Below are 72,089 nucleotides of genomic sequence, written 5' to 3' on the forward strand. Positions count from 1 at the left end.
TTTAACACTCAGAATCACAACAACAACACCAACCACAACGGTAGCGGGCAGGTTTCGAGCGGATATGCTGGGATATATCCAAAGTGCAACAGGTGCAACTTTCATCATGTTGGCCAGTGTGACCGTGTCAAGTGTCAAAGATGCGAAAAGATAGGTCACCAAGCGAAAGAATGTAGAGGAGACCTTGCAGCAAAGGGTGCTCCTAAGCCACCGATGACAACTAAGGGATGCTTTGAATGTGGGCAGGAAGGTCATTTCCGGAAGGATTGCCCCAAGCTGAAACAGAATGACAATAACGGGGGTAATGGAAGTGGCAGTAATGGTGGAGGCAATGGCAAAGGAAGAGCGTTTGTGATTGGATCGGGTCAAGCCCGCAATGACCCGCATGTGGTGTCTGGTAAGTTCCCTGTAAACGATTGTTTTGCTTCTGTTTTATTTGACACTGGAGCTGATAGGAGTTTTGTGTCGAAAGCCTTTAGCCAACTTTTAGACCTTACTCCAACCCCGTTAGACGCTAAGTTTCCTGTCGAATTAGCTAACGGTAAAACTGTAGTAACAACTCATATACTTGCGGGATGTTAGTTGAAACTGTCAGGTCATGTCTTTGATATCGACCTTATTCCTTTTACGCTTAGTAGTTTCGATGTCGTTGTCGGCATGGACTGGTTATCCGAGAACCGAGCGGAGATTATATGCCATGATAAGATAGTCCATATTACCACCCCTTCCGGCGAGATCATTTCGGTCCGAGGCGAGAGAAGCGGCATGACCACCAGCGTCATTACCCTTTTGAAGGCACAGAAGTATCTACGAAAGGGTCATCCGGCAATTTTGGCGCAGATTGTTGAGAAACCCGCGGAGGAGAAACGAATTGAAGACATACCGCTTGTGCGAGACTTTCCGGAAGTTTTCCCAGAGGATTTGCCCGGACACCCTCCTATTCGTCAAGTCGAATTCCAAATCGAGTTGACACCCGGTGCAGCACCCATAGCACGAGCCCCGTATCGGCTCGCACTGACGGAACTTCAGGAGTTGTCCACTCAGTTGCAAGATTTGTTGGATAAGGGTTTTATCCGACCTAGCTCATCGCCATGGGGAGCCCCTGTCTTGTTTGTCCGAAAGAAAGACGGGACTTTCCGAATGTGCATCGACTACCGGGAGTTGAACAAGGTGACGGTCAAGAACCGTTATCCTTTACCCCGAATTGATGATTTGTTTGACCAGCTTCAAGGATCGAGTTACTACTCGAAGATTGATCTACGATCCGGTTACCACCAGCTGAGAGTGCGCGAAGAAGATATCTCAAAGATGGCTTTCAGAACACGGTATGGTCACTAATAGTTTTCGGTTATGCCTTTTGGCCTAACCAACGCGCCAGCCGTATTTATGGATCTCATGAATCGAGTATGCAAGGCGTACCTCGACAAGTTCGTGATTGTTTTCATCGATGATATTCTCGTCTACTCCAAGAACGTGACTGACCACGAAGAGCACCTAAGGGTAATTCTGGAACTATTGAAGAAGGAACAACTGTATGCTAAACTCTCGAAATGTGAATTTTGGCTTCGCGAGGTTCACTTTTTAGGACATGTGATCAACGAGAATGGTATACATGTCGATCCTGGTAAGGTAGAGGCCATCAAAAACTGGGAAGCACCTAAGACTCCGACTGAGGTGCGACAATTCCTAGGACAGGCCGGCTACTACCGGCGTTTCATCGAGGGATTTTCAAAAATTGCCCAACCCCTCACCGCTTTGACCCACAAGGGCACTAAGTACAACTGGGGTGACGCGCAAGAATCCGCTTTTCAACTGTTGAAAACCAAGCTTTGTAGCGCCCCTATTTTAGCCCTCCCCGAGGGAACGGAAAATTTTGAGGTACACTGTGACGCATCTATACAAGGTCTCGGTTGTGTGCTGATGCAACTCGAGAAGGTTATAGCCTACGCCTCTAGACAACTACGGGTTCACGAGAAGAACTACACGACCCATGATTTGGAACTCGGAGCTGTGGTGTTTGCTCTTAAGATATGGAGGCATTACTTGTACGGTACCAAGTTTACCATTTACACCGACCACAAGAGTCTCCAACATATCTACGATCAGAAGGAGCTGAACATGCGACAGCGTCGTTGGGTCGAGCTGCTTAAAGATTACGATTGTGCCATCAAGTACCACCCTGGCAAGGCCAATGTGGTGGCCGACGCCCTCAGCAGAAAGGAAACAGATAAACCCAGACGGGTGAGAGCATTGCAACTCACGATTCATGCCAGCTTACCCGATCAGATTCGCGATGCGCAACAGGAAGCTTTGAAAGATGATAATCTTCCGTCGGAACTCATGCGGGGCAAGAACAAGCAACTTGAAACCAGATCGGACGGGGCCCGATATTTTGAGAACCGGATTTGGGTTCCACGATACAGAGAGTTGAGAACTCTAGTGATGGACGAAGCTCATAAGTCCCGATATTCTATCCACCCTGGCTCAGATAAAATGTATCATGATTTAAAGGCACTTTACTGGTGGCCGAACATGAAAGCCGACATTGCCACCTACGTGAGCAAATGCTTGACTTGTGCCAGAGTCAAGATAGAATACCAGAAACCATCTGGTCTACTGCAACAACCGGAACTCCCAATGTGGAAATGGGAGCACATCTCAATGGACTTTATTACGGGTTTGCCTAAGACACCGACGGGATGCGATACCATCTGGGTGATCGTTGACCGGTTGACTAAATCGGCACACTTCCTAGCAATTAAGGAAACGGACAAAATGGAAAGACTGACTCGCGTATACATGAAAGAAGTGGTGTCTAGACACGGAGTGCCTGTCTCGATCATTTCCGATCGAGATTCTCTTTTCACCTAGCACTTTTGGAAGTCGCTGCAAAGCGCACTGGGCACCCGTCTCGATATGAGTACAGCATACCATCCTCAGACGGATGGGCAAAGTGAACGGACTATTCAGGCCCTGGAGGATATGTTGCGTGCATGCGTTTTAGATTTCGGAAAAAGTTGGGAACCCCACTTACCCTTGGTAGAGTTTTCGTATAATAACAGCTACCACGCAAGTATTAAGGCAGCGCCGTTTGAAGCGCTGTACGGACGGAAGTGTTGATCACCACTCTGCTGGGCAGAGGTGGGTGACAGCCAAATCACTGGTCCGGAACTGGTACTCGAAACCTCGGAAAAGATTGTTCAAATCCGAAATCGCATGGCAGCAGCACGAGATCGCCAAAAGAGTTACGCCGACAAGCGCCGAAAACCTCTCGAATTTCAAGTGAACGATCGGGTGTTGCTCAAAGTCTCACCTTGGAAAGGTGTGGTTCGCTTTGGAAAGCGAAACAAACTCAACCCACGGTATGTTGGTCCGTACCGGATAACTGAGCGCATTGGTCCGGTGGCGTACCGACTGGACCTACCAACAGAACTCAGTGGCGTACACGATGTATTCCACGTATCAAATTTGAAGAAATGCCTATCTGATGAATCCCAAGTAGTCCCTTTGGAGGAACTACAAATTGATGAACAGTTACGTTTCATTGAAGAACCAGTCGAGGTTTTGGATTGGGAAACCAAAACGCTCAAACACAGCAAAATTCCAATCGTTAAGGTTCGTTGGAACTCGAGATGTGGACCGGAGTTCACGTGGGAACGCGAGGATCAAATGATGAAAAAGTATCCTCACCTTTTTGAAGGGCTAACCAAACACAGAAAACCGCGAAACTCGGCAAACCGTCAAACATCACCGGAGGTATGAATTAAATTTCGGGACGAAATTTCTTTCTACTAGGGGATGATATGACAAACTGAAAATTTTTTTTTACTCTTTCAGACTCTCATCACGACTTGACTCAAATTTTCGGGACGAAAATTCTTTAACATGGGAATGATGTGACAATCGTCAATTTCAGGTTAACTCCGTTAACTCAACTCCGTCAATTCAAACTTTAAGATCGTTAAATCTATAACGCACACTTCATTACATTTAAACTAGGGTTTAAATGACGCTTAACACTTACTACATGTGTAGTCTTTCGGGATTTGCACCGAAACACAAACGAGTTGACGCAAACGATTGATAAATGAACGAAAAACGTCAAAACAATAATTATGTGATAATTATGTGTTAGATATATGTGTGTTACTTGATTATGTTATGTGGAATGTTAAACAAGAAACAAGAACCAATTAGTTAGGCTGGAGATGTAACACTTGGAAGTAGAGGGACTAGAGTGTAACTTGTATAATTATAAATATAACCTTAACTACAAACCCTAACTTATTTTCTTTTCTTTTCCCCCACACCACAAACCCCGATCGGCCCTCCCTTTGTTCTCCACGGCTGCCGTCCACAAGAACACACACATATACACATCAAATCAAGTGATTAATCCAAGAACTAGGTGCTAGGAAGGTATAATTGATCATCCTTTACCTTCTTGTTGTTTAATTTTGATGTTTAATGGGTTAAGTACAAACCCTAGGCAGCCGATTTTGTTCATGTATATGGTTAATATGATTGTTGTTATTTGGATAATGAATTGATAACTAGATTGATGTTGTTGCATGATTCATTGTTGTCTTTGATTTGAGTTAAAACACAAACCCTAATCTTGTATGTATGGTGTAATTGAGATGCATGGATAGTAGTATTAGTGTCTAGCATGTTATATGATTTATTTGTGATCCATGGCTAGTGAAATTGTTAAGTTTTGATGTGAACAGAATCTGGGCAGAATGTGTATACGATGTTTAAATGACTGTAACGAAGTGTAAACGTGAAAATTGGTTGAGATTGTGGGTACTGCAGTAAACTAGGTTGAGTCTAGTTTCCATGAAGTATAAGTTTGTAATTTTTGGACAAGTAGAAGTGTACTTTTATTATTTTACAAAAACGTGGTGCAAAGCTGAGCTGTTAGACCTGCTGTTAGGTTAAGTTGTAAATGTTATATCTCATGAACCACGAGGCCAATTGTGTTGGTTCCACTTCTGTAAGTTGACTCATTGAGTTAGGAACCAAACCCAAGTAGTCTTGCATTTATTGGATTTTTCGTTTAACGGCAATTGCAAATAACATTCTGTTTCGCATGAATCTGACTGATATGAGTTTGCTGTAATGTTTTGGTCATTATAAGAAAAATATGTGGAATAAAAATAAGATAAAATATGTTCTGGAAACCTAAGATATGTATGCTTCTGTGGTGATTTTTGGTGAATTAATTGAGACGTTATGATCGGTGAAATAGTACAATCCTTCAAGTAGAAATTCTGTCATAATGAAACTAACTGCTGAGTTGTGTAAAAATGCATGAAATATGATAGTTTTTATATATTTGTTATGTTTTGACCAAAATACCCTTGCGGGGAATAGTTGCTAATTGATTGCCATGAATTGACCAAATTTCCCTTATGGGGAATAATGGTTAGTTAATTTTGTTTGTTGACCAAAATGCCCTTACGGGGATAATTGCTAGTAAAGTATGTTATTAGTACGTGACACGAAAGTAATTGCTCACTCATGTATCGTATCACAATTGTACTTGTTTAACTCACACACGATTCACAAAAGAAACACGAAATCTGTTACGTGCATAGGTATTATGTGCCGAGTCTAGAGACTCGTTAAACGTACCGATACTTAGAAAATCTCTTTGTTATTTAGAACGCTAGAGAGTTTCTACGACGCGCATCACTTGGTGATCTATATCGGGATATTCTTCGCAAACAGTGAGTTTCACTTACCCCGCTCTTTGAACTGTTTTCAAACGTTTTTCACTTGGGGGAGATAACATACTCCGATAAACGCATTTTCTGAGATAAACGCATATTTAAGATTTTGTTATAAATTATATATCACTTGTAAAGGCTAAGCGGCAAACGTAACATTTGAAGTCCCACACACATCGAACCGGTTAATATTTGGAATAGCGAGTCACTGTTGAGTAGTACTACTGGGTTTGACAAACCCCACCCGACGCTAAGCTCAACTGGAGGTTGAGTGGGTGTAATTTTGGCTAACACTTACCATGGTCTGGGTTGACCTGGTGACGGGCACTTGATAAACAGTCAGCTTCGGTCTCGAACCACTTAGCGATACTTGTTGTATAGATTAGCTACCTATCGATATATAATTTGACGTAACACTATCTGGTAATGCAAAACACTTAAACGCCGTAACGTGGTTACGCAACACTTAAACGCCGTAACGTGGTTACGCAACACTTAAACGCCGTAACGTGGTTACGCAACACTGAAACGCCGTGACGAGGTTATGCAAAACGCTAAACGATTTATCTTATATAACTTGTGAACTCACCAACCTTGTGTTGACACTTTTAGTATGTTATTCTCAGGTAGCCGAGGCGGGCGCGCGGTTTAGGAGCATGCATTAAATGAAAACACTTTTATTCTGCAAACTTATTTTTAACAGTTATCTTTGGTTTTAAGTCGTCCTGCGTGACGCAGCTTTTGAATTAAGGTTTTTACGCTTCCGCACTTATTTGCATTTAAACGTTTTTATGGTTTGATTATAACTGATGATTTCGATCCTGCCAGTTCACACCCTCTGACGGTAAAACTCCGTTAGTGGATTTTGAGGTCGCCTAAGCGAGCTGACCGGTGTATAAAAACCATAAAAATGGACTATTTTCATGAAACTAAGTTAATCAAGTAAAAATAAATCATCCGAAAATAATTCGGATGATTTGGGTATTTTTACCCGATTTAGCAGTTTCCGTTGTATTAAAGACGGAAACGGGCCCCGCGGCCAAACGGGGTGTCTAAACCGAGCTCTAATTTCACCACTTTAATTAAAATATCAGTAACAACTATTTTCGGGTCGTATGTGACCAAACTCATTTTTGAAAACATAAAGACGGATAACCGTGCTAGGCACGCAAAACGAGAAAACAAACTAATGGTAGTTTTGACTAAAGAACTCTAAGTGATATCTCAATCTAAGTCCTGAGAAGTGTTTCGGGGTTAACATTGTCCCCGGATCGTGTACGGTACTGGGTTAACGGTGTCCCCATACGTACCGGTTAACACGAATTTAAGTTATATTAATAGAAATTGTGTAATAACGACTTAGGGATCGTATTACAGATCCGGACCGGTAGCCGCGCACAGTATTTCATCTTTACTCACGAAAAGGTGAGTTTCACGAGCCCCTTTTTACTGAACTGTTTTAAATATTTTCCCGGGGCGGAAAGCATGTTTTTATCAAAGTGTTTAAGTACATGCCGATCGCATGGAAATGAATGTATTTATATAATGTTTATTGTACGGGAATCGTACTGTAATGTATTAAGATGGTAATTGTCTGAGTTGCTAATATTGTAAGGCCCGAAACAGTGTTCTGGGTTAACAGTGTCCCCAGAGGTTATTAAATGTATTTCTGGGTTAACAGTGTCCCCAGAGGTTATTAAACGTGTTTCTGGGTTAACTGTGTTCCCAGAGGTTATTAAATGTGTTTCTGGGTTAAAAGTGTCCCCAGAGGTTATAAAATGTGTTTCTGGGTTAACAGTGTCCCCAGAGGTTATTAGATGTGTTTCTGGGTTAACAGAGGTTTCACTTGTAGGCTCAGCATAATTACATCGCTAATTTATGATTATTATAATGATTTGTCATGGTTTATTTAAATTAGTGAAACTCACCAACTATTCGTAGTTGACCCGTTTTCTTTACATGCTTTCTAGGTATACCGAAATTGGAATGAGTGATACGTGCTTGATGATGTGTGCTATTTTGTGGAAGCTTAAGGGTCTATATTTTGTATTAAACATGTTAACGTACTATCGGTAAAACTTATGTGATAACGCCTAGACGGTAACGAAACTCGGAACAATGTAATACGTTTAAATTAATGTAGTGGTGTTTTCTTTATAAGCAATGCTGTTGATATCAGATGTGTCTGTTGCATCCCGTTAACGTTTCCGCTGCGGTTATGGGGTGTTACAGAACTTGGTATCAGAGCCATTGGTTATAAAGAATTAGGATGTCTTTAAAAGATACCTAAAATATAACCAGTAGCTCAAGTGTTATAGGATCTGAATATCAACTAATAATCTATTGTGACGAGATCGGGATGAACTTGGATGGACAAGTGAGTTATTATGGTCCGTAAAATAATAACAGACTTGTCCGCACGAGGGAATTCAGGGGAAGTCACGGGGGACTTTAATAGGTAAAATTGGCAACATATGTGCAAATATATGATAATATTGTTATGTGGTCAAGTTGTATAAGTAAGTGCATATTAATTTGATTATGATTTACACTATGGAAAGAACTATATGTTTGTTAACTTGTGTGCAGGTAAGAATGTCGAGAACTCCTAGTTTGTCGGTGGAGGAGGACCCGGAGGAAGTCAGCTCCGGGAACTCTGGGAGCCTACGCGTATCATCCAGCTCCGAGCCTAGCGAGGCTAGTCGTAGGAGCTCTGGCCAGTACTCCCCAGTCAGGATTGTCATATCCCCTACCCCGCCCGCACCACAGGCCATCCCTGTCCCTCCCGGATTCGGACCCCGCCTCACGGCGCGGATCAGTGTCCCGCATGTCCCACCTACCTCGCCCCTACCCAGACCTGCTACCCGCAGGGGCGAGTCCTCCCGCTCCCAGCCCGAGCCTGTGACTCCACCTGTGTGGGGTCTCCCTAGGCAGGAAAGGGACGCGGCGGCATGGCTTCGAGTGCTCACCGAGCAGGTGAATGAGCACTCCGCCGCCTTGACAGTGGGAGTGCAGAGGCGGATGTATCTGGGGGACTGCATACTGGACCACCAGTATGCGATTGCGCAGCTAAAGAGGGAGTGCTCATACTCCCAGTGGAAGATCGGCCGGATAGAGACGCGGATCCGGGTTATGCTGGCTGTGATGGTGGTGTTGGTGGCGGTGTTGGTGGGGTTGGTATACCACCGTGTTTAGTGATGTTAGGATGGTAGAAGTCATGGACCGCTTTTTGATACTCTGTGTAAGCAGTTACTGGTGATGCTAACATAGAGTGAATCTTGGGTAGTTATATTACAACCACTGGCCCTTAAGGGGGGTCTCTTTTGGGGCATATCATTATAGATACTTTTGGGTATCATTCAAGCACTGGCCCATTGCGGGTTATGTCGAGATGATGCCGACATAGGCCCTATGTATGAAAACTTAACTTATGTAATGATGACAGGAAAGTATGTGAACTGACATAGATGTAATATGTATTAATGTTTATTAATGAATGGAATGTTTGTTGTTTTTTATGATTGGAACTTGTATTAATTATATGTATTTTCTTGATGATTGTGTAGAATGGCACCAAAACGATCAGCTCAAATGTCGGAAGTAGATGTGAGCCGTTTGATTGCTCAACAGTTAGAGGCGGCGATACCGGATATAGTATCGCGCATCGCCGCCAGTATTAACAATTCGACAAATCCAACCCCTCCGAGCAATCAAATGACCACCAATAATGATGGGGAACGAAATGTTAATCCTCCACGGAATGATAACACGATTCCGAGTAATGACGCACCGCCTAGGGTGGTCGTTACGGACAGTAATGGCCCTATACCAACTGTAGAGACGAACCGTACTGAACCGATTCCTGCATCCAGGGGATGTTCGATCAAAGACTTTATGTTGTGCAAACCTCTAGAGTTTAGCGGGTCTGAAGGACCAAATAGGTTGGTTAAGTGGATCGAGAAAATAGAATCAGTTGTGAACATCAGCAACTGCCCCGAGGACTGTGTTGTAAAGTACGCCACCTGCACATTCACGGACCATGCCTTGACATGGTGGAACACGATAGTGCAGACCCGGGGTCAGGCGGCGACAAACCGCATGACCTGGACAGAGCTTAAGGCTCTTGTACTGGAACATTTCTGCCCGAAAAACGAATTGCAGTAATTAGAAAATGAATTGTGGAACCTGGAGATGCAAGGGGCAGACCATTTGGGTTATACGAACCGGTTTAATGAGTTGTCGCGATTGGTACCATGGTTGGTCACCCCAGAGTCGAAGAGGGTTGAGCGTTATATTTGGGGGCTAACTCCAGTTGTAAGGAGTATAGTCAATTCTGGGGGACACCAGACGTATGAGGGTGCGGTGACGCAAGCTGGTATCGTTACGTATGATTTCGTAAGGAGCGGGTCACTGAAGGTGGCGGGAGAATCCGCTGGGGGAAAGCGGGGTACACATGACCATAGGATCCAGGAAAAGCAGCAAGGTAAACGTGCTAGGCCCGCTGCCCAGAACTACGCCATGACTAGTTCTGGCGGAAGGCAGGAACCGCAGACAAGGACGTTTCCCAGGTGTGGGAAATGCGGTTACCAACATGGAGGCGAGTGCAGGGTGGTAGTGTGCCATCGGTGTGGCAGGGAAGGCACACCGCACCGAGATGTAGGACAAACCTGAACAACCTGAACCGACAACCGCAACCTACCCGTGCGCAACCATTTAGGACCCAACCAGCCCGACAACAAAACCCACAAGGAAATCAAGTGATGACCACCAGCCGTGCTTGCTTTGAATGCGGCAGCACAGAGCACTTCAAGAGAAACTGTCCGAAACTGAACCAGGGAGGAAATGGGCGGCCAACCGCGGGTCCGGCATCGTCGTCCAACCCGGCGCGAGGCCGAGCATTCGTGATGGGGGCGAACGAAGCACGCCAGGACCCCAGCGTAGTGACAGGTACATTCCTCGTCTCTGATCATTACGCTTCTGTATTATTTGATACAGGCGCCGATAGAAGTTTTGTTTCTGTTAAATTCCTATCGATTGCAAACCTTCCAATTAGTGAAACCATAGAACCTTACACCGTAGAAGTCGCTAACGGTGAAACCATGATAGTTAATCAGATAGTTCGGAATTGCCCTTTTATTTTGAACGAACAATCCTTTCTGATTGACTTGTTACCGGTAGAATTGGGTAGTTTTGACGTGATAGTGGGAATGAATTGGTTAGCACGTAACAAGGTAGAAATAAACTGTGAAAAGAAAATCGTCAAGATCCGGGTGTCGGATGACGAAGAGGTATTAGTGCAGGGTGAGAAGTCGGGCAATATGATACCGTTTATATCCCACCTCAAGGTGTTAAAATATATACGCCAGGGATGCGTGGCGTATCTAGCGAGCTTGACGGCCACGGATCCTGAGGAAAAACGGGTGGACGATATCCCAGTGGTACGCGAATTTCCACAAGTTTTCCCAGAGGAACTTCCTGGATTACCGCCAACCCGACAGGTCGAATTCAGAATCGATCTATTACCTCAAGCTGGCCCTGTTGCTAAGGCACCCTACCGACTTGCACCATCAGAGATGCAAGAATTATCCAACTAGTTGCAAGAATTGTTGGATAAAGGATTTATACGTCCTAGTTATTCCCCGTGGGGTGCACCTGTACTATTCGTGAAAAAGAAGGACGGGAGCCTTAGAATGTACATTGATTACAGGGAATTGAACAAGTTGACAATCAAAAATAGGTATCCTCTCCCCCGAATCGATGACCTGTTCGAAAAACTACAAGGTGCGAGCTACTTCTCAAAAATATATCTTAGATCGGGATACCATCAGGTTAGAATTCAGGAGGAGGATATCCCAAAAACCGCATTCCGGACTCGCTACGGCCATTACGAGTTCTTAGTTATGCCTTTTGGGCTAACAAATGCGCCAGCAGTGTTCATGGATCTCATGAATCGAGTCTGTAAACCCTACCTCGATAAATTCGTCATCGTGTTTATTGACGATATTTTGATATACTCGAAGAGTAAAGAAGAGCACGAGCAACACTTAAGATTAATTTTAGAGCTTCTAAATCAGGAGAAGTTGTATGCAAAATTCTCCAAGTGTAACTTCTGGTTACAAGAAGTGCAATTCCTTGGTCACGTTATAAACCATCAAGGAATACACGTTGATCCAAGTAAGGTGGAAGCAGTTAAGAATTGGCAAGCGCCTAAATTGCCAAAGGAAATCCGCCAATTCTTAGGCTTAGCTGGATATTATCGTCGATTTATAGAGAACTTTTCCAGCATCGCCCAACCTTTAACCCTTCTGACCCAAAAGGATCGAAAGTATGAATGGGGTGAAGAACAGGAAACGACATTTCAAACGCTAAAACAAAGATTGTGCCAAGCGCCGATCTTAAGTCTCCCCGACGGAGACGATGGTTTTGTCGTGTATTGTGACGCATCCCGGAGAGGGTTAGGATGCGTGTTGATGCAAAATAATAAGGTTATAGCCTATGCTTCTCGACAGTTAAAAACACACGAGAAAAATTACACTACTCATGACTTAGAACTGGGAGCAGTCATCTTCGCACTTAAAATCTGGAGACATTATCTCTACGGTACAAAGTGCACCATCTTCACCGATCATAAAACTTTGCAACACATATTCGATCAGAAAGAACTGAATATGATGCAACGAAGATGGGTCGAGTTGTTAAGCGACTATGACTGTGACATCCGTTATCACCCCGGCAAGGCTAACGTCGTAGCCGATGCCTTGAGTAGGAAGGATCGGGTTAAGCCATTGCGAGTGCGAGCACTGAAAATGATAGTCCAGTCGAACCTTTCGGACCTGGTTCGAGTCGCTCAACGCGAGGCGTTGAAAGAGGAACAATTGGAAAAAGAGGGACTTTACGGTAACGAGAAGAATTTCGAACAGCGCGTAGACGAAATTCTCTATTTCAAAAATCGGATTTGGATCCCGACCCTCCATGACCTTCGAGAATTAATCCTGGACGAAGCGCATAAATCGAAATATTCCATACATCCGGGATCGGATAAGATGTACAAGGATGTGAAGGAGTTCTACTGGTGGCCGGTATGAAAAAGGATATAGCCACATACGTCGGCAAGTGTACGACGTGTGCGAGGGTTAAGGCGGAGCACCAGAAACCCTCGGGGATGTTACAACAACCGGAAATTCCCGAATGGAAATGGGAGCAAATCACAATGGATTTTGTGACACATCTCCCTAAGACGTCCCGTGGACACGATGCAATTTGGGTAATCGTGGATCGACTAACCAAGTCGGCACATTTTATTCCGATTAGAAATAATTATAACACCGAAAGACTTTCGCAGATTTATATAAATGAAATTGTGTCTCGTCATGGGATACCCATCTCAATCATCTCCGATCGAGATAGCCATTTCACCTCCAATCTTTGGCAAGCTGTACAAGAAGCGCTGGGAATGCGTATTGATCTAAGCACAGCTTACCACCCTCAGACCGACGGTCAGTCTGAGAGGACCATCCAAACATGGAGGATTTGCTTCGTGCATGCGTACTGGATTTTAAGGGAAATTGGGATCAACATCTCCCACTCGTTGAATTTTCCTATAATAACAGTTACCATAGCAGTATAAAGGCAGCACCTTACGAAGCATTGTATGGACGGAAGTGCCGATCACCACTCTGCTGGACTGAAGTGGGCGACACACAGGTTATTAGATCAGATCTGGTCCAGGAAACGACCAGCAAAATTCTTGAAATTAAGAACAATCTGAAGGCCGCACGGGATCGGCAGAAGAGTTATGCCGATACCCGTAGAAAACCGTTATCATTTGAGAAAGGTGATAAAGTGTATTTGAAAGTATCACCTTGGAAAGGAGTAGTCAGATTTGGAAAGGCGGGGAAGTTAGCCCCTAGATACATTGGACCATTCGACATTACTGCAAAAATCGGTCCTGTAGCATACCGATTAGAACTGCCTGATGAATTAAGTGCAGTTCATAACGTGTTTCACGTGTCGAACTTGAAAAGGTGTCTGTTGGATGAGACATCAGTGTTACCCTTAGAGGGTGTCCAAATAAGTGATCAGCTTAATTTCGTAGAGGAACCCATAGAAATAGGGGACGGGAAAATCAAGCAACTTAGACACAATAAGATATCGTTGGTCAAAGTTAGATGGAACTCGCAACGAGGCCCAGAATATACATGGGAACGAAAGGACGAATTTCGGAAGAAATACCCCCAACTATTTCCGCAAAAGGAAGTAGTTGACGCGTAAAATTTCGAGGACGAAATTTTTGTAACGGGGGGAGAATGTAACGATTCCGGCAAATTCAGGTATACCCTAGCCGGTATATACTATTTACGTGTTATTTAATACCGAATATATGAATTATAATGTGTTTGTACGAGTATATAAGATTCACAGTACGAATTATACTCGAATGTACAGCTAGTCGTATTGGAATTACGATTAACCGATGAGCGGTTATTGAAACCCGAACGAATCGGGGATTACATTATAGACGAAATATATGATGTTTAGTAAGGTTTACGAAGTATTAAGGCTTCGGGATAAGTGAATTATAGCACAGAAATAGGATTTCGATTTATTGGTACGTCGGTACGTTAAACGAAACCTTTAACATCAAACCAAGCAAGAGACGATCGATCAAGCCGAAAAAGATGCACAACTACCGACAATATGATGTGTTAAGTCAATAAATGTCATGGTTTAAGTTTTTAAAGTTTTTAAATCGGTTTTATATAAATTTCATTTTTAAGCCGAAAAACGACCGTTTTAGCCTCGTTTTAAGCCGAATTAAACGTTTAACCGAAAAACGAACTGAACCAGATTATCCAAAACACTATCCAGATTGCGTAATCTGAACTTGTGAGTGGGCCCCACCCCACCCCCTTAAGGTGGACCGATCGGACCAAGGGGGGAACCCCTTGGCTTCCATTTTCTTTTTTTTATCATCATACTCTCAAAATCCTCTCCATCCTCCACACATTCAACCAAAAACCTTTGATTTTTAAGAAGATCCACAAGGTATAAACATGTTGTTATGGTTTAATCTTGGTTTTTAATTCCAAAATCTTGAGAAAATGAGGTTTCAAGTGAAAAATGGGTGAAAACCCGAGATGAAACCGATTCTTGCATGATCAAGTGATGTATACAAGTTATACAAGGGATCTTGGTCCAAGAAAGGAGTTAAAAGAGTCAAAAACGAATTTTTACGGTTAAAATCTTTGTTTTGATGTCTTAACCGAAACCATGAAATAAATGGCTTGATTGTGGGTATAACTTGCTTGGTGTGGTGTTATTGTGCTTTTAGGTGTTGTATCTAGTTGCTAGCATAGGCTAGAAAGCAAGATCTTTGCGATCTAAAGCTAGAAACACAAGGTAGTTCGGTTTTTCGTATGATTTGTATGATTTGGACAGATTGTGGTAGACTTAGAGTTGGGTCATGAAATTTCACAGAGATGATGTACACATGAAAATATGAGATCTGTGAAAATTTGGTAATATTTGGATAAAGGATGAATATTTGGTGAATTTAATGCTCGGTTTTGGCTAAAAATAGTGAAAAATAGCTAAACATCATGAAAAATTCTGGAAAAATTCAGATAATTTTTTATAACATATAAAAGTCACACACAAAATTTCAGGTCCATTGGAGAAGTCTAAGTAGGCTTTTCGGTAAAACGAGTTCTAGGGTTTTCTAGCTCGGTTTTGGTGAAAATGGCATGAAAAATGAGATTTTGGTTCTGGAAAAATTACAAGGAACTATGTGGATGGCAGGGGTCATCCCAGAAAAATTTGGGATTTTTCTATGGTCGTTTGGTATTTTCGACATATTTGGTGTTTAAATGACGTTTAAAAATAGATAAATAAATGTTAAATATAGAAATTAATTCTGGAAATATTTTTATAAAATTCCTTACTGTCAAAAACTGATTTGTGCAAAATTTCAAGATCCGAGACTAAGCGGATATTTATTTGTGCTAAAAAGAACATAAAAACAAACTTTTAAAGCTTAAAACGCGTAAACCGGTAAAGTTCGCCTAAGCGAGCTGACCGGTGTATAAAAACCATAAAAATGGACTATTTTCATGAAACTTAGTTAATCAAGTAAAAATAAATCATCCGAAAATAATTCGGATGATTTGGGTATTTTTACCCGATTTAGCAGTTTCCGGTGTATTAAAGACGGAAACGGGCCCCGCGGCCAAACGGGGTGTCTAAACCGAGCTCTAATATCACCACTTTAATTAAAATATCAGTAACAACTATTTTCGGGTCGTATGTGACCAAACTCATTTTTGAAAACATAAAGACGGATAACCGTGCTAAGCACGCAAAACGAGAAAACAAACTAATGGTAGTTTTGACTAAAGAACTCTAAGTGATATCACAATCTAAGTCCTGAGAAGTGTTTCGGGGTTAACATTGTCCCCGGATCGTGTACGGTACTGGGTTAACAGTGTCCCCAGACGTACCGGTTAACACGAATTTAAGTTATATTAATAGAAATTGTGTAGTAACGACTTAGGGATCGTATTACAGATCCGGACCGGCAGCCGCGCACAGTATTACATCTTTACTCACGAAAAGGTGAGTTTCACGAGCCCCTTTTTACTGAACTGTTTTAAATATTTTCCCGGGGCGGAAAGCATGTTTTTATTAAAGTGTTTAAGTACATGCCGATCGCATGGAAAAGAATGTATTTATATAATGTTTATTGTACGGGAATCGTACGGTAATGTATTAAGATTGTAATTGTCTGAGTTGCTAATATTGTAAGGCCCGAAACAGTGTTCTGGGTTAACAGTGTCCCCGGAGGTTATTAAATGTGTTTCTGGGTTAACAGTGTCCCCAGAGGTTATTAAACGTGTTTCTGGGTTAACAGTGTCCCCAGAGGTTATTAAACGTGTTTCTGGGTTAACAGTGTCCCCAGAGGTTATTAAACGTGTTTCTGGGTTAACAGTGTCCCCAGAGGTTATTAAACGTGTTTCTGGGTTAACAGTGTCCCCAGAGGTTATTAAATGTGTTTCTGGGTTAACAGTGTCCCCAGAGGTTATTAAATGTGTTTCTGGGTTAACAGTGTCCCCAAAGGTTATTAGATGTGTTTCTGGGTTAACAGAGGTTTCACTTGTAGGCTCAGCATAATTACATCGCTAATTTATGATTATTATAATGATTTGTCATGGTTTATTTAAATTAGTGAAACTCACCAACTATTCGTAGTTGACCCGTTTTCTTTACATGCTTTCTAGGTACACCCAAATTGGAATGAGTGATACGTGCTTGATGATGTGTGCTATTTTGTGGAAGCTTAAGGGTCTATATTTTGTATTAAACATGTTAACGTACCATCGGTAAAACTTATCTGATAACGCCTAGACGGTAACGAAACTCGGAACAATGTAATACGTTTAAATTAATGTAGTGGTGTTTTCTTTATAAGCAATGCTGTTGATATCAGATGTGTCTGTTGCATCCCGTTTACGTTTCCGCTGCGGTTACGGGGTGTTACACAGATGGTCATGTGATTCTCAATATGGATGGTGACGTAAGTTTTGTAGCAGGAGGTAGTAGTTCCTCAAAACCTCAAACCACAACTGGTAATTTCTCAAACAATGCTTCTAGCAAGAACTACTCACAGATGCCTATGAGTGTGAAATCAGCTGAACAACAGTTTGCTCTTTGTGCCTCCTTCATTACATCTTATGAGAACTACATCAAAGGAAAAATAGTCAAGCTTGCAACTTTGGATGAAGACTATGATCAGATTGACGCTGATGATCTGGAAGAAATGGATCTGCAGTGGAAGATGGCTATGATATTAAGAAGGGTGAAGAGATTTATAAAGAAAACTTGTAGAAAGTTCGTTGGAGAAAGACCGGGGTTTGACAAGTCAAAGGTTCGTTGTTATAACTGTCAACAAAATGGTCACTTTTCTAAAGAATGTACAAATGAGAGAGTAGAACGAAGCCAAACCAGGCCTGCTCAACAGAATGGGAGTGGAAGTGAAAATAAGGCTATGCTATCTCAACAAAACGGTGGATATAACTGGAATATACAAGTTGAGGAGGTGTTCGAACAGGCAAATTTGGTAAACATCAAAACTGGGGGAAGTGACAAAGAGACTGGGGAAGATCAAGCATACATGGCAGAAGTGAACGATCAACTCTCCGAGGTATGTTCTGAATCTCATTGTGAACAATGTGAAAAACCGCCTGATCAATTGAAAACATTAACTGATCAGTTTGGACACTCAATTTAAAAATTTTTAAAAAAACATCACAATCGCTTAAAATTATGTCGGTTACTCAAGTTTGGAAGACATATTCAAGGATATGTTTGGTCCTTACTTCTACGTGAAGATTATAAGGATAGCCATTAATTAGATAACTGAAAGTGACCGGGGCGGTTTATGATGGGTTTTTATTCTTTCGCTTAAAATTAGTCGTTCATACTTAGTTAGAAGGACACATACTTGTATATGGTCGGTTCGGTTGATCCTTTGATAGCCGTTTACCTAAAGACTTTGACTTGATCGGGGCACTAGAATTTAAATTTTTTTAGGGAGATGATATAATTTTTCAATGTATAACTTCGTAAGAAGTTTCTTTATTGGTGTTAAATGAAAATTGATCCAACCTTGGAAAGTGACAGATAAACTGATTTTGTGTGCTTAACTGGTGAAGTAATTAGACCTAAAAGACTCTATGACAGTCATTGTATGTTATGGTAGCTTTCTATGGTGCGTAAAAGTTGAAGTGATACAAACTAAATCTTCTCGATTTAATGTGGAGAATCATTCTGATTTGTGCATGTCTCCATATACATCTTTCCGAATGATAGGCAAAAAAGTGATTACCCAGTCATACACGAGCCCGTGAGTGTTCTGATTCCCGCGAAGATAGTGTTATGTAATCTGCAGTGATCCAGATTCGGGACTTGCAGTTGTATTAGACTTGAAGTTATATTATTATCTTAAAAAAAATCTATAGTTATTAAAGTTGAGCCTTTGGATCTAGTCCCATTACAAATATCAAGAAAAAGGCAAGAAAGAATATTTTCAAAGTATCAGATGGATCGGGAAGATGAATCAGAAGGTCAACATGTGCACATTGTTTAATTAGACACTACGGGTCGAAGTCAACTCGGGGTGACTTGGGGGAAGCCAAATACGCTTTGAGAATAGATAGGAGGCATCACAATCTCTCATGTGATGTCCATCTAAATTTTGAGCTTAATTGAACCTAATCCGTATCACAGAAGCGATGAAAACCATACTAAGTTTTATACCTGCCTACAACCTGTTTCTCTATGTCATAATACCGCTGAACATGGATCTATGTGACAGCCACCTAATCATTATGATTCCTGTTCGGATCTTTTCTAAAACTTGCAGGTTCTCGTCAAAGACTGAAATTTGATCCCGTTTATTCTTTTAGTCAAATTCTCGTTATGTGTTTCTTTTTATTGTTTAAACTTTTGAACTTTTGGTTACTTGGTTCTTTGATCGTTAAGTTTAAATCTTTTTCGGAGGATTTTAAAGCAGAATTGACATTTGGTCAACTTTATGTGTTTCTATTTATAAGTTGTATCGGGCGAACTTATCTTAATGGTGAAGTTATCATAGTAGGCGAAGTTGACCTTGAGTTGACTGGGCGAAGTTATATCCAACTTCGCCTCTGGGGTTTCTATAAACTATATAACGCAAGGCAGTGGTCAAACTGGTCAATTTTCTTTCAAAACTCTAACCCTCGGCGAACTTATCCACTCGAATCAAACCTAAATATAATCAGTTTTTCGTCAACAATAAAGGTTTGTTGCCTCATAGTGTCACATAATTCTTATTCTCAGGTTGCTAATCTGGTCTGCATTGTGTGATTTTGCTCTCGCTCTTTATAAAACCTTAAAATCACACAGTTCGATCGATTAAAGGGTGTTTTATTTAAAACATATCGTTTTTTACCCTAATTGCCTATTTCCTCATCTTCACCTAACCTCTGATTGCGCCATTTTCTGTTAAATAGAATGTTTGATTTCTTTGATGATCAGGGGCGAAGTTAAGTTTAGGCGAACTAAGGGTTCAGGCGAAGTTAGAATTGGGCGAAGTTGAACTTAACTTCTCCCACCTAAAAACTTGTCTTTTGCACCATCTGGTCAATAATCTGTAACATCACCTGGGTGGTTTTGACCATGCCACTTTCAGTATCTGGATTTCTCTGATCCAGCGAAGTTCTGTACCCAGCGAAGTTATCAACCTCTCCACAACATAAATTCGCTCCTGGTAAACGGCGAAGTTATGACATGTTGTTGCACTGACTCGTTTGTTTTGCAGAGATGGCTGCTGTGGCAGGTGCTGGTGGCGCTGGTGGTGATGACGGTGGAGATAATAACAGATAGTTTTTTCCTGGTAACAATATGTATATCACCTTAGATCCGAATGCTCGAGGAGTTGATGATTACAGTGAGATCATTTCGTTTCTCATAAGCTCACGCATCTTTCATACTATTACTACTACTCTTCCGATCTCACTATCGAATATTGAAGATTTTTTGAATACTGTTGAGTATGATTGTCGTGTCGATCCACCGGTGATGCGAGCTACTGTAAATGAACAGGTGGTATAGTCTCGGCAGATCAAATAAGGGTAGCCTTACAGCTTGGGGTTGAGACTACCAATGACCCCACTGACTTTTCGGCCACTTTCCGAAATGGTGCTTTTGTACATATGGGGTACTCGGGTCCGCTGGAAGATTCTCAGAGACGAAAGGGGTTTTTGTTAGATCAGTGGAGGCTTCTGATGAACGTGATGATAGTGTGCATGTTTGGTCGTAAAGCTAGTACAGACGGTATGGGTGCAACGATGCAATCTGCGATGACTGCCTTGACTTACAACAAGCCCTACAGCTCTAGTCAGATGATCTTCTCTGAGATTGATCGACATACACGTGCAGTGGCTCGCGAAAGATTTTTGATGTATCCGAGATTTTTACAGATGATTCTCAATCACGTTGCTCCAAACTTACCACAACGTCGTCCTATCCGTTATGTTGAATGTGTGAGTAAGAGAATTTTTGCGCAATGTAAGACTTCGAGTGCACGTAGTAAGGAGGAGTTAGCCCTAGGCACATAACATTATTTGGGTACTTAGTGAATCCGGCATATGTTGTGTTAGGACCGATCGGGAGACGGTTTCCCAACGATTCTCGGGGGCAACGTGTTAGAGTGCGGAATCCTACTAACACGGCGACTCGGTGGTAATCAACGACACAAACGGTAGCAATTCCTAGGATGATATGACGACCAGGTGCGGAGGAAAGGACCGAAGGGGTTGACGGGCAGAGAGGATTTCCGGGGAACAGGTCGGCTGTGTATGTGTGTTATGTGTGCTCTCTGTTTCTGAAAATCCCTAAGTAACGTTTATATATCGAAGACTCATTCGATCGGATGAGTCTCTCATTCGATCGAGTGAAGCTTTGTTCGATCGAATGAGCCTGGTTCGATCGAATCAACCTTTTGTTCGATCGAACCAGTTTTCGTTTGACATTTACAATACGTTAACTAGGTTTCACTATCTTTAGTCTCACGCCGACCTACCCTGATAGAACTGGGGACATATATATGACATTTCATGTCCTAACAAACTCCCCCTTGGAGCCAGTTCTATTTATGTTTTAACCAATCGAGATTTCTTGCTCGACTGCAACTCCCCCTTGGAGTTATCTCTCCCTCTCTGTTCTCAAAGCTAGTGGTGCCCTCATTGCATCCACCAAACTCCTGTCTTCATGGAGTTATCTCACGATCCAATGGTGCAGTCCGTCAGACTTACCATAGGTTCCACATATCATGAGATGCTGTCAAATGGAATATAAGATTAACATTTAAGCACAGTTGTAGTAGATTATCAAACATGAAAGTAAAGCATAATCTAGCACAATATTCCAAAGTATATTAAAATCACTCCAAAAACAATTACAACCAGAAGATAAAACTTTGAATTACAAAGAAACCAAATAAACAAAACATATAACAATTAATCACTGGTTCCCTGTGTATATTTCTTCTGTTGTTCCTTCCAGTTAGATCCTGCATGTATGTCATAGGCAAAACAGATCCTAATGACATTTCTGTACTTTAGCGCTTGCTCCATGTCGTCGGGGGCATAAAGAATTTCTGTCTTGTATAGAGTAAAAACATCCTCCCTTGACAAGTTGGTGAGCCACATAGGATCAAAAATGCGGATTGTGCTCCAATTACCATTGTCGTTGAGCACTATAACTGCTTCATGTAGTCTTCCGTCGTAGTACCAATGCCTGAACGATTTGTAGAAGTCCTGCTTCATCTTTCGTAGCGGAATCTTCTTCATTGTAAGTGGTGGCATGTACTTCAAAATGACTTTCGGCCTGTTGGTGATCGGATCGATCTCCTTTTTACTTGTATAACGCTTTGGCCTTTGCGGTGTAATCAATCTCCATTTTGAGTTGTATTCCTTTCGTAATACACTCTGATAGTACGATGCGAATGGAGATGAGCTTGCGTATAGCATGTCCAGGTAATTAAGACGATTAAGATCGTAAGTTGGAAGAGTCTTCAAGTCTGTGATTCGTTGATAGTACTCAACCCCCTTTTCCCTTTTGACAGCTACGCAGTTCAGGTCTTTCAGACACGCCCAAGCTAGGATTTCTCCAGAGGTTCTCCGACCCTTAGTATCATATGACTTTGTGTGAGGAATGGTCGGTTTCGCTTGGCGTTTAGACCTGATCTTTTCAAGAATAGCATTGAACGCTTTCTTGCATTCTTCTGTTTTGTCTTTAAATTCGGCTTGATCGGCTTCAGACGGCTGTTTCATAGCATTTGACCTTTCGTCAGCCTTCTTCTGCACTTCCTCCTCGTTTACGTTTTGAAAGAAGCTTGATGAGTTGGGAATATCGTCAGTTTGCGACGTGTAGTATTCAGGATATTCTTCCCTTGTCAAGTCTTCTATTTCGACATCTTCGAAGTGAGGAGGATCGACTTGTGTCGGATCAGCGGCCGTCGGTGATGGTGAGTCGGTTGAAGCAGCTGCAGCAGATGTGGATTCTGTTGAAGGCAAGGCCAGAACTTTGCCTGTTTCTTCGTTTGAAAACTCGAACATTTGCTCTAGCTCTTCTTCCGTGAAGTTGTGCGAAATCTCACCTTCTTCCAAGTCTCCACTTGAGAAGATTTGCTGTTCATCTGGGTTGTCCAAGAGATACGTGAAAAACTCCGCTGCTGTTTTTGACTGCAGCGGTTGGACATTTGATGTATCAGCATCACCTGCTTGATTAATAATCACAACACAGTAAAAAAAAAATTTTTTTTTTTTTTTTTAAATAAACATATGTAATATCATAAACGTTAAGTACAAAACAATTACATATGACAATGGAATATAAATAAGGATTACAAGATTTAAACATTAAAATCCTCACTACATTCACTCAAAAATCACTCAGTTACCTTCACCTTCATCATCATCTGAGTTCAGCTCGTCGGTGTCCACATCAACATTAGCTGGACCTTCCAGACGAAGAACGTCTCCTTTAAGCTCAGTCACCTTAGCTTCAAGGTTTCTGTTTGACTCCACAAGGCTTTTATTGGACTCTACCAGGCTTTGATTTGACTCTTTGAGCTCTGTGATAGCAGATCCCTGTTCAGCAACAGTAGCAGTGAGCTGAGTGTTCTCAATCTTCAACCTGTCGTTGTCAGCTTGAAGTTGAGCCATTTGTTCATCTCTGATTCTGTTATGCTCTTCCTGCTGTGTCCTGAACATGAACATCTGCATCATCGCCTTGTGCAGGTCGGCAATTTCAGAAGCGACCTTGGGAGGGAGGGAGATCTCCTGTTGAGGTTGAGGAGGAGGTGGCGGTGCGGACTGAGGTGTTGGAGGAGGAGCTTGTTGTGCTGGAGGAGCAGTAGAAGAGGTCCCAACTGATGGTAACATTGCGGGACGAGGTTGGCTGGGAAATAAATTCCTGTACTTTCGAGTAACCTTCCTCTTTTGTCTCTTCGCCGGCCTTTCTTCACCTGTCGGTTGATCAGCAGGCTGCTCCTCAAACACTACTTCTTCACCGGTTTCCAAATCTTCAACATTTAAGTAGGTATCAGCTTCCTTCTCTGCATCAGTCCTGGTGTCCTCAGGGACTACTTCGTCTTCAGTGTCTGATTCATCACTGGTTTTCTGATACGGAAGGTCCTCGACATCTGAGTCACTTGAGGTGTTCCTCCACTTCCTCTTTGGTGGAGCCTGATAAAACGGATTCGCCACATGCCCAAAACAACGTTTGTGTGGGGGCCTTGTTGGACGATCCTTGTACGACTTGAGACGGTTCAAAGTCTCATTCTTCATGTGGTCTAGCTTTACCACATCTCCGTCATTCTCTTTCAACAGCCCCGGTGCCTGGTCATCAACTATCATCTGCACAAACCTCGGGTACCGTAGAAACTTCTCACCCGCCCCTTGTTTTATGGTGATGTTTTCCACCATGTGACTGAATGTCATTTGAGAGAAATTGAAGGGGCGGTTCATCACGAGTGCTGCCACGGTGAATTGCATGCTCTCCCTTATCTTATCAAAACTTGTACGTTGAGGACCCAGACAGTGCATCACCACGTGCGCCAGATATTTGAATTCTGGGCACAAATTTGCTTTGAGAAGCAGACCGGCATTGAGATCGCCGTCATACTTCATGCGTGCGAAACATCCTCTCGTTGCTGCAGGATGTAATGTGGTCGGGTCAGAGTCTGTATCTGCAAACCCGCAGACATCTCTAAGAATCTGGGCAGAAACAACAATTTGATGCCCTCGGACTGTGGAGCGTATCACCGACGGCTCGACGGACTTGTCGTGCGTGGCGTTTCTCCAAAACTCCTGTTGAACCGACATTATCGGCTCAACGATCCTTGAGATAGGAATGAAGATCCTTGACCTCTTTAAAAACTTAATCATCTGCGCAAAGTCCTTGCCGTGACTTGATTTTTCATCTAAAAATGCCACAATGTTGTGTTTGATCGACGTTTTGTACGGAGCAATAACCTGTGCAGCTTCAGCCATTGAATCTGTATACATAGACATGTTAAAACAGACAGATATCTAAAAGACTGAATTTGTTAAAAAATTTTTTTTTTTTTTTTTTTTTTTTTTTTTTTTTTTTTTTTTTTTTAAAACTTCTGGACTGGTTCGATCGAATTATAAAGGATTCGATCGAATGAACTAATCATCCGATCGAGTGAGACATATATTCGATCGATTTAGACTGGTTCGATCGAATGGACTCATTCGATTCCTTCAACCAGAACCCAGATTTCAACGAGACCCGAATCGGTTTTTCGACCGATTAACCACAATCAACATGTGCGAAACATTGAAAGATGTTGTTTACATGTTTTCCAATGACCCTCATGACCCGAAAACTCAAAAAAAAACTCAGTTTTATTGTCGGGACCGTTTCCGACACCAAAAACGGCCCGAAAACCTATCGAAACGCGGACGAAAATCAATAAAACTTACATTTTTGAAATCTACGCGAAAAATTGAATAAACTGGTCGGATCAAAAAGAGGTTTTAGCACGATCGATTTTGAGAGGGAAATTTCAAATTCTTTTCGGATGAAAATGTCCGATCGAATGACTTCTGCTATTTATACAGATTTTTGACTCATCCGATCGAATAAACTTGTTCGCTTGACTCATCCGATCGAATGAGACACACTATTCGATCGGATGGATTTCTTCCCTCAAACTGATTTTTCACAATAACTTATCCGATCGATTTGGCACATTCGATTGACTGACTCGATCGAATGGCTACATGTTCGATCGAATGAGGAAAAGTTTTAGAAAAATTTGACTTTTAAACTTCTTATTCCCCGTCATCGATCACGGTGCTTTTGAACCTGCAAGAAAACTTAAACTTTTGACATTTGGTTAGTTAGCATAGAAATTTTCCGATTTTGTGAGCTCAGTTCCTGTAGAACATAAAGATCATAAAACGTTAGTAAACACACAGAAAATATCAGGTCCAACCAACTTCGGTTTTATTGCAACTTCTTCCTTCTCTCATTACACACTTGGTTGCGCAGATAAACGTTTAGCAACCTGCATGAGTTTTTCTTTCATTCCTACACACTGAATAAACATTTAGTAGGAACAGACAGGGATCAGACTACCTGTCACAATGATTTCTCATCGACTTTCAAACATTAAGAATAAAATAAAATAAAATAACCAAAAATAAAATCTTAATTATTTATTTACAGGGAGGGACAGGGATCAGACTACCTGTCACAATGATTTCTCATCGACATTAAAGCAGAATAAAATTAAAGAAAAATTAATTCAGAATAAAAATGTTTTTGAATTTTTGTCTTGTTTCTTTTTATAATATTCAAACTGAAATAAACATCTGTACAAAAAAAAAAAAATTTAAAACACATTATTTTTGGTTGAGAAGGATCTATAATAAGAAATCATACAGACGTATATGACTATCTACTGAGACTTTTTTTTTTTTAATATACGAAGTTGAACAAGACATAATGAATATTCTTTTTGTGAGAAAGATCCGAACAGGAATCATACTAATTAAGTGACTGTCACATAGATCCGTGTTGAGCTGTATTATGACATAAAGAAACAGGTTATGAGCATGAAAATAACTTAAAATGGTTTTCATCGTTTCTGTGATACGAGTTAGGTTCAATTATGTCTCAAAATTTAAGTGAATAACAACTCAGAGATTATGATGCCTCCTATCTATTCTCAAGGCGTATTTGGCTTTCCCCAAGTCACCTCGAATTGACCTTGACCCATAGTGTCTGATTAAGGTTGTAAGTGTCTTCATCTGCTTCCCGTTTTCTTTCTTACTCCATAATTGAGAAGTCTTGACATTATTAACTCTAGAATGTTTCAATAACTCATAAAGAATCATTTTTTTTTTTTTTTTTTTTTTTTTTTTTTTTTTTTTTTTTTTTTTGTGAATGTTACATAGACTTCAGAGTAGTAAAACAATTGCGAGTCCCGAATCTGGATCACTGCAGTTTCTTCATGCACTATCTTTACGGGAATCAGAACACTTATGGGCTCGTGTATGACTGGGTAATCGCTTTTCTGCCTATCATTCGGAAAGATATATATGAAGACAAACAAAACTCTTAAGGAGTTTCCACGTAAAATCGAGTAGATTTAGTTTGTATCACATCTACTTTTACGCACCAAAAAAAGCTACCATGACACACAATGACTGTTCTAAAGCCTTTTAAGCCTAATAACTTCACTAGTTAAGCACACAGAATCAGTATATCTATCATTTTCCAAGGTTGGATCAATTTCTCATTTTCTGAATATAAATGAATGTCTTTAAAAAAACGTTTAAATTATTTCGCCCCGATCAAGTCAAAGTCTTCAGGTAAACGGCTATCCTGAAGATCCAATGGATCAACTGGACCGACCACATACGAGTATGTGTCCTTCTAACTAAGTATAACCGACTATTTTTCAGCGAAAGAATAAAAACCATCAAAACCCGCCCCGATCACTTTCAGTCATCTGGTTAATGGCTATCCTCATAATCTACTAGTAGAAATAAGGACCAAAACACATCCGAAAATGTGTCCATCAAACTGAGGTAACCGACATAATTTTAAGCGATAGTGATGTATAAAAATTTAATATAAGAAAAATGAAAATAAGCTGTACAGAAATAGCAAATCTTTTTGATGTCTCAGTATGATAGCGTCTGTGTACTATCACCTTTCTTGTAACAAGATCAACTTCTCAAAATTTTGAAAATTTTTTAATGTTTTTGGGTTTTTGTATTTTATATTGTTTTTGGTTTTTCTTGAACCTTTTCTCCCCCTAGAATATTTAGACTGGTTCGATCGAATGGACTCATTCGATTCCTTCAACCAGAACCCAGATTTCAACGAGACCCGAATCGGTTTTTCGACCGATTAACCACAATCAACATGTGCGAAACATTGAAAGATGTTGTTTACATGTTTTCCAATGACCCTCATGACCCGAAAACTCAAAAAAACTCAGTTTTATTGTCGGGACCGTTTCCGACACCAAAAACGGCCCGAAAACCTATCGAAACGCGGACGAAAATCAATAAAACTTACATTTTTGAAATCTACGCGAAAAAGTGAATAAACTGGTCGGATCAAAAAGAGGTTTTAGCACGATCGATTTTGAGAGGGAAATTTCAAATTCTTTTCGGATGAAAATGTCCGATCGAATGACTTCTGCTATTTATACAGATTTTTGACTCATCCGATCGAATAAACTTGTTCGCTTGACTCATCCGATCGAATGAGACACACTATTCGATCGGATGGATTTCTTCCCTCAAACTGATTTTTCACAATAACTTATCCGATCGATTTGGCACATTCGATTGACTGACTCGATCGAATGGCTACATGTTCGATCGAATGAGGAAAAGTTTTAGAAAAATTTGACTTTTAAACTTCTTATTCCCCGTCATCGATCACGGTGCTTTTGAACCTGCAAGAAAACTTAAACTTTTGACATTTGGTTAGTTAGCATAGAAATTTTCCGATTTTGTGAGCTCAGTTCCTGTAGAACATAAAGATCATAAAACGTTAGTAAACACACAAAAAATATCAGGTCCAACCAACTTCGGTTTTATTGCAACTTCTTCCTTCTCTCATTACACACTTGGTTGCGCAGATAAACGTTTAGCAACCTGCATGAGTTTTTCTTTCATTCCTACACACTGAATAAACATTTAGTAGGAACAGACAGGGATCAGACTACCTGTCACAATGATTTCTCATCGACTTTCAAACATTAAGAATAAAATAAAATAAAATAACCAAAAATAAAATCTTAATTATTTATTTACAGGGAGGGACAGGGATCAGACTACCTGTCACAATGATTTCTCATCGACATTAAAGCAGAATAAAATTAAAGAAAAATTAATTCAGAATAAAAATGTTTTTGAATTTTTGTCTTGTTTCTTTTTATAATATTCAAACTGAAATAAACATCTGTAAAAAAAAAAAAAAATTTAAAACACATTATTTTTGGTTGAGAAGGATCTATAATAAGAAATCATACAGACGTATATGACTATCTACTGAGATTTTTTTTTTTTTTTTTTTTTTTTTTTTTTTTTTTTTTTTTTTTTTTTTTAATATACGAAGTTGAACAAGACATAATGAATATTCTTTTTGTGAGAAAGATCCGAACAGGAATCATACTAATTAAGTGACTGTCACATAGATCCGTGTTGAGCTGTATTATGACATAAAGAAACAGGTTATGAGCATGAAAATAACTTAAAATGGTTTTCATCGTTTCTGTGATACGAGTTAGGTTCAATTATGTCTCAAAATTTAAGTGAATAACAACTCAGAGATTATGATGCCTCCTATCTATTCTCAAGGCGTATTTGGCTTTCCCCAAGTCACCTCGAATTGACCTTGACCCATAGTGTCTGATTAAGGTTGTAAGTGTCTTCATCTGCTTCCCGTTTTCTTTCTTACTCCATAATTGAGAAGTCTTGACATTATTAACTCTAGAATGTTTCAATAACTCATAAAGAATCATTTTTTTTTTTTTTTTTTTTTTTTTTTTTTTTTTTTTTTTTTTTTTTTTTTGAATGTTACATAGACTTCAGAGTAGTAAAACAATTGCAAGTCCCGAATCTGGATCACTGCAGTTTCTTCATGCACTATCTTTACGGGAATCAGAACACTTATGGGCTCGTGTATGACTGGGTAATCGCTTTTCTGCCTATCATTCGGAAAGATATATATGAAGACAAACAAAACTCTTAAGGAGTTTCCACGTAAAATCGAGTAGATTTAGTTTGTATCACATCTACTTTTACGCACCAAAAAAAGCTACCATGACACACAATGACTGTTCTAAAGCCTTTTAAGCCTAATAACTTCACTAGTTAAGCACACAGAATCAGTATATCTATCATTTTCCAAGGTTGGATCAATTTCTCATTTTCTGAATATAAATGAATGTCTTTAAAAAACGTTTAAATTATTTCGCCCCGATCAAGTCAAAGTCTTCAGGTAAACGGCTATCCTGAAGATCCAATGGATCAACTGGACCGACCACATACGAGTATGTGTCCTTCTAACTAAGTATAACCGACTATTTTTCAGCGAAAGAATAAAAACCATCAAAACCCGCCCCGATCACTTTCAGTCATCTGGTTAATGGCTATCCTCATAATCTACTAGTAGAAATAAGGACCAAAACACATCCGAAAATGTGTCCATCAAACTGAGGTAACCGACATAATTTTAAGCGATAGTGATGTATAAAAATTTAATATAAGAAAAATGAAAATAAGCTGTACAGAAATAGCAAATCTTTTTGATGTCTCAGTATGATAGCGTCTGTGTACTATCACCTTTCTTGTAACAAGATCAACTTCTCAAAATTTTGAAAAATTTTTTAATGTTTTTGGGTTTTTGTATTTTATATTGTTTTTGGTTTTTCTTGAACCTTTTCTCCCCCTAGAATTTATAAAAAACAAAATCTTTTTGGATTTTTTTCAAATTTTTAAGAAAAGAAAAATGAAAACAATTTAAATGATATCTTCAGGAACATCATCTGATATACGTTTAACGCCGTTGATCTCTAGTAAATATAAAAACCGTGGTTTATCAAATGCTTTAGTGAAGAGATCAGCGCGTTGTTCCTGAGTGGGGATTTTTATCACATCGATTAACTTCTTTTCGTAGCAGTCACGAAGGAAGTGATATCGAATTTCGATGTGCTTCGTTTTGCTAAAATGAACCGGATTTTTGGTAATTGAAATTGCAGCAGAATTATCAATATATATGGGAGTAGTAGAGCATTCAATACCGTAGTCACGCATTTGTTGCTGAATCCAAATAACTTGAGAACAGCAACTGGCAGCCGCAATATATTCCGCCTCAGCTGTTGAAGTGGAGACTGACGTCTGCTTTTTGCATTGCCACGTTACTAAACGACTTCCAAAGAACTGACATCCTGCTGTTGTTGATTTGTAATCGAGTTTACAACCACCATAATCCGAATCACTGTACGCATGTAGATCAAAGTTATCATCATGAGGATACCAAAGACCCCAATCTGGAGTACCCTTCAGATAACGCAAAATTCTTTTGACTGCAATCAGATGGGAGACCTTCGGCTTTGACTGGTAACGTGCACAGAGACACGTAGCAAACATTATGTCTGGCCGAGAAGCAGTCAGGTACATTAGAGATCCGATGATCCCTCTATAGTGAGTTGGATTGATCAATTCACCCTTCTCGTCAGGATTAATCCCGTGATTAACCTCTAAAGGAGTTCTCTGTGAAGAAGAACTCAACATCTCAAACCGTTTCAAGATGTCATTGACGTATTTTGTCTGGTGAATGAAGATACCGGAATCTTTTTAATCAACTTGAAGTCCTAAGAAGAACTTCATCTCACCCATGGAGCTCATTTCAAATTTTTCTTTCATCACTTGTTCGAACTCCTTACAAAGTGTTTTATTCGTGGACCCGAAGATGATGTCGTCCACGTACACTTGTACCATAATTAGATCTCCTTCTTTTTCTTTTGTGAATAGCGTGCAGTCAATGGTTCCCCTTCTAAACCCGTTGTTGAGAAGGTGTTTGGATAGTTCTTTATACCAAGCTCTCGGGGCTTGGTGAAGACCGTACAAAGCCTTATTGAGCAGATAAGCTTTGTCCTTGTGATATGGGTCTTCAAAACCTGGAGGTTGTGCCACATATACGGTCTCTTCGATGTGACCGTACAAAAAGGCACTCTTGACGTCCATCTGATATACTTTGAATTTCTTGAAAGATGCATACGCCAAGAACATCCGGATTGCCTCCAAACGAGCAACCGGAGCATATACCTCATTGTAGTCTAGGCCTTCGATTTGCCTAAACCCTTGGACCACCAGGCGGGCTTTGTTGCGAACAATCACTCCACGATCATCACGTTTACATTTTAGTACCCACTTAGTGCCAATTTTCTTCTGTCCTTTGGGGAGATCCACCAGCTTCCACACACCAAGTCTTTTAAACTGCAATAATTCCTCTTGCATGGCTGTGACCCAGTTGGGATCTTTCAGCGCATCGGTGGTGCTGTGTGGTTCTTCTTGTGCTAAGAAGCATTCATGGGCATTAAGAGCAACTAATCCTGACTCCATCATTTCTGTGTAGAGACCAAAATTCAGCTGTCGACGAGTTTTGACACCCTGTTGAATGTCCCCTATAATGTTGTCTTGTGGATGATCACGTTCAGTCCTAACAACCGGATTGTCAGGAACGACAACATTTTGTTCCAAGTTTGTTAAGTTCGGCTCAGGAACTGGAGCGGTTTGTTCCATGTTGTTTGTGTTCAGCTCAGGAACTGGAGCGATTTGTTCCATGTTGTTTGTGTTCAGCTCAGGAACTGGAGCGATTTGTTCCATGTTGTTTGTGTTCAGCTCAGGAACTGGAGCGATTTGTTCCATGTTGTTTGTGTTCAGCTCAGGAACTGGAGCGATTTGTGGTGCTGCCTCTGAAGTAGACGTTAGAGGCGGATCTGTGATAGACACATCTTGATTTGACGAGGACGGTTGTGAAATAACATGTGTCGGTGCCGGTCGTACAAAGTCTGTTGGTGTTTCATCTTCAGATTCGGAATCAGATGACTCAAGAACTTGTTCTGTTGACTCTGTGGAAGAAGACGTTGACGGACCAGGATGAGATGAGCGTTGCTGTGATTCATCAGGAGGTGCATTTTGCGCCTCATACATCATTTGAATAGCAACATCATTCAGATTGAATGACTTGACCCATTTGTCAAAGTCAAACAACCAGTCTTCACCTGTCCCTTTGGCTGGTTCTGTGTAGCGTTGAACATCGACGTGGTACCATTCTTCAACCAATTTTGTTGATCGGTTGTAGACCCTTTTGAGAGGAACGCTATAACCCAGAAAGTAACCCTTAATAATCTTCTCCTCGAACTTGTTATCAACTTGCCTTTTGAGTAACGTGCAGAGAGCCCCAAATGGTTCCAGGTGCTCTAAGTTAGGCCTTCGACGTTGAAGAAGCTCGAAACTAGTCTTGCCGTGGCGCTTGACAATGCCAACCCGATTCAGTGTGAAACAGGCGTTGGCAATTGCCTCATTCCAAAACGTGACTGGCAACACTGAGTCAGCTAACATGGTTCTTGCTGTCTCGATTAACGTACGGTTTTTCCTTTCAGCAACCCCGTTCATTTGTGGAACATACGGAGCACTGAATTCTTGAACGATGCCTTTTTCTTTGCAGTAAGTATCAACGTTTGCGTTCTTAAACTCTGTACCGTTATCTGACCGAATTCTTCGAACCTTCAGCTTGTATTGCGACTCAAGAGTCGTGACTAGCAGACTAATACACCCAAAAGTTTCAGACTTCGCTTTTAGGAAAAACACCCATGAGAATCTTGAATATTCATCAGTGACCACTAGACAGTATGAGTGCCCAGCAATACTTTTGACGCTGATTGGGCCAAAAAGATCCATATGTAGAAGTTCCAACGGCATATCAATGGAGTGGAAACTCTTAGACTTGTGGGACCTTTTTCGTTGTTTTCCGGCTTTACACTGAACGCATGAATCAGGGAGATGAAAACTTCTTAGATTGACTCCCTCAACCATTCTATTGTGCACCAGCTTGTTCATGTTCCTGACGTTTATGTGTCCCATCCGTTTATGCCAAATGACAGTATCACGTTCGGATGCCTTGGACACAAAACATGTTGCAGTTGGAGATGATGACCCTGCCTTAGCCATATCCAGAATGTAGAGATCACTCTGGCGTGCGGCTGACATTAGAACTTTGTCTTCAGGAAAGTTGACGTCCTTAGACAAGATGTGGCAGTCTCGTTCATCAAACATTACTTTGAAACCTTTGTCGCAGATTTGACTTATGGACAACAGGTTGTTCTCCAACTCTTTGATGAAATTAACTTTCTCAAACGAAACTCGCCCATTAGACACAATTCCTTGGGCCGTGATAAAACCTCCTTGATTTCCTGCAAAGGAAACTGCACCTCCTTTTATTTGTCTGACATTTGAAAGAAGATTCATGTTTCCAGTCATGTGCCTGGAAGCTCCTGAGTCTATGATCCACATGTTGAATCTTGGATCATATAGAGCAACCTGCACACAAAGACAAAAGGTTTAAATATCATTGGAAACCCAAGCCCTTAAGGTCTTGGGTTTTCCATCTTCATCACGAATGAACAATTCAATCCATTTACCCTCATTAACACTGTTTTCAGATTTGACGTTGTTATCAACAGTGTTAGTTTTCTTTGGTTTCCAAAAGTCAGTCTTCTTCTCAACATGTTTGAGATAGCTGGTTGAAGACTGGGTTTCACTTGTCGAAGTGGAAACCTTTGAAACTGATGGGTTTGAGGATTGGTGTGGTGAGATTGGCTGAGGTTTTCTAGGAGAAACCGACTGTGGTGTGTAAAACCGTTCTTGACCTTGAATGTCAATAGTCGGTCGCCTCCTAAAAGGTGACTTGACATACCTCGGATCCGGAGTTGATATGTACTGCTTAGGATCCGTGTACTTATAGCAAAATCTTGCTATATGCCCTACCTCTCCACATGAAAAACAGTAATTTCTCCCCCTTTGACTTGGTGGAGAGAAATAACTCTGGTTTTGTCTGTTATCATAGTACCCCCTGGATTTGACATTTTGGGGTGGAGTTTGTCTAGGAGGGTGTTTTGGGAAATTATGTTTTTCATTAACGTTACCCTCCTTTACAAACTGGGTACTATGTTCCACATAGACTTTCTCAGATTTAGGATTAAACTTTTTCTTCTGAGAACTTCTTGTTGTTGTTGCCTTTGACTTAGATGGTGGTGGGCCCGATTTAGTTGTAGAACCTAAGTCTGTGGCATCAACATTTTGTTTGGACTCAGGAGCCGGGTCAATGACTTCTTTACCCTTAGACTTAGAAATTTGGTTTGTGTCCTCGGGTATATAATCATTTGATTCATCATCCGGCACAGCTCCTGGTGTGCTTGCAAATTGATTCAGGATCGGGGGTGGGACATTGTTGTATCCCACTCCTTTTTCCTTTTTGCCTCGGAACTCGGGAATGATGTGTTCTAATAAATAAGATGAATTTGAGTAACTTTTTAATTTGAAATTTAATGATTCAAAATCAGCTTTCAAGTTTTCCAATTCTTTTTTCAAAACATTATTCTTATTTATGTGAAAATTGATAGAATCTTGTTGATTAAGAACACATATTTCAAGTTCCTTGTTCTGACGCTTAAGGCCATCAATCTTTTCTTTAAAAGCAGACTCTTTCTGCTTCCAAGCCTTATTCTGTGCAAGCGCGTCAGTCAGTTCCATTAAAGATCTTGAGGCTGCTTGTTTGTAAGCCTCGAGATCTTCAATTCTCTCTTTTAGAGATTGAATTTCTTGTTCATACAACTCACATTTTAAACATTTAACATTTACAGATTTAGGAGTTGAAGGGTTAGAACTTACCTTGGCATTACTTGAAGTGTCTGCCATGAACGCGGAGCATAGTTTCCCCGCTCTACCCAAAAACGATGGAGAAGTTACTTTAATTTCTGCTTCTTTGACTTCTTCATCCTTAGCAGTCTCCTTGTGAATTGTTGAACTTTGAGATGTTTGAGGAGTGTTTGACTCGTTCTCATGATCCTCTTTCATCTCCGTAACTACCACTTCAGCCTCTGCATCTACTACTTGAACTTCAGTAGCTGGTTCCTCGACTATATATGCTTCGTTTTTCGAGGAAACCACAGACCCAGAATCTGAGTCTCCATCTAGATCAGCCATATTTATGTTGAAGTTCCAAGTTTCACCCTCATCTCCTTGAACTGCAAGAGCAGTTTCATTGTTGATGTTGTTTGTTGCTGTTGGGTTTTGAGGGACCTGTTGTCTCTCAAGATTGACATTTGCAGCAGCAGCAGTAGGAGTGGATGTTGAAGAAGTGGTTCGGAAAGGGTATTGATGACCTTCCCGTCTGGGCTTCGAACACTCCTTGGCGAAGTGACCAAGTTCACCACAGTTGTAACATTTGACTTTGTTTTTGTCAAAGCCGAACTTGGATTTGTTGTTGATAGTGAGGGCCTGACCGGTTTTCTTTGTCCATTTCTTGGCCCTTCGGAACGCACTGCCAAGTGCCCACATAATATCTATGCGTTCCATGTCGTCTTCATCCAATTGTTCGTAGTCATCGCTGTCCAGATGACTATTTCCCAACTTTCCAGCTACCATCAAACTGTATGACTCTATAATCGTACCCAGAGTTGCCATGTGTTCTTTGGCAACCTCAACAGTTACAGCTCCCAAGCCCTCTGTATTTAACGTTGCTTTTTCCATGGGCTTGGTTCCGGAGTTTGTACTTGCATTACCGGGAGTTGACGGTGGTGGAACAGACGATCTTGTTTCAGTCCCCTTTGAATTCGACACTGAGGAGACGAAAGCAGTCTTGATCGGTGCATGATCATTTACATCTGACAACGGAGATTTTGACATGTATAACGATTTGTCAGGTGTTGATCTTGGCTTTCTTGAGGAGGCTCTCAGTTCAGCATCCTCTTGTCTGATCTCTTTAATGAAATCAGAGAGAAGAATTGTTTCGAGTTGGTGACTTCTTCTCATCACCGTTAGAAAGGTGCTCCAACTGGGTGGGAGACCTTGTGCTAGACATCTCACTTTCTCAGTGCCAGTAGTTCTAACGTTGTAGGCCTTGAGCTCAGACATGAGATGATAAAATCTCGACAGCAGTGACTCGATATCTTCTCCTGATTCCGGACCAAACAAATCGAATTCACGCTTTAGTTCCCTAGCGTGAATATCTCTCAGTGAATCCGACCCTTCACATCTTTCAACCAAGGCGTTCCATAGTGTTGACGCTGTAGTGAATTGGTTGAACTGGTGAAACAAATCGCTGGAAAGGGCTTGTGATAGTAGTGAGAAAGCCTTCTTTTCAGCTTCAAATGCTGTCTTCTGTTCATCAGACAGCCTGAAATAGCTTAAAGCTTCACCATCGTCGTTGGTCGGATGAACCCAAGCTGTTTGAACAGCTTCCCATAATCCAGGATTCACACCGGTTATGTGAATCTGGAATCTAGTCTTCCAAGTGTTGAACTCGTTTAACGCCATTAGCTTAGGAGGCTTGTTATAGCTTCCCGATTCCGAGTCACTTTCGAGGATTGACTGGATCCTCTTGGTTGTGCTTGTACTTGAAGACATGTTTGCTTAACTCCGAGAAGACTGAAAAACACTTAAAATTTGCTAAGTGTTGAAAAAACAGTCTGCTGATCGAATGTGTTGTATTCGATCGGATGAGTGGTCTATTCGATCGGGTGTGAGCTGACTCGATCGAATGTCTGTTTGGGTTAAGGTTCTGGTGTTATGAGGCTGATTCGATCGAATGGGAACTTTTTCGATCGAATAGGGTGTTAGGTTCGGTCGGATAAGTATCTGGTTCGAACGAAACGGGTTGTGTATCTTGTTCGATCGATTGGGAACTAGTTCGATCGAATGGGGTTTTGGTTCGGTTCTGATGTTGACTTAGTCGATCGGATGGGTTATGACAATCGAATTTGACACTGATCGAATGGGTTGATCAAATGGATGACTAAGTCGATCGGTTGGGTACTGGTTCGATCGAATGATTGGGACTTATTCGATCGAACGAAGGGAGCGTATGTTGAGGCGGGAAAAGCTGGTTCGGTCAACGTTTAAACTTGTTCGATCGAATAGGAGGGCTATTCGATCGAATGGGTTCCAAAAATAGACTGATTCGATCGGGAAATCTGGATTTTCCAAAATTAGAAGATTTTGACGAAAATTCGGATTTTGAAACAAAAACAAGAAATCTTGACGATCGAGGACCACTTTATGACTATTTTTAAACTTATAACATAAACACAACTTAATTCCAACCCAAAAACGGATCAAAACAACCAAAAACTCGAAGAACACGAAGAACGCGAAGAACGTTCTTGACGAAAACCCGAATTTTAACACGAAATCCTTTGATCAAAAACCAAAATATGACAATATTAACTGTTTTTGACACAAAACCGATGAACACAAGACCAAAAACCAAGATTTTACCGGAAATTTTACGTAAAAATAACGAATTTGACTCTAAAAACGCGATTTTTACCACGAATCTACCGAGAATCAAGAACCAAAGGCTCTGATGCCACTTTGTTAGGACCGATCGGGAGACGGTTTCCCAACGATTCTCGGGGGCAACGTGTTAGAGTGCGGAATCCTACTAACACGGCGACTCGGTGGTAATCAACGACACAAACGGTAGCAATTCCTAGGATGATATGACGACCAGGTGCGGAGGAAAGGACCGAAGGGGTTGACGGGCAGAGAGGATTTCCGGGGAACAGGTCGGCTGTGTATGTGTGTTATGTGTGCTCTCTGTTTCTGAAAATCCCTAAGTAACGTTTATATATCGAAGACTCATTCGATCGGATGAGTCTCTCATTCGATCGAGTGAAGCTTTGTTCGATCGAATGAGCCTGGTTCGATCGAATCAACCTTTTGTTCGATCGAACCAGTTTTCGTTTGACATTTACAATACGTTAACTAGGTTTCACTATCTTTAGTCTCACGCCGACCTACCCTGATAGAACTGGGGACATATATATGACATTTCATGTCCTAACATGTTGCTCCTCCAAGTGATGAATTTCTTGATCCGGCGCCGCAACAGGCCGATGTCCCTCAACCACCAACTGTTGTTAAACCACTACCTCCTGTCGGTCAACCACTGGTGGTGCAGCAAGCACCGCCTGCTGATCATGTTGTCGCTCCAGAAGAACAGGTAGATCTTGAGGTTGCTTTTGGTGGGGATGAGTTCTTTGATATGGGTATGGTAGATCCTATTGAACTTCCTGCCTCAACAGCAGCGGGTTCTGGCATGAATGTGGGTCAGTCTGTTGCAGCTGTGGAGGATTCTGAGGAGACTGAATCAGATTCCTCTACTGATGATATTGCTGAAGCACAACGGGTTCTTGCAAGACAAGAAAAACTCCATGGCAAACGAAAGAAGGACTCAGATGATAGTGAGTCGGACATTGAAGATGAATTGTATAAAGCGGTACGTCGATCTAAGAAAACAGTGACATTCGTGACAAAACGAGGTATACTATATTCATTACGTAACAAGTAAACGATAAATCGGTTAATTCGTAGTGCTTAAACGAGTAACCGACCGATAATAATTATGACCCGTATACATACTGAGGGGTCAAATACGAGTTATATATATGTTATAGAGGCAAACATATTGATATTTAGGCCCCAGTACGTTTAAAACTCTTTAAACGAAAAAGGTTTCGTTTATCGATACGCTATAAGCTTAAACGCAATCGTTAATATCAAAACGAGCATTGTAGCATCCGTTAAGCCGAAAAAGATTTATAAAACACTTATATAACATGTTCTAAGCAATCCGTGAAAATATTTTGGAATTTTACAACGAGTCAGTACGTTATTCTTATTTTACAAAACTAGGCTGAAAAACACTCGTTTTCGCGCAGGTTTTCGCACTCGAACTAGTTTTCTTGCGAAAAACCGAACCCAAACTAAATTTTGGACCAACTTTCACGCGTGGCATGAAAACCGAGGCACCATTGGGTCAAAAAGAGGCCCAATAGGCCCTTAGAAGCTTGCGGCCGCTAGAAGGGGAAATGGCCCCCCTTTGTATAACTTTTTATATAAGCTAGAAATTAAAGTTATAAACTATACCAAACACATCCTAGAACCCTCTTACCTGTGTTCTTCAAGTTCCATCCAAGTTTTGAGGTAAATCATTCAATTTTCATTGATTTCATTCTCGATTAACATAGTTTAACCATGAAAAATTAATCCTTGATTAGTATTAAACATGTTTAACCATCCAAAAATCATAAAAATCAAGTAAAATTATGTTTTGATGTTAAACATGTTTACAAACCAGGAACATATATTTTTTTGGTCAAAAACGTGGATTAGAACATGAATACAACGTTTTTACGGTTAGAATGTTCGGTTTGAACCCAAAACCGAAACCCTAATTATCAAGGCTGTCACATGGATGATTTATGCTTGGTTTGATGTTATATGATATGTAGTTACATTGAGTTTGCAACCCGAGACCCGGAGAGTCGTTTAAGCTAGCAAAACTCATCGAAAACCGACAAGGTAAACCCGTAACACTCGTTTAAGGGCTGTTTAGTATTAGGTTGTGACGTGCTTGTTATTAGCTTTGGAAAATTTTCAGAGACATTAGGGATCATATAAATGAGTTCCTGTTCAAATTTGGTAATTTTTCGATAAACGGAGAATATTTGGTGAATTTATTTCCGTTTATGAGCGTTTATTTGGGAAAAATAGCTAAACATATTGAAAAATTATGAAACTTGGGTTTTTAGTTTAATATGTGATGGTAAGATCACTGGTAAAGTTTGGGGATCATTGGAAATGCCTAAGTATGGTTTGTGCAATTATGGTTTAACCGAATTTTAACAGACGAAAAACGCACAAAAAGGCATTTTTTCGAAAGAGTTATCTTCTGGAGATTTTGAAGGGGATATGTAATAACATTGAGGCCATTTGTAAAAATTATCGGATTTTTCGGAGGTCGTTTGATATAAACAGGCCATTTATTACACGATTTTAACCTATTAAATGAATTTTTATAAATAAATAATTAATCATAAAATTTCTGAAAATATTTTTAAAAAATTCTCCATGTCTTAATGTATTTTTACAAAAATTTACATAATTTATATATAAGTACATATTTTGTTATGATTAATCAAAGATTTAGATTATAATTGTTTTAACGAAACCGACAGTTTTGTGTTTAACGGACTGACTGGTATGTCAAAATGTCAAAAGTGATCAAATATCATATTTTTGAATGATATTGATAAAAACGAACTTTTTACGAGAATTCCGGACAATTCGGGTGGATTGTGCGCGTTTTGTATAATCAAACCCGTGTGAAAACGGAAACGAACCCTGCGATCAAACCAGAGACCGAAACCTTAAAATTCTTTCATAAATCAAATCATTTTATTAATCAATATATTTACTTAAGTTATGTGATCTTACCTAATCCCGAAACGTATAAACAATCAACTTGGCTAGGCTCGAGAAACGGTGAAACTGAGCCAAATCCAGTTTTAAACATTTCATAGTATACAACGTCACAATCTAAGACTATGGTCATGTTCTGGGCCTAACAGCTATACCCAGACTATCTATACAGCCCGACTTAGCTTGAACACTGTACTAGTATTAACGATACGATACCGTTTATAGGAATCAGGCTATTAGCGAGGCACCTGACTTATTGTTACATAATTTTCGTGCGAACTACGATAAGGTGAGTTTCACAACCCCCACTTTCTAAACTGTTTTACGAACTTTTGGGGTGAAAAGCATGTTTACATATACTTATATACTTGGAAACGTGTGATGATGTGGATTATCTAAGTACTAACACTTGACAAGTCCCCACAAACACAAGTGATTAACTTCGTGCCGGTGACGTGTGGATAGTACTATCGGTTTGACAAACCCAACTGACAGAACCAGAGGGGTATGCCGGAACATATGTAAACCCAGTTGCACATTGTCATTATATTTTTACATACTACTATGTGGTGTTAGATATAGTACATACATGAGGCAAAGTGGCTGTTAAATGCCAACGGGAGTGCATGGGCAGTGGAGGCCATGCGCTATAGCTCGTTTTGGTTTCACTTGTGGCTTAGTATAATACATCATACACATACATATATACATACACACTGTAAACTTTACGAACTCGTGTACTGATTTCATTGATACACGTGAAACTTGAAACTCACCAACTAGACGTAGTTGACCCGTTCTAACATGCTTTTCAGGTAAAGCGAAAGTGGAATGAATTGCGTACATGCTTGGTGTTAGAAGGAGAGTTGAATAGCTGTGAATAGACGCAGACATATAATATTAAATAAAAAGCTCGTAAACCGGTTATGTGATTCTCATCTAGTTTGTAAACATAGTACCAACCCATGTAATATGATGTAAATTAGTTGTTGAATTTCTTTATAAACAATGTTGTTGATACCAGTGTTATCTGTTACATTCCCGTATTACGCTTCCGTAACTACCTGGTCGGGGTGTGACAAAAACAAAGGTTGGTGAATGTTCTAAAGTTGGTGAAAGTTTGAGGGTAGTTCATTTTAATCCACCTTCCTTATCGGGTATGACCATGTTACCTGCTGTCTCGACTATCACACTACCAATAACCTCAAGTGTTCCTTTGGTGACCGCGTCGTCATCTTTTGGTGTCCCTCCGAACTCGTTTCTGTTTACGGCACCAGAGATTGTTTCTTTGCCACCTCCTACTCTTACTCCATCAGAGATGGTAGCTATGTTTGCTGAGTCCACACTGGTGGCGACTGCTGGCTTGTCTGTATCGATGCCATCCTCAATTCCTACTCATCATACACCTGTTATTCCCGCAAGCTTGGAGACCCCACTACGGTTTGCTCAGGCTACTTCTCCCTTGAATGTTGATTTTGATTCAACTTTGTCTGATTCTGAGAGGATTGCAGCTCTTGAGTGGGTGGTTACTGAACTGTCACGGGTGAATATAATTCAGTCTGAGACTATTATTCATTTGGTGGCACAAAATCAGGTTCAGACTGCACTACTTATTGAGCACGGTAAGGTGTTTGATCAACTTAAGGAGTTCTTAGCATCTCAGGGGGGTCGAGTTGCAAGGGTGATGAATTAAGAAGAAAGAAGAGGCAAGACAGAGATGACGATCCCAATGCATCGAAAGGTGCAGGTGGTGAGTTTCCAAGAACTGAACAAACTCTTGGGACTTCCACATCTCAGGGGGAGTCTGCGGGTCCGTCAAGCAGTACAAGTGGTGATACAGTAGTGGTTGTAGATGATGAAGGGGTTTTGGGAAACGATGATGAGGAGTTAGTCGATGATGTGTTAACAATTGATGAGATTGAAAAGATTGGGAAAGAGATAGAGATTGATAGTGAATTGGAAGAAGGGGAGATTGTTGATGATGGTGTAGAGCATGATATTCCAAGTGCCGATGAAGTGAAGCTGAGTTTAGATGAAATGTGTCGGATGAGTCTGAATGGGAAGAACAGTCAAGATGGAAAGAAGGTTGTGCTCAGTGGTTCTTCAAAACAAAGAAGCTTGCAGTTCCAACAATTTTTAAGAAAAGTTACAATATCAAGGGCTACGCTAAGTCAAAGAAAGGTATTATCTGTTGGTTATATGATGAACAGCTGAAATTGTTTGTGATTAAGAATTATGATGGGGTTCAGTACTTTAAGAAGGCTTTGAGATCGCTCAACACCTTGCCTGCGTGTGAGGTGAAAGATTTGGCTCAGATGAGATTGATAAATAGAAGTGGTGATAACTTCGCGGATTGGGTTGGAAAGATCGTATGGAAGGAAAGTGTGAAAGAGAACAAAGTTTGAATTATTGAAGCCACAGAAAGGGAAGTTAGTCGAAGATAAGGAAAGAGGCATGAGGACTGATGGGAAACCTTGGATGGTGATGAAATACAAGCTGAATCGTTGCTTGAAAGAGGTCCCGATGAAAATGATGCCCATGGATGTGTTGAAGGATCTCAAGTGGTGGTACGTTGACTAGAAGACTGCTGAAGCTGTTATGGAAGATGAGGATGAACAGGAGATCCTGAGAGTGTATGATCCCATGCACTTGGTTAATTTGTCTCAAGCTGATTTGCAGGTACTCAATGATAAGAAGATTTTCTACATTCCTGCGTGGAAAGATGAAGCTAAGAAGTACCAGAGGGTGGTCTCTGTCTGTGTAAGACAGGGCGTTCATGCTTGAAGACGGTGGGTACGTGATTTTTGGATTACCAGACACGAGAAAGAAGATAGAGATATGAAGCTACTGCCAAGGGGGAGTCTGTTGGTGCATGGTGCCAGTAGTTCAGTATCTCGTGTTTTAGTTTTGTCTGTAATCGTTTATATTGATAGTTTATATTGAACGTGTTATTGTATGTTCGCTAGTGTGTTTAAGCGAACTTGAAGTATTAGCGAAGTTATGATAACTTCGCCTAGTATGTTAGGCGAAGTTGTCAAGTTATATAAACTCATAACTTCGGGGTTTTGAAAAAGTCTTTTTGAACGATTGGTTTGGTGATTCTCTGAATCACGTGTTGGAAATATATCGAGTTCTATCTTATATTCTTGTGTGTTTGTTTATAGTCAACGTATTAATCGTCTCGACATTCGTATCGTATACGTGGGGATTCCACACCCTCGTGTTACGAGATATTCCTGTGTAGATCCGGCCGGGAACCTACATTGATCCTCCTCGATCCACTATATAAAACGTTGATACATCAACCACTTCTCTTTTCCAAAATAGTGCTTCCTGTTGTCGAATATCACCTTGAAAAATTATATTTCAAATTCAAGCATAATGCCGCAATGATACACATTTGATAGTCTATGATTTCCTCATAACCTCCTTTTCTATGCGCCAAACATTATGCAACAAATTGCATCAGAATTTTATTCGGTGTCGAAAAACCCGTCTTCAAATAAGGTCCTCTATTTATATCATTTTGATAACCCATTCTTATCAAACACCCCTTAACCGAACGTTCATCCAACGTATCCGGATATGTCTCAGCATCACCGAACTCTAAAATGTTTTTTATTATACTCTCTGATACTACTATCTCTATCCTTGCCCCTTCAATTGGATTTTTGATCCACAATATTTAGAAATTTTCAAAAAGTCAGCAACATCATTCCTATAAGGCTCACAACGAACAATAATAGCATTATATATTCTTGAACGTAACAAAACTGAATGATTGTCTTGAAATGATGTGCTTTCTTATCCTCCAAGTCCAGATAAGCATGAATATTATGCGTAGGATCAGTATCTTTCAATTTTCGAGCCATCTACAATATCAAAACAGCAAACACTATTAGTTTCAGCATAAAATGATCAAACATGTATATTCAAAGACCACGGATAAGGAATTTAACGTATATGTCTTAAGAATAAGGATAAGTATTTTAACCCCATCAGTCTAATACCATGCATAATTAATACACACTTATAAGTCCTTTAAACAGATATGCTAGTGTAAACGTATAACTCTTCTCCCCATATAAGTGTTTCACTAACGGGTATGTTTCATTCAGTGGAAAGGAACAATATAACGTATAAGATATACCCCAATTATCATGCGATACCCCAAATTTCCATAACCATGAATGAGTAAGCAGGATTTCATCTTAATGGCTTGCATACATTGTATCCCCTGGGGTCCGTTTGTTACTAGTATTAAGACACATGCAAGGGAGGGAACAATGTATGTCTAAAATCGTGGTTGATCAAGTCAGTAATGAGTTTGTTAAAAGTACAACAGTGATTAAGTTTAATGATTTGGGTTCGCTTATAAAGCAATTTAATATTCACATTTGTGAATAACAAGATGATAAACCGCATATAGACTCAATGGTATCCATAAATTTGAAGCATCCCATCAATAACGGATTTAAGGCCATAAAACCATATACCATTGATGATCCAACCATTAGTTTACACATTTCAAAGATTTTAATTTTGGTGATCATGCTAAAACATAAGGCTTGAGTATGACAGCCTATTAAATTCATGCCTTCAATACGAAGAATTTTGTTGGAGAACTAAACCCCTATTTAACTTGGCTAGTTAAGTTTATATCCATGATTCTGTTTTCATTCTCATGATCCGAATCACTGTTATCGTGTCTCTAGTTTTTATCATCGGTGAAACATAGTCCACACTTTTCAAATGGCCAAATAAACATCGAAACATGGGAATTTAATCTTCTTCTTTATTTTTATAAGACGCCAGTTCAGCACAATTATTCCCAGCCATATGTGATAGATGTATTGTTTCACCAACCTTATCAACTCCAAAATATTGATCCTCCTCAATCCACTATATAAAACATGGATACATACACCACTTCTCTTTTCCAAAATAGTGCTTCTCCCCGTATAAGTGTTTCACTAACGGATATGTTTCATTCAGCGGAAATGAACAATATAACGTATAAGATATACCCCCATTGTCATGCGATACCCCAAATTTTCTTAACGATGAATGAGTATGGACGATTTCATCTTAATGGATTGCATACATTGTATCCCCTGGGGTCCGTTTGTTACTAGTATTAAGACATACGCAAGGGAGGGAACAATGTATGTCTAAAATCGTGGTTGATCAAGTCAGTAATGAGTTTGTACAAAGTACAACAGTGACAAGTTTAATGACTTGGGTTCACTTATAAAGCAATTTAATATTCACATTTGTGAATAGCAAGATGATAAATGTTAGTGCACGGTTTTGCGTCTTGAGTCTTTGTAATTATCGTTAACGTATTTGTTTTATGTTTAATGTAATAAACAATTTAAGTTATTCTCTAGTTTTCTAAATGTAATGTCTAGTTCGCTATAGTTGTGTAGCGAACTAAGACTTAAGATTATTCCCTCCTGATTCGTTAGGGGATGTTAACGAATCAGGAGGTGATTCGCTAGTTTATTTTGTTATTTATGTATGTAACGAAGTAGTGTCTGGTTCGCTAGGGAATGTTAGCAAACCAGACCTATCTTCTAGATATAGTGAACCCCTGTTCACATTTTAAGTTAAGTCTTGAGATAATTAACGAAGTGCTGTCAAATTACTCTCTCTCTCAATCTTCACTTTAATCTTATACTACTAATATATACTGATAATACATATGTACATATATAACACCTAATCATACGTAATTATTAGCTAGATCTATCTCAAGGTATTAATCTATTATATTCAGATATGAGATCTGTTATTGTTATTGTTACTGGATTGATACACCGGGTTCCAACAAGTGGTATACGGTTTTTATATAGTTGATGCATACTCATTTGTGATCGAAATGCGATTCCGATACCCTTGGTAGACTTTAATCGAAGTATGATTCTTGTTTACTGGGTCGATTGGGTGTTTATAGTTTCACAGTTTCTATACTCTGGTTCACCTAAGTTATTTCTTGATCTTGAGCCTCAATCTCAGTATCATGTGTTTAGTTATGTGTTTCCAAGTTCAATACATCTAAGGTTTCGGTTATCCGACGATAGTTATGGATTAATTGAAGCTGGGTTTGTGTGTTGACTGTTGGGGTTCATATTAATTTTGACTTTGACAGTATGGGTCAAAGATCAAGTCTGAATTCTTGACCATTCGTTAACCTTAGCGAATTGAAACTGCCACGTGTCCAATTCGTTAAGGAAATACACGAACTAGCTCAGTGAATCATGTTCTCAACGAATCAAATACTGATTCGCCAAATTTGTAACGAACTAGACTTTAGTTCGTTAATATTTATAGTTAATTCGCTACAACTAATTCGTTAATGTATTTACATGATAGCGAATCACTTAATTTGTTACTTGATAGTAACGAATCAGAGTGATAATCACACGAATGACATTTATTTCAACTATTTAATTAACTTTAAATCACCTTTTAAATTCAATAATTAGTTCAACCTTCTAAACGCATAAATATATTAATTACACACGACATATGGTTTTATTTATTACTAATACATGTTCTACACTCTATTCAGTAATAATGGCTGATCAAGTAAATCAAGATCCACCGGTTGTTGATCAAGGGCACCAAGAACAACCACCACAAGAGCAACCACCTCAATAATAGTAGGATGATGTTGTTTTATTACCATCTGATAAGAAACATAACATCTGTGCTTATGTTGATCAAAATGTTGCTGATGTTGCTACGTTTGGAGCTATGTTGACTTTCTTAAAACGCTCGATGATACATTATACAATCACTACTCAACCTAAAGTTTTTCGAAGTATTATTAGGCAGTTTTGGGATACTGCTAAGTATGTTGAGGAGGAAAAACACATTCGAGCCAAGATAAATCAAACTGTTATTATAATTAATGTGGAATTTGTTCGCCGTGTGCGTCGTTTTGATGACAATGATGACTATCCAAGTGATTTTGACAAACAACTTATCAAGGGTCTGTTCACTCGGTTACATTACAGTGGAAATGTTGATGAATCTATGCTGAACAAGAATGGTTTATGCCCACTATACATGTATCTTCTACATGTCTTGATTCACTGTATGAGTGGTTGTGGTGGTGGTTTTGACCAATGTCGAAGCAGTATACAATCAGCTTTTCTTGCACTTATTCTTAACAAGCCATTTAACTACTCCGAGCTGGTATTCGATCATTTGACAGAACAAGTTCAGCAGACGGACCAGAAGAAGAAATTTTTGATGTATCCCTTATTTCTACAGTTGATTATTCACGACCTTATTCCAGCTTTGGTAATTGATCAAACATTGGTGAATGATGTGCTTGACTTAGCACAAATGACGTCTGATACAGTGCGTAGAATGTCGATTTATCGAAAGGGAAGGCCAGCGGATAAACGAATGATTGGTCATATCGTTAATCCTAATTATGTATGTCTTTCCGAGGATCGCTGGATTCATGATGATTCAGATTCTGAGCGTGAGGATGGAGAAGGTGGGAACGATGGTGATGATGGAACCGATGGTGATGCTGGTGGTCATGAAGGTGGTAATGGTAATGTAGCTCTTAGAGAGCAACAAGCCGCAGTTGAAGCTGCATTAGCTGCCACTATTGCAGCTCAACGAGAAAGAAAGAGAAAAGGCAAGGAAGTGGCAACTGGTGAGCCATCAAAGAAGTGACGTGTATCTGATGTGGCTGGAGTAATCATTGGTGTGCCTCGGCCTCGTCAAACAACACCTCAACGCCCGGTAGTGCCAATTATAACTAGCACTCAGGATATGACTTTGACGACGACGATGGTTCCACATGAGCAGTTGGGTACGATTCCTCAATCAGCGTTAACTGAAATACCTTTGCCGACTGCTACAGTGGCTACAGCTCCTCCAACAAAATCTATGAGGCCTCCCCCTCCTAGTGATATCTCATTCATGAGAATTACAAGGCCTCAGGGCCCAATCCAACCAGTTCATCCATCCTTGTATGCTTTGCCACCAAATCGTCAGACAGACATGCTTTTAAACCTTCTGCATTTGTATGAGAACAAGATGTCTGCTTATCGGTTGAATCAAGAACGCTTAATGGAGAATCAGAAGAAACTACTCAGTTATGTTTCTTTCTGTCTAAAAGAAATTAAGGCCCTACGTGAGATTGTTGAGTCTCAGGGGGTGAAACTTAAAGAACAAGAGGATCTGATCTTACAATTGACGTGCAAAGGTGATGCTTTAAATAAGATAAAGAATGATGAGGAAGATTCTGATGATGATGAGTCTGGTGCTGGTGGTGAGCCTAAACAAACTCAAGACCCAGCTTCTGGTGCGGGTACGAGTTCTGTTGATGATTCGGACAAACAGATTGTTGTTTATCGTGATTACTCGGCTGCTAAACCAATTGAGATGATTGAAGCTGACACGGTAATATTTATGGATGGAAATTGGGTGATTAGGAGCATGGTGAATGCTAATGAGACTGAAGTTGGGGAGTTCGTTGATAGGTCTCTAACACGAGAGCAGATTTCTATACTGCTATGGTTAAATGATGAACAATTAACCGTGTTAGAGACAGAGCCAGATGTTGAGGTGGTGAATGAGGAAGGTTTAACAGATGACCCATCTATTCAATTGAATACGGAGTTTATTTATGAAGATGAGGATGTTGAGATGGAAGACGTCACTGCTAAGGAGTATCCTGACTTGTATCAATACACACACATTGATCAAGGTCCTCCAATTTTTAATGAGCAGAATTTTAAAACAGCAGAGGTTGAGCTGGAGAAGATAACTAAGGGAAAGAAGGTTGTGGATACTCGCTTGGACACAATTGTGAACCCAACTGATGCTGATATTGCTAAATGGTTCAGTCATAAAGCTGTGGGTAAGATTACCAAGGTATATCGATACGTTGATCAAGAACAAAAAGACATAGCTGCTGCATGGGTCAAAGAAAACCAAGTGACTTCCTTCAAGACTGTATCCAAGGTTCATGGTGATATCGTCTCATGTCTATATGATTATGAGCTTAAGGTATGTATAGTTAAATGGGAAAAGAGAGTTCAGTACTATGAGAAGATAATGGACGTTCTTACACTTCCCCGTTGGGATGTTCGTACCCTCGCGAGGCGTCCATTTATCAATCGTGGTGGCATCCGGACAGTTGAGTGGTTTCATCAACACTTTTTGTTCGAAGTCAATCATGGGTTCAAGTTCTTCAAGCCCCAGGTCCCGAGACGTAAACGTATTGACGAGATTGATCCAAAGACTGGCTGGAAGAAACTTGTCCTTAAAGTAAAGCCGCCGAAGACGATGAAACGAGTGCCGGTGAAGACGATGCACCAACACATGCATCACTCGTTCAACCGCTGGTACTATGACAATCGTACGGGCGAGGCCGTCATTGTACTTGGTAAAGGACTGAAGACTGAGCTTATCAAGATAATCGACCCGATGTGGTTTGTTAATTTATCTGAAACAGACAATGATGTGCAACACAGGAAATAGAATCTGATCGAGCGCACTGAAGACTACGACCTGGCTATGCAATTCCAACGTGTTGTGCATGTTTGTCATGAAAACGGAATTCATAGTTGCAGAGACTGGAAGTCCAAGCGTTTCAAGTAACTTAAAGACAAAGAGCTCAAGACGAGGGGGTGTCTGTTAGTGCACGGTTTTGCGTCTTGAGTCTTTGTAATTATCGTTAACGTATTTGTTTTATTCTCTAGTTCTTTAAATGTAATGTCTAGTTCGCTATAGATGTGTAGCTAACTAAAACTTAAGATTATTCCCTCCTGATTCGTTAACTCCTGATTCGTTAGGGGATGTTAACGAATCAGGAGGTGATTCGCTAGTTTATTTTGTTATTTATGTATGTAACGAAGTAGTGTCTGGTTCGCTAGGGAATGTTAGCGAACCAGACCTATCTTCTATATATAGTGAAACCCTGTTCACATTTTAAGTTAAGATTTGAGATAATTAACAAAGTACTGTCAAATTACTCTCTCTCTCTCTCTCTCAATCTTCACTTTAATCTTATACTACTAATATATACTGATAATACATATATACATATATAACACCTAATCATACGTAATTATGAGCTAGTTCTGTCTTAAGGTATTAATCTGTTAAATTCAGATCTGAGATCTGTTATTGTTATTGTTATTGTTACTGAATTGATACACCGGGTTCCAACAATAAATCGCATATAGACTCAATGGTATCCATAAATTTAAAGCATCCCATCAATACATGATTTAAGGCCATAAAACCATATACCATTGATGATCCAATCATTAGATTACACATATCGAAGATTTTAATTTTGGTGATCAAGCTAAAACATATGGCTTGAGTATGACAGGCTATTAAATTTCTACCTTCAATACGAAGATTTTTGTTGGAGAACTAAAACCCCATTCAACTTGGCTAGTTAAGTTTATGTCCATGATTTTGTTTTCATTCTCATGATCCGAATCACTGTTATCGTGTCTCTAGTTATTATCTCCGGTGAAACATAATCAACACATTTCAAATGGCCAATTAAACCACGAAACTTAGGAATTTAGTTCTTTTTTATTTTAATAAGAGGCCAGTTTAGAACAATTATTCCCAGCCATATGTGATAGATGTATTGTTTCACCAACCCTATCAACTCCCAAATATTGATCCTCATCGATCCACTATATAAAACGTTGATACATCAACCACTTCTCTTTCCCAACATAGTGCTTCATGTTGTGGAATATCACCTTGAAAAATTATATTTCAAGTTCAAGCACAATGCCACAATTATACACATTTGATAGTCCATGATTTCCTCATAACCTCCTTTTCTCTGCGCCAAACATTAAGCAACAAATTGCATCAGAATTTTATTCAGTGTCGAAAATCCCGTCTTCAAATAAGGTCCTCTGTTTATATGTGACAATCGTCAATTTCAGGTTAACTCCGTTAACTCAACTCCGTCAATACAAACTTAAGATCATTGAATCTATAACGCACACTTCATTACATTTAAACTAGGGTTTAAATGACGCTTAACACTTACTACATGTGTAGTCTTTCGGGAATTACACCGAAACGCAAACAAGTTGACGCAAACGATTGAGGAATAAACGAAAAACGTCAACATAATAATTATGTGATAATTATGTGTTAACATATGTGTTACTTGAGTATATTGTGTGTAATGCTAGACAAGAAACAAGAACTAAGTTAGTTAAGTTAGAAAAACAACACTTGAAAGTAGAGGGACTTGAGTGTAACTTGTATGTCTATAAATATATCATTAACTTAACCCTAACTATTATTATTATTATTAACCCAAGATCCCGATCGGAACCCTTCACCCCATCCCTCACAGCTGCCGTCCACTTTATACAATCCCTCATGATTGTGAGAAAACTATGAGGAATAAAAATGTAATAAAATATGTTCTGGAAACCTAAGACATATGTGCTTCTGTGATGATTTTTGGTAAATTAATTGAGATGCTATGATCGGTGAAATAGTACAATCTTTCTAGTAGGATTTCTGTCTCGGTGAAACTAGCTGCTGAGTTTTGTGAAAATGCATGAAATATGATACTTGCTAATTTATTATCGTGTTTTGACCAAATTGCACTTGAGGGGAATGATTGCAAGATGATTGTCATAATTTGACCAAAATGCCCTTATGGAGAATAATGGCCAGTTAATTGTTATTTGTTGACCAAAATGCCCTTACGGGGAATAATTGCTAGTAATGTATGTTTTGAATACATGACACGTATATGATTGCTTACACATGTGATGTGTCACAAAAACACTTGTTAAAGTCACACACGATTCACAAACGAAACACAAAACATGTTATGTGCATAGGTATTATGTGCCAGGTCTAGAGACTCGATAATATTCCGACACTTAGAAAAATCTCTTTGTTGTTTTAGAACGTTAGAGAGAGTTTTTCGGTGACGCACATCTTGGTGATTTATTTTGGGAAATTCTTCGCAAACAGTGAGTTTCACTTTCCCCTCTTTAAACTGTTTTCAAACGCTTTTCACTTGGGGGAGATAACATACTCCACAACGCATTTAAGATTTTGTTATAAATTATATATCACTTGTAAAGGCTAAGTGGCAAACGAAACATTTGAAGTCCTACACATTGAACCGGTTAATATTTTGAATAGCGAGTCACTGTTGAGTAGTACTACTGGGTTTGACAAACCAAACCCAACGCTAAACTCGACTGGAGGTCGAGCGGGTGTAATTTTGGCTAACAAGTACCATGGTCTGGAGGACCTGGTGACAAGGCACTTACTAAACGAGTCAGCTTCGGTGTCAAACACTTAGTAATACTTGTTGTATAGACTAGCTACCTATCGATATATAATTTGACATAACACTATCTGGTAACGCTAAACGCCGTAACGTTGTTACGCAAAACGCTTAACGCAAAACGCTGTAACGCAGTAACGCTGAACGCAAACGCTAAACGATTTATTTTTATATAACTTGTGAACTCACCAACCTTGTGTTGACACTTTTAGTATGTTATTCTCAGGTAGCCGAGGCGGGCGCGCGGTTTAGGAACATGCATTGATTGAAAACGCTTTTGTCCTGCAAACTTAATTTTAACGGTTATCTTTGGTTTTAAGTCGTCCGGCGTGACGCAACTTTTGATTAAAGATTTTTACGCTTCCGCATTAATTTACTCGTAAACGTTTTCATCGTTTTGAAACTTTATTTTATGGTTTGATTATAACTGATGATTCCGATCCTGCCAGTTCACACCCTCTGACAGTAAAACTCCGTTAGTGGATTTTGAGGGTGTGACAGATTGGTATCACAGCCATTGGTTATAGCGAACTAGAAGCTGCATGCATACTAGACTATAATTGCGACGACCCATTAGTTATATTGATACGCACTGCATAGGTTTGTGTAGTCTTGTAGTCTTATCTCTTTACCTCTTTCACTCATACGCGCGCGCATACACGGCTTACCTGTAGAAATGTCGACGCCACCCTCATCATCATCTGATTCGATAAAGCATGCTCACGGGAAGGAACCGCAGTTACCTACCGCCTCACCACCCCGAGTAGTCCCGGAACTCGAAGCTCCCGCACCGAAGAGGTACCGCCTATCCGGAGGCATTTACGAAAACGACGTTAGCTGGGATTGGTACCCTAACATGATCAGACGTATGGTCTATCGCGAACAAGTTCCCCCGTTGCCTCACCCGAACCACCCTGCTTATCCCAACACCCTACCACCCATAACCGAACCTGTAGAGAGAGTTCTCGCAGCTGTTGTTTCATGCTTGGAGCGTGACGTGGGTTACTTGCGCTATACGAGGGAGAACGTTTCTAGAATGTTAAAAGACGGAACCGAGACTAAGGAGGAGATTGCCCGCATGGCAGCAGCAATGAAGGAAATGCGAGAGGCTAGTGATCAACAAATGAAAGTTATGATGAAGATGCAAGCTGAGATGATAGACTTGCAAGGGCAACTCCAAGAAGCAAGGACCCGAACTGGGATAGCGTTGGAGCGTTCCGATGTCTTGCAAATGCAACTTGCTCAGAACGCAGCCGAGCCTGAGGCCGAGCCTGAGGCCGAACCTGAAGAAGATCCCGAAGAGGAGCCTGAGGAAGATCCCGAGGAAGATTCCGAGGAGGAACCCGAAGAAGAACCGGAGGAAGAACCGGCAGAGGAAGAGGCACACTCAGAGGTGTCCTCGGATGACGACATCTAGTGATGATGACACTTAGATGGAGGGGTTGTCTCCATCCGAACTATTATTTTTCTATGATTTTAAGGATTGATTGGAAATACTTTGTAGCGAATACAATGGTTTTAATCAAGAATTTTTATTTAGATTAATATGTGGTGATGTGATGTTGTTTCTTATTTCTTTCTTACCTATCTTTTTATTACATGTATGGTGTGTTGTATATGAAAGAAAAATTCATGTTTAACATTTTATACTGTGATTCTAGGAAATGGCTGGAAGAAACGCTGGATGAGGACGTGGTAACATCAGCTTGTCTGCAGCTGAACTCCAAACTCTGCTGAACGACCATGTTGCGGCCGCTTTAGCCGCACACGTTCAGAACCAAGCTGGAGGTCCGAGTGGAACGTGTACAATCAAGAACTACCTTGACTGCAAGCCCAGTACGTTTAAGGGCACTGAGGGAGCTATAGGCTTCCTGCGTTGGGCTGAGAAGGCCGAGTCGGCCTTTGAGATGTGCAATTGTCCCCCTACCAGTAGGGTCAAATTCGCTGCTGGAACACTTGAGGATTCTGCCCTTACTTGGTTGAATTCGAACGTCCAGATCCTTGGATTGGAACTGGCTAATGCGATGAACTGGGAAGAGTTTAAAAACATGATGCGAGAGGAGTATTGTCCGAGAGAAGAGATTTCAAAGCTGGAGTCGGAATTTGGTCACTGAAGATGGTGGGTTCGGAAATCGAAGCCTACACTACTCGTTCTCACGAGTTGGCTGTGATGTGTCCGCGGATGGTGGATCCGCCGAGCAAGAGGATCGAAATGTACATTGATGGGTTAGCACCGCAGATTCAGGGCATGGTAACGTCTTCCAGACCAGCCACGATCCAACAAGCGATCCGTTTAGCTCACAAACTGACGGATCAGGCTGTGACCCAAGGTGCGTTACCACCTAGGGGTTCGACCGTTAAAGCCCGTGACAACCAGAGTAACGACAATAACAGCAACAGCAACACGAACAGCGGGAAGAGGAAGTTTGACAACACCAGATCTTCATCCTCGAACCTCCCACCGCAACAACACTACCGTAAGCCCGAATTCACTCGGAGCTTTAACACTCAGAATCACAACAACAACAACAACGGTAGCGGGCAGGTTTCGAGCGGATATGTTGGGAAATATCCAAAGTGCAACAGGTGCAACTATCATCATGTTGGCCAGTGTGACCGTGCCAAGTGTCAGAGATGCGGAAAGGTGGGTCACCAAGCAAAAGAATGTAGAGGAGACCTTGCGGCAAAGGGTACTCCTAAGCCACCTATGACGACGAAGGGATGTTTTGAATGTGGGCAGGAAGGTCATTTCAGAAAAGATTGCCCCAAGCTGAAACAGAATGACAACAATGGAGGTAATGGAAGTGGCAGTAGTGGTGGAAGCAATGGCAAGGGAAGAGCGTTTGTGATTTGGTCGGGTCAAGCATGCAATGATCCGCACGTGGTGACTGGTATGTTCCCTGTAAACGATTGTTTTGCTTCTGTATTGTTTGACACTGGAGCTGATAGGAGTTTTGTGTCGAAAGCCTTTAGTCAACTCTTAGACGTAACTCCAATTCCGTTAGATGCTAAGTTTCCTGTTGAATTAGCTGACGGTAAGACTATAGTAACGACTCATGTACTTGCGGGATGTAGGTTAAAACTGTCAGGTCATGTCTTTGATATCGACCTTATTCCTTTTACGCTTAGTAGTTTCGATGTCGTTGTCGGCATGGACTGGTTATCCGAGAACCGAGCGGAGATTATATGCCACGATAAGATAGTCCATATTACCACCCCTTCCGGCGAGATCATTTCGGTCCAAGGCGAGAGAAGCGGCATGACCACCAGCGTCATTACCCATATGAAGGCGCAGAAGTATCTACGAAAGGGTCATCCGGCAATTTTGGCGCAGATTGTTGAGAAACCCGCGGAGGAGAAACGAATTGAAGATATACCTGTTGTGCGAGACTTCCCGGAAGTTTTCCGGAGGATTTGCCCGGACTCCCTCCTATTCGTCAAGTCGAATTCCCAATCGAGTTGACACCCGGTGCAGCACCCATAGCACGAGCCCCGTATCGGCTCGCACCGGCGGAACTTCAGGAGTTGTCCACTCAGTTGCAAGATTTGTTGGATAAGGGTTTTATCCGACCTAGCTCATCGCCGTGGGGAGCCCCTGTCTTGTTTGTCCGAAAGAAAGACGGGACTTTCCGAATGTGCATCGACTACCGGGAATTGAACAAGGTGACGGTCAAGAACCGTTATCCTTTACCCCGAATAGATGATTTGTTTGACCAGCTTCAAGGATCGAGTTACTACTCGAAGATCGATCTGCGATCTGGTTATCACCAACTAAGAGTGCGCGAAGAAGATATCTCAAAGACGGCTTTCAGAACACGGTATGGTCACTATGAGTTTTCGGTTATGCCTTTTGGCCTAACCAACGCACCAGCCGTATTTATGGATCTCATGAATCGAGTATGCAAGGCGTACCTCGACAAGTTTGTGATTGTTTTCATCGATATTATTCTCGTCTACTCCAGGAACGAGACTGACCACGAAGAGCACTTAAGGGTAATTCTGGAACTATTGAAGAAGGAACAAATTATGCTAAACTCTCGAAATGTGAATTTTGGCTTCGCGAGGTTCACTTTTTAGGACATGTGATCAACGAGAATGGTATCCATGTCGATCCCGGTAAGGTAGAGGCCATCAAAAACTGGGAAGCACCTAAGACTCCGACTGAGGTGCGACAATTCCTAGGACTGGCCGGCTACTACCGGCGTTTCATCGAGGGATTTTCAAAGATTGCTCAACCCCTCACCACTTTGACTCACAAGGGCACTAAGTACAATTGGGGTGACGCGCAAGAATCCGCTTTTCAGCTGTTGAAAACCAAGCTTTGTAGCGCCCCTATTTTAGCCCTCCCCGAGGGAACGGAAAATTTTGAGGTACACTGTGACGCATCTATACAAGGTCTCGGTTGTGTGCTGATGCAACTCGAGAAGGTTATAGCCTACGCCTCTCGACAACTACGGGTTCACGAGAAGAACTACACGACCCACGATGTGGAACTCGGAGCTGTGGTGTTTGCTCTTAAGATATGGAGGCATTACTTGTACGGTACCAAGTTTACCATTTACACCGACCACAAGAGTCTCCAACATATCTTTGATCAGAAGGAGCTGAACATGCGACAGCGTCGTTGGGTCGAGCTGCTCAAAGATTATGGTTGTGCCATCAAGTACCATCCTGGCAAGGCCAATGTGGTGGCTGACGCCCTCAGCAGAAAAGAAACAGATAAACCCAGACGGGTGAGAGCATTGCAACTCACGATTCATGCCAGCTTACCCGATCAGATTCGCGATGCGCAACTTGAAGCTTTGAAAGATGACAATCTTCCATCGGAACTCAGGCGGGGCATGAACAAGCAACTTGAAACCAGATCGGACGGGGTCCGATATTTTGAGAACCGGATTTGGGTTCCACGATACGGAGAGTTGAGAACTGTAGTGATGGACGAAGCTCACAAGTCCCGATATTCTATCCACCCTGGCTCAGATAAAATGTATCATGATTTAAAGGCACTTTACTGGTGGCCGAACATGAAAGCCGACATTGCCACCTACGTGAGCAAATGCTTGACTTGTGCCAGAGTCAAGATAGAATACCAGAAACCATCTGGTCTACTACAACAACCGGAACTCCCAATGTGGAAATGGGAACACATCTCAATGGATTTTATCACGGGTTTACCTAAGACACCGACGGGATGCGATACCATCTGGGTGATCGTTGACCGGTTGACTAAGTCTGCCCACTTCTTAGCGATTAAGGAATCGGACAAAATGGAAAGACTAACTCATGTTTACATGAAAGAAGTGGTGTCTAGACACGGAGTGCCTGTCTCGATCATTTCCGATCGAGATTCTCGTTTCACTTCGCACTTTTGGAAGTCGCTGCAAAGCGCACTAGGCACCCGTCTTGATATGAGCACAGCATACCATCCTCAGACGGATGGGCAAAGTGAACGAACTATTCAGACCCTGGAGGATATGTTGCGTGCATGCGTTTTGGATTTCGGAAAAAGTTGGGAACCCCACTTACCTTTGGTAGAGTTTTCGTATAATAACAGCTACCACGCAAGTATTAAGGCAGCGCCGTTTGAAGCGCTGTACGGACGGAAGTGTCGATCACCACTCTGCTAGGCAGAGGTGGGTGACAGCCAAATCACTGGTCCAGAACTGGTACTCGAAACTTCGGAAAAGATTGTTCAAATCCGAAATCGCATGGCAGCAGCACGAGATCGCCAAAAGAGTTACGCCGACAAGCGCCGAAAACCTCTCGAATTTCAAGTGGACGATCAAGTGTTACTCAAAGTCTCACCTTGGAAAGGTGTGGTTGGCTTTGGGAAGCGAAACAAACTCAACCCACGGTATGTTGGTCCGTACCGGATAACTGAGCGCATTGGTCCGGTGGCGTACCGACTGGACCTACCAACAGAACTCAGTGGCGTACACGATGTATTCCACGTATCAAATTTGAAGAAATGCCTGTCCGATGAAACCCAAGTAGTTCCTTTGGAGGAACTGCAAGTTGATGAACAGTTACGTTTCATTGAGGAACCAGTCGAGGTTTTGGATTGGGAAACCAAAACGCTCAAGCACAGCAAAATTCCAATCGTTAAGGTTCGTTGGAACTCGAGACGTGGACCGGAGTTCACGTGGGAACGCGAGGATCAAATGATGAAAAAGTATCCTCACCTTTTTGAAGGGCTAACCAAACACAGAAAACCGCGAAACTCGGCAAACCGTCAGACATCACCGGAGGTATGAATTAAATTTTGGCACGAAATTTCTTTCTACTAGGGGATGATATGACAAACTGAAAATTTTTTTCTTACTCTTTCAGACTCTCATCACGACTTGACTCAAATTTTCGGGACGACAATTCTTTAACATGGGAATGATGTGACAATCGTCAATTTCAGGTTAACTCCGTTAACTCAACTCCGTCAATTCAAACTTAAGATCATTGAATCTATAATGCACACTTCATTACATTTAAACTAGGGTTTAAATGACGCTTAACACTTACTACATGTGTAGTCTTTCGGGAATTGCACCGAAACGCAAACAAGTTGACGCAAACGATTGAGGAATAAACAAAAAACGTCAACATAATAATTATGTGATAATTATGTGTTAACATATGTGTTACTTGATTATATTGTGTGTAATGCTAGACAAGAAACAAGAACTAAGTTAGTTAAGTTAGAAAAACAACACTTGAAAGTAGAGGGACTTGAGTGTAACTTGTATGTCTATAAATATATCATTAACTTAACCCTAACTATTATTATTATTATTAACCCAAGATCCCGATCGGAACCCTTCACCCCATCCCTCACGGCTGCCGTCCACTTTATACACACATACAATCCTCAAATCAAGTGTTTGATTGAAGAACTAGGTGCTAGGAAGGTATAATTGATCATCCTTTACATTCTTGTTGCTTGATTTTGATGTTTGTTGGGTTAATAACAAACCCTAGCAGCCGATTTTATGAGTGTGTATAGCTAATATGATTGTGGTTGATTGAATGATGATTTGATAACTAGATTGAATCTTGTTGCATGTTGATTGTTGTGTCTTTAATTTGAGTTCAAACACAAACCCTAATCAAGTATGTAATATGTAATTGATGTGCATGGATGGTGTTTATGGAGTCTAGAGGGTCATATGAATGCATGATAGTTCATAGGTTGTTAATATATTGAGTTTGGATGCAAACAGTTTCTGGACAGAATGTGTATTTGATGTTTAAGTGACTGTAACGAAGTGTAAACATGAAAATTGGTTGAGATTGTTGGTACTACAGTAAACTAGGCTGAGTCTAGTTTCTAAAGAATATAAACTTGTAATTTTTGGACAAGTAGAAGTTAACTTTTATGATTTTATAAAAACGTTGTGCAAAGCTGAGCTGTTAGACCTGCTGTTAGGTTATGTTGTAAATGTTATATCTAATGAACTACGAGACCAATTGGGTTGGTTCCACTTCTGAAAGTTGACTCATTGAGTTAGGAACCAAACCCGAGTGGTCTTTCATTTATTGGATTTTTCGTTTAATGGTAATTGCAAATAACATTCTGTTGCGCATAAATTTGACTGTTATGAGTTTGCTGTAATGATTTGATGATTGTGAGAAAACTATGAGGAATAAAAATGTAATAAAATATGTTCTGGAAACCTAAGACATATGTGCTTCTGTGATGATTTTTGGTAAATTAATTGAGATGCTATGATTGGTGAAATAGTACAATCTTTCTAGTAGGATTTCTGTCTCGGTGAAACTAGCTGCTGAGTTTTGTGAAAATGCATGAAATATGATACTTGCTAATTTATTATCGTGTTTTGACCAAATTGCACTTGAGGGGAATGATTGCAAGATGATTGTCATAATTTGACCAAAATGCCCTTATGGGGAATAATGGCCAGTTAATTGTTATTTGTTGACCAAAATGCCCTTACGGGGAATAATTGCTAGTAATGTATGTTTTGAATACATGACACGTATATGATTGCTTACACATGTGATGTGTCACATAAACACTTGTTAAAGACACACACGATTCACAAACGAAACACGAAACATGTTATGTGCATAGGTATTATGTGCCGGGTCTAGAGACTCGATAATATTCCGACACTTAGAAAAATCTCTTTGTTGTTTTAGAACGTTAGAGAGAGTTTTTCGGTGACGCGCATCTTGGTGATTTATTTTGGGAAATTCTTCGCAAACAGTGAGTTTCACTTTCCCCTCTTTAAACTGTTTTCAAACGCTTTTCACTTGGGGGAGATAACATACTCCACAACGCATTTAAGATTTTGTTATAAATTATATATCACTTGTAAAGGCTAAGTGGCAAACGAAACATTTGAAGTCCTACACATCGAACCGGTTAATATTTTGAATAGCGAGTCACTGTTGAGTAGTACTACTGGGTTTGACAAACCCCACCCAACGCTAAACTCGACTGGAGGTCGAGCGGGTGTAATTTTGGCTAACAAGTACCATGGTCTGGAGGACCTGGTGACAAGGCACATACTAAACGAGTCAGCTTCGGTGTCAAACACTTAGTAATACTTGTTGTATAGACTAGCTACCTATCGATATATAATTTGACATAACACTATCTGGTAACGCTAAACGCCGTAACGTTGTTACGCAAAACGCTTAACGCAAAACGCTGTAACGCTGTAACGCTGAACGCAAACGCTAAACGATTTATTTTTATATAACTTGTGAACTCACCAACCTTGTGCTGACACTTTTAGTATGTTGTTCTCAGGTAGCCGAGGTGGGCGCGCGGTTTAGGAACATGCATTGATTGAAAACGCTTTTGTCCTGCAAACTTATTTTTAACGGTTATCTTTGGTTTAAGTCGTCCTGCGTGACGCAACTTTTGATTAAAGATTTTTACGCTTCCAATCATTAGTTTACACTTTTCAAAGATTTTAATTTTGGTGATCATGCTAAAACATAAGGCTTGAGTATGACAGGCTATTTAATTTCTGCCTTCAATACGAAGATTTTTGTTGAAGAACTAAACCCCCATTCAACTTGGCTAGTTAGGTTTATATCCATGATTCTGTTTTCATTCTCATGATCCGAATCACTGTTATCTTGTCTCTAGTTATTATCTCCGGTGAAACATAATCAACACTTTTCAAAAGGTCAAATAAACTACAAAACATGGGAATTTCGTCTTCTTCTTTATTTTTATAAGACGCCAGTTTAGCACAATTATTCCCAGCCATATGTGATAGATGTATTGTTTCACCAACCTTATCAACTCCCAAATATTGATCCTCCTCGATCCACTATATAAAACATGGATTCATCAACCACTTCTCTTTTCCAAAATAGTGCTTCATGTTGTCGAATATCACATTAGAAAAATTATATTTCAAATTCAAGCACAATGCCGCAATGATACACATTTGATAGTCCAAGATTTCCTCATAACCTCCTTTTCTCTGCGCCAAACATTACACAACATATTTCATCAGAATTTTATTCTGTGTCAAAAAGCGCATCTTCAAATAAGGTCCTCTTTTTATCGCTTTGATACCCCATTCATATCAAACAACCCTTAATCAAACGTTAATCCAACGTATCCGGATATGTCTTAGCATCACCAAACTCCAAAATCTTTTTGATTATACTCTCTGACACTACTATCTCTTTCCTTGCCCCTTCAATTTGAATTTTGATCCACAATCTTTAGAAATTTTCCAAAAGTCAGCAACATTATTTCTATCTGGCTCATAACGAACAATAATAGCATTATATATTCTTGAATGTAACAAAACTGAATGATTGTCTTGAAATGATGTACTTTCTTATCCTCCAAGTCCAGATAAGCACAAATATTATGTATAGGATTAGTATCTTTCCCTTTTCGAGCCATCTGCAATATCAAAACATCAAACACTATTAGTTTCCACATAAAATGATCAAACATGTATATTCAAATACCATAGATGTAACGCCCTGAAATTCGATTGGTAAACTAGGATCGTGAAATCATCGGAAACTATAGACTTTGGGATTCTGGACGATAAGTTCGGAACCCATATCATTGGAAAAATCTGCTTTTATCATTTAAAATGTTTATTTTATAAAACGACATTTACGCCTGAAAAATATTAATTTTTATGCTTTCGAAAAATTAAATATTCTTATTTAAAAAGATTTCAAATAATTATTCGGAAAATGGTTTTATAAAAGTTTTGCTGAAAAAGTTTTAGTTTGTTTAAAAACTTATGAACTCGACTAGTCTTGACCCGTCGGTAGCCTAAACCCGAACCCGAGTCACCCGAGTATTTAAGCGGAAAATCAAGTATTCTTACACCATCTCTTTCATTTCCACCAACACTTCCCACCCAAACACTCTCATTCTAGAGAGAGAAACTAGAGAGAGAAAGTCTTCAAACTTCAAATCCGAGTCCACAAATCTGTTTGTTGATGTTCTTGGTAAGATCTTCTTGAAAATCATCCATTTTCATAACCATTTTCGGCCTCAAATCGAGCAAAAACACCCATTTTCGTTTCTTGAGTTTTCGGGTCAAAAACCGTCTTGTTTTGGTGTCAAAATGCAGGCTTTTGTGTTTAAAATCACTGGGAATCGATAGTCCCTTCAATCCCGAGCATTTCCATGTCAAAAACTTCGATTTTGGGTCAAAAATCTGGAAAAATCTGAAAAACCCGTAGGTTTCTCCGTCGCCCAGCTTGAAGGAGTCGAATCAGACTCATTCGATCGAATCAGTCGATCGAATCAGCCCATTCGATCGAACCAGTCGATCGAACCAGTCCGGTCGACCGAATAGGAAAGCAACCGAATGGTCTCCAACTCATTCGACCGAATGAGTTTCGTATTCGATCGAACGAGTGTCTATTCGATCGAACAAGTTCCATGTTCGACCGAACGAGTTTTCCCAACTGGTTCGACCAAATGTGTTTCTAGTTCGATCGAGTGTGCCTCAGATTCGATCGAATGTGTGTCTATTCGATCGAATGTGTGTCTATTCGATCGAATGTGTGTCTATTCGATCGAATGTGTGTCTATTCGATCGAACAAGTTCCTATTCGATCGAACGTGTTCCTATTCGATCGAATCAAGCCAGAACCAAGCTGTTTTCGTCTTTAAAACCCAGTTTTTGCTCGAGGTCACGTAAGCTTGTTTTCTTAGACTTATAGCACGTTGTTAACCTTATATATATGTCCAACTCTAGGCTAAGGAGATCTATTGTAGCACCATCCTAACCCAAGATCAAGGTGAGTTCATAGCCCCTATTTAAGCTTTTCAAAACTATGGGGTGGAAACATGGTAACTTTACACGTTTGGATAAAATCATTTATGCAAACATTCTTTAAACTATAAACATTTGGATTTCTACACACGTGCGGAAATCCACGAGCTTCTTGGTAATCTATAAACTTTGGAAATCTATGAACATGGGGAAAACCCATTAACTCATGGAGATCTAAGAACATTGGAAATCAATGAGTATGGGAAATTCTGTGAACATTGACATCATGGGAACGGGAATCAAATTCATATCATCATAGTCATTGTGTCAGCATGGAAATCTAGAGATCAAAACATCATGAGTTGAATTGGACGCGAGAGTCTATTCTACTCTCGGTAGAACTCACGACCATGAGTGGCATTCTATTCTCGGTGGCACTCGTAACTCATGGGATTTCATACTAGTCTCGGTGAAATCCATAACTCTTGAGGACCTATACTATTCTCGGTAGGGACCAAGGGAACCCAGGATTTCTTTGGGGTGTCTATCCTACTCTCGGTAGAACCTAGCTGAGTCCTGGATGGCAAGAACGAGGTAGTCTTGGTTTAAGTCTTGCGTGAGTTCAATCAAGTCTTGTGTGATCATTGGGTTTCATCATCATTCATCATCATCATCATTTGTTCACCATCATCTTGGATACTAGTAAACAATGGGATTTTGGTGTTGGTTTATCTAGTAAACTTAGCATGCTCAAATCTATATGTCCTTGTTTATGCTTAACTGTTATGTGCTACATGTACCGTTGGGAGACCGCAAATCTTTGAGTAATCTTATCACATACGACTCTAATGGGAGATTGATAAGCCCGTTGAGAGCCCAGGAGAACATTTCATGTTTGACTTACTACAAAAACCTCTGTGGGAAAACCAAGAGATCTTTTCTTACAAACCATTTTAAAAACTGGGAATTATACCCAAACATAGTAGTATAAGTTGTAGGAGTGGTGGGTTAGCCGCAGGTACACCCTATATATAAACCCCTACAACCTATACTAGTATGTTTGTGTATAAAACTCTTTTCTTTAAACCTATGAATTCACTCATCTACTTTATGTAGTTGACAGTTTGTTACATGTTTTCAGGAAATAATGCAGCAAGAAATCCCTAGCAAGTTTAGAGGCCTTAGAAAGATGAAGGCTAGACTAGGAGTTGTTGGAAACTTGATATTTTGTATTAAAACAATTTGTTTCATGTTACCTGGTTGATGTAATATTTGACATTTTGGTTATGTTTATGCATTTAGACTTTTATACTATTGTGCTCAACAATCACGACTTAGTCGCCGCACCTCGATTTTTCCGCCATCACGATCGGGGTGTGACAGATTGGTATCAGAGCCAATGGTTATAGGGAATTAAGAAACCGACCTAGACTATAACCTAGGATCCTTGACTCTAGATAGCTCATGCATCACAATCACATGTCTACACTTATATACGTGCTACGTGCTTATGTGTTGCATATTAACTGTTAATCTCTTGAGTCATGTCATTATGTGTTCTTGGTATAATCTATGTCCTCTATTCATAATCTTTGGCGTGTCATTGATTCTATTTAACGCTCGTTTTTCGTTTTGCGAAGAATGCCTCCCAGACGTGCACCCGCTTCCATGGACTCCGCTGAATTAGCCAACCTTATAGCCCAGCAGATCGCGGCTGTGTTACCAGGCATGGTAACAACCATCAGCCAAGGGCTGAGGCAAGAAGGAACCTCTGGGGCCAACCAAATTCCAGCTCAGAACGCAAATGAACCAGCTAATAAGCCATACAAGGATTTCATGGTTACCAAACCCACCAGTTTCAGCGGCACAGAAGGCGCCGTTGGTCTCCTCCAGTGGATCGAAAAGATGGAGGCAGCCTTTGTTATTAGCTCGTGCCCTGAGACACTGAAAGTCACGCACGCGGCAAGCATGTTGTCTAAACGCGCGCTGACCTGGTGGAACAACGAGATAAGAACCCGTGGGCGTGAGGCTGCCTTGGCCATGACCTGGTCGGAATTTGTAGCATTGGCTACCCGCGAGTTCGTACCTCGCAGTGAGGTGCAGAAACTTGAAGCTGAGTTTTGGGTACACAAAATGAAGGGCGCCGATCACCAAGGGTACACGGAGCGTTTTCACGAGCTCTCCCTTCTCGTACCACACTTGGTCACCCCTCCCTCCCGGGCTATTGAGCTTTACATCAATGGCCTACCTGACACTGTCCGTGGAATCGTTATCGGGGCTGACCCATCAACCCTACAAGCGGCCATTGAACTAGCTGCCCGACTGACCCAGGACCAGGTTAAGACTGGGGTCCTAGCCAAAGGTACGGGCAAGGCCGCTGAAGGCTCATCCAAAAAGATCAACCGCATCAAAAAGCGTAAGGCTAGCAGTTACGCGATGGTTACTCCCGCAACCCCAATCAGCTCTGTCGCTCCTGCTCCCACCCCTTCAGGAAGGCCAAAGAGGGAGTACACTGGGGTTCACCCCAAGTGCGGCACTTGCCAATTTCATCATCCTGCCGGAACCCCGTGCTGGAAATGCACGAACTGTGGACGTTTGGGGCACCTAGCGGAACGCTGCAGATTTCAAGGTAATCAACTGGCGATACAGAGCAGCAGTTCCCAACCCAGCAACTCTCGAAGCTGTTTCGAGTGTGGAGCCATGGACCATTTCAGGAGCAGGTGTCCTCGTCTTGCAAATCTTCCTCCGGCCCGAGGCCGAGCCTTTACTATTGGCGCTGCTGAAGCTCGCCAAAATCCTGACGTCATTACTGGTACGTTCATCCTTAACAATCTCTGGGTTTCTATTCTATTTGACACGGGTGCAGATAGGAGTTTTATTTCTAGCGAGTTGGTCCCATTGCTTAATCTAGGAACCTCTGTCTTAGACCCCGCTTTCTCTGTCGAAATGGCAAACGGAGAGTCTACCCAAGTGAACAAAATCGTTCGCAATTGCACGCTTACGTTTGATCGGACGTCTCTTAACATTGACCTCATCCCTATGCATTTAGGAAGTTTCGATGTAATTGTTGGGATGGATTGGTTGTCCATCAACCACGCGGAAGTGGTGTGTGCTGAGAAGCTCATTCGCGTTCCTTGTTCTTCTGGCGAGTCCATAATTATTCAAGGAGAAAGATCAGGCAGATGTCTGAAATTAATCTCCTGCTTTAAAGCTCGGCGATGCCTTCGAAAGAAGTGTCTCGCCTTCCTAGCTCATGTCTCCATCAAGAAATCTTTGGGGAAGAAGCTCTCTGATGTCCCCGTCGTGCGTGAATTTCCAGACGTTTTTCCTAAAGACTTACCCGGACTTCCTCCTAGCCGACAAGTCAAATTCCACATCGAGTTAGTTCCCGGTGCAACCCCCGTGGCAAAATCTCCGTATCGTTTGGCTCCGTCTGAAATGCAGGAATTATCGAGCCAGCTGCAGGAACTACTGGACAAGGGTTTTATTCGCCCTAGTTCGTCTCCATGGGGAGCTCCAGTCCTCTTCGTCAAGAAGAAGGACGGATCTTTCCGGATGTGCATAGACTATCGTGAGCTTAACAAACTCACAGTCAAGAATCGGTATCCATTACCGAGGATTGACGATCTTTTCGACCAGCTGCAAGGAGCCACCTACTTTTCCAAGATCGACCTACGCTCAGGTTATCACCAAGTGCGTGTCATGGAGGACGACATCGCGAAAACCGCTTTCAGAACTCGATATGGACACTACGAGTTCCTAGTCATGCCTTTTGGTTTGACGAATGCCCCTGCAGTGTTCATGGATCTCATGAATCGCATTTGTCGTCCATACCTGGACCAGTTTGTTATCGTCTTCATTGACGATATTCTCGTTTATTCCCGCTCTAAAGCCGACCATGAGCTTCATCTCAGGCTTACCTTGGATCTGCTGAGGAAAGAGCAACTCTACGCCAAATTCTCCAAATGCGAATTCTGGCTAAGGGAAGTTCAATTCTTAGGTCACATCATTAACAAGGAAGGCATTCATGTCGACCCTGCCAAGATTGAAGCCATAAAAAAATGGGGAGCGCCTACAACGCCAACCGAAATTCGTTCATTTCTTGGTTTGGCTGGGTACTACCGTCGATTCATCTCGAACTTTTCAAAGATCGCGTTGCCCCTCACAATGTTAACTCAAAAAGGGGAACCATTCATTTGGAACCAAGAGCAAGAAGAGGCTTTCCAAACATTGAAACATAAACTCTGCCATGCACCAATCCTGTCGCTTCCTGAGGGTAACGATGATTTTGTTGTTTATTGCGACGCCTCGAGCCAAGGTCTAGGCTGCGTCTTAATGCAACGCGGTAAGGTCGTCGCTTACGCCTCGCGTCAACTCAAGAGTCATGAGAGGAATTATGTCACTCACGACTTGGAATTGGGTGCTGTGGTCTTTGCCTTAAAAATATGGAGACACTACCTATACGGTACGAAATGTGTCATCTTCACCGACCACAAGAGCCTACAACACATCCTCAACCAAAGGGAGCTAAATATGCGACAACGTCGATGGGTTGAACTCCTAAGTGACTATGACTGCGAAATCCGCTACCACCCTGGAAAGGCTAACGTAGTGGCCGACGCGTTAAGTCGCAAGGAAAGGACCCAGTTGCATGCGATCCGTATTCAGTCCAATCTTCCCTCCTTGGTTCTTGAAGCTCAAAAGCAAGCGATTGCTGGTGGTGATCTCAAAAATATGCTATCTTGCGGTGCCGAACGGAAGTTTGAAACCAAGTCTGATGGTATACTTTACTACTTAAATCGCATGTGGATTCCAAACTCTGAACCACTTCGAGAACTTATCCTGAACGAAGCGCACAAATCCAGATACTCTATTCACCCGGGCAGTGATAAAATGTATCAGAATCTCAAGTCTCATTTCTGGTGGCCGGGTATGAAGAAAGACATAGCTTTATACGTCGGTAAGTGTCTAACATGCTCGCGGATCAAGACTGAACATCAGAGACCATCTGGCCTGTTACAAAAACCGATCATACCGCAGTGGAAGTGGGACGAAGTCGCTATGGACTTCATTACCAAACTCCCGCGGACACCCAGCGGTTATGACACGATTTGGGTTATCGTGGATTACTTGACCAAGTCTGCCCACTTTCTCCCTGTCCGCGAGGACTACACTACGGAGAAGCTGGCGCGGATTTACATTCGTGAGATCGTAACCCGTCACGGTGTGCCTAAGGGCATCACGTCTGACCGTGACCCCTCTTTTGCGTCAAGGTTCTGGAAGTCATTTCAGAAAGCCTTTGGGACAAGTGTGAAACTTAGCTCTGCCTATCATCCTGAAACGGACGGACAGAGCGAAAGGACCATACAAACCCTGGAGGATATGCTCAGAGCTTGTATCCTTGAATTCGGTAGTAGCTGGGAGACTCACCTTCCTCTTGCAGAGTTCTCATACAATAACAGCTATCATGCTACCATCAAATGCGCGCCATTCGAGGCACTCTATGGCAGGAAATGTCGTTCTCCACTGTGTTGGTCCGAGACCGGAGATTCTCAAATCCTCGGCCCGGAACTGATACAGGAAACCACTGACAGTATCGCCATCATTCAGCAAAGACTTAAGGACGCCCGCTGTCGACACAAGTATTACGCTGACAAACGCCGCAAACCTCTGGAGTTCCAAATAGGCGATCACGTAATGCTCAAAGTTTCCCCCTGGAAGGGCATTGTTCGCTTCGGGAAAAAGGGAAAGTTTGCTCCAAGGTACGTAGGACCTTTCAAGATCATCGAAAAGGTCGGACCTGTAGCCTATCGCTTGGAATTGCCTCCAGAACTCAGCCGTGTTCACAACGTTTTTCATGTGTCGCAACTCAAAAAGTGCCTCGTTGACGAGACCGCTCAAATCCCGATCGACACGGTTCACATCGACGACAAACTATACTTTGTTGAGGAACCTGTCGAGATCCTAGATCGAGAAGTCAAAAAGACTAAGCGAAGCCGGATACCTATAGTCAAGGTACGTTGGAACAACCATCGTGGACCCGAGTTCACATGGGAACGAGAGGATAAGATGAAGGAGGAATACCCTCATCTGTTCGCATAGTCATCATCTTTGTAATTCTAGAAATCTTGGAGTCTATGTAATCGTAATCATGTAATCAGGGACCAATATCAATCAATGAAGTATCATGTTGTTCCTATTTGCTTATAAATATTCTCTTATTTGCATAACACCAAGTTTGGCTACCCATGACTCGTGCTGGAAAACACAAGTTGTGCATACTTAATCATGTAAACATTGGGGTAAACTATGTATCATTGAGCCAAAATTTGTCATCATTCTAACATTCATGAAGCATGGTTGTGTGTGTGTGTGTGGTGTCGTGTCGATTTTTTCTAGCCGCACACAATGGAGTTTATACATTGATACAAGGTGAACTCGTAATTATAGTCCGGAATATAATAACATCAAGTTCACAGGTGTATACGTGTATAAACAATATGCTATTGTGTAACTATGAGTCGTGAACTCAAGCTTCGTGTAGGGAATTAATCAATGAATGTTGAAGGAGTGGTGGGTTAGCCGCTGGTACACCCTATATATAAACCCCTTCGGCACAAGTTGATTATGTCTGAAGCGAGACTTGGAATTAGGGACTCATAGTTAGCGTGGCAGCTGTGAGGCGTTAAATTCAAGGGTTATTGAGGGAATTATTCATTGGAGATTGAAGGAGTGGTGGGTTAGCCGCTGGTACACCCTATATATAAACCCCTTCAATCCGAAATGAATATGTCTGATGTAAAGCTTGAAGGTGATGCCTTGTAGTGGAAAATAGTGTGTCGTCCTGTGTGTCATTGAACTAATAGGAGTCGAAAGAAACACCCAAGTGGAGTTGAGGGAGTGGTGGGTTAGCCGCTGGTACACCCTATATATAAACCCCTTCAACTTGATTTGGGTGGTATCCAAGACGAATATTAGGGGTAGTGGCGCATAGTGGTCATCATGGGATCATTTAATCTAAAACATCATTGCATCAACTATACTAAATTCTAAATTTCGGGACGAAATTCCTCTAAATTGGGGAGGATGTAACGCCCTGAAATTCGATTGGTAAACTAGGATCGTGAAATCATCGGAAACTATAGACTTTGGGATTCTGGACGATAAGTTCGGAACCCATATCATTGGAAAAATCTGCTTTTATCATTTAAAATGTTTATTTTATAAAACGACATTTACGCCTGAAAAATATTAATTTTTATGCTTTCGAAAAATTAAATATTCTTATTTAAAAAGATTTCAAATAATTATTCGGAAAATGGTTTTATAAAAGTTTTGCTGAAAAAGTTTTAGTTTGTTTAAAAACTTATGAACTCGACTAGTCTTGACCCGTCGGTAGCCTAAACCCGAACCCGAGTCACCCGAGTATTTAAGCGGAAAATCAAGTATTCTTACACCATCTCTTTCATTTCCACCAACACTTCCCACCCAAACACTCTCATTCTAGAGAGAGAAACTAGAGAGAGAAAGTCTTCAAACTTCAAATCCGAGTCCACAAATCTGTTTGTTGATGTTCTTGGTAAGATCTTCTTGAAAATCATCCATTTTCATAACCATTTTCGGCCTCAAATCGAGCAAAAACACCCAT

The sequence above is a fragment of the Bidens hawaiensis genome, unplaced genomic scaffold, assembly GCF_021521415.1.
Source record: "Bidens hawaiensis isolate Kalapana, Puna unplaced genomic scaffold, B.hawaiensis_p1.1 tig00419500_1, whole genome shotgun sequence".
Taxonomy (NCBI): Eukaryota; Viridiplantae; Streptophyta; class Magnoliopsida; order Asterales; family Asteraceae; genus Bidens; species Bidens hawaiensis.